At 30.0% G+C, this 72,089-nt stretch overlaps 3 protein-coding genes, 1 long non-coding RNA gene and 1 other non-coding gene across 6 annotated transcripts; 3 read left to right on the forward strand and 2 right to left on the reverse strand.

The window, feature by feature from the left end:
- Nucleotides 1-10,569: 10,569 nt before the first annotated feature.
- TRNAE-CUC (transfer RNA glutamic acid (anticodon CUC)) lies at nt 10,570-10,642 on the forward strand. The gene has a single exon. It is a non-coding gene; the product is annotated as a tRNA-Glu (tRNA).
- Nucleotides 10,643-11,331: 689 nt separating this feature from the next.
- LOC125876828 (probable purine permease 5) lies at nt 11,332-14,175 on the reverse strand. The gene is made up of 2 exons (XM_049558085.1): nt 13,880-14,175; nt 11,332-12,506 (listed from the first exon to the last, which is right to left on the reverse strand). Exons 1-2 carry the CDS (start codon nt 13,908-13,910, stop codon nt 11,428-11,430), a joined length of 1,110 nt encoding a protein of 369 aa, XP_049414042.1. The 5' UTR covers nt 13,911-14,175; the 3' UTR covers nt 11,332-11,427.
- A 15,297-nt stretch (nt 14,176-29,472) lies between these two features.
- On the forward strand, nt 29,473-34,651 carry LOC125876827 (probable WRKY transcription factor 32). Its single transcript, XM_049558084.1, has 5 exons — nt 29,473-29,827; nt 30,491-30,543; nt 32,213-32,892; nt 33,000-33,158; nt 34,111-34,651. The coding sequence occupies exons 1-5, from the start codon at nt 29,563-29,565 to the stop codon at nt 34,466-34,468; spliced, it is 1,515 nt and encodes a 504-aa protein (XP_049414041.1). The 5' UTR covers nt 29,473-29,562; the 3' UTR covers nt 34,469-34,651.
- Nucleotides 34,652-36,159: 1,508 nt separating this feature from the next.
- On the reverse strand, nt 36,160-40,791 carry LOC125876831 (uncharacterized). Of its 2 annotated transcripts, none has more exons than XM_049558089.1 (5): nt 40,559-40,791; nt 38,933-38,993; nt 37,905-38,006; nt 36,499-36,844; nt 36,160-36,367 (listed from the first exon to the last, which is right to left on the reverse strand). In XM_049558089.1, the coding sequence occupies exons 1-5, from the start codon at nt 40,697-40,699 to the stop codon at nt 36,346-36,348; spliced, it is 672 nt and encodes a 223-aa protein (XP_049414046.1). In that variant the 5' UTR covers nt 40,700-40,791; the 3' UTR covers nt 36,160-36,345. The 2 variants fall into 2 exon arrangements, with proteins under 2 accessions (XP_049414046.1, XP_049414045.1); XM_049558088.1 differs by having other exon boundaries at nt 36,499-36,862.
- A 1,377-nt stretch (nt 40,792-42,168) lies between these two features.
- Nucleotides 42,169-43,628, forward strand: LOC125876833 (uncharacterized). Its single transcript, XR_007447546.1, has 2 exons — nt 42,169-42,269; nt 43,285-43,628. It is a non-coding gene; the product is annotated as an uncharacterized LOC125876833 (long non-coding RNA).
- Nucleotides 43,629-72,089: the final 28,461 nt, after the last annotated feature.

Genomic DNA, 72,089 nt, shown 5'->3' on the forward strand with positions numbered 1-72,089 from the left:
GTTGCACAATTCACAACAACACAATCAGGATACAACATCAACAGTGATTCAACAAGCCTTTCAAACAATTCTCAACACATCACACAAACAATTGATCACATTGCCTTTTATTATCCCTTTTTCATTATTAGAATTAATCAACGTGGACAAGTCAACCCATCACCAAGCCTCATTACCCTAAACACATATTACAACGAAATACATGAATTTCATACACTTAACAAGGGTTTAGAAATCCACTTGCCTCAAATAGTCGAACAATCACCCTGGGACTTGAGTCATTCTCTTTCGGTTGACTTCCAAATCAATACAATCTATCCAAATAGATAATCACAATAAGATTTCGAAACTAACAACACTCATATCACTACAAGTCTAGCCTGAACCCAAAAACTCACTCAAATATATAGTCAAGTTCCTAATCTTAATGCCAATTAACATTCCAACTTTCATATTTCTCAAATTTTCAAGCCTAGGGTAAGTCTCAATATATCAATAACTTAATTTATAATGTAGTAAGTAACTCGAAAAAAATGTTTTCTGATCATTAACCACCTATCATATAAATCCAAATATTACCTAATGATTACCCATAATCATTATCCAATAATTACATTAGCCATTAACAATTTTCCACCAAGAAAACGTTAGCATTGGTTATTAAATTCAATTTCTCTTGTTTCTCTATCTAAGCCAATATTGTTATTATAATAATAATAGATTAAATAGAAACATGTGTCAAGTAGTTACCGTGTCAGTAACTCAACTTTGAGAAAACCTAATGTATAGATCTTTAAGCCTAATTACAAACATATCTACCGATAATCACCGACCTCTTCTATAAGTATATTAACCTCAAATGATTTTCCATTATAATGAATCAATGATGGGACATAATCATTGCTCAAATTACATATTTTATCCATTACTATTATTCCCTCGAGTCCAATTACACTACCAGGTTATTGATTTCTCTTCTATAACCAATACTATAATAATAACATTAATATAGTTCATATCAATATATACAATACAACAAGATGTTGGCAATTTTGATGACTTACCTGAAGTACACACGCAATACCCTCACCAAAGCCGCCACTAAAATTTCAGCGTTCTCTTCTAACCTTTTCTTTTCCCTCTTAAATTATAATCTAAAAGTGTCAACCCTACTAATTATTTTCCTATATGGGTCAAGTTGTATTAAACTAATTATAAACTTAACCCATTAAGCATTAACTAAAATTAGTTATTTAATAATTAACCATCAATTAGTTCACTCTAGCTAAATGAATATTCAAAATTTCCAAAAATAACCTTTCGAGTCATTACATATTTAATTACAATTAATGAATGAGTCACCATCACAGATACATCTAATTCTAAATATACCATATACGGACAAACATAATTATAAATAGAGATTGAGAAAAGATTTAGTCAAAGTCAATATGTTTTATTAGTCAAACAATATAGTCATAGTAACAAAATCCAATTATAGTAAAAAATAATCAGTTTAAGAAAAAAATTGAACGTTATTCCAAAAGGGGAAATGATTTTCCACTATAAATATCAATAGAAATTGTGTTCTATATTCAACCACTCCAAAGTAAATTTCACTAAAAACTCAAAATTCTTTGAGAAAATAATGGCTATCACTAAGCAGTTGATTTTCTTCACCTTGCTTGTTTTTATCACCTTCCCTTCTTATGAATGTAAGTATGATTCTAAATATTTATTCTTCATTTTACTTTATATTTCTCTTCTACTTTACAAGATAAAATTATTATTTTTTTATTTTTTTATTTGGAGTTTGATAGTGGTATCAAGACTTTGACTAATTCAGATCTACGGACTACGTTATGTATAAGTCCCATTAGAGGGGAAACCGCTGCCTATTGGGATTTTTTTCAAATCCAGGCACGAACGAATCTGGGGTACTTACACTATATATACAAGATCAAAATTATTATTATATATAATAGGTGTAGAGTTTTCTAATAGGCTTCTTCATACATTTATTTTTTTGTATCTTTAATCACTGTCTCCGTTGTTAATAACCTAAGGCTCGAACCTGAAACACCTTACTGAGAATGAATGATTCTTATCCATCCTTTCATAATCTTTAGTAATAGATAAAATTAAAATTAATTCAGATTTAATTAGGTTGGCTTGTTTTTTTTTTTTTTTTGTAATCTCTCATCTTAATAATCTTTTTTTTTAAAAAAATTATTATCTTATATTTTAATGCAGGTGAAGAAGTAATTAATGAAGATGGGATACTTATGGCTCCTGGATGGTGTTTGAAGAGCCCAATAAAAGCAGGAGATTGGTGTTGTTGGACAACTTATAATTGTTTTGATAATTATGAAACATGTAGACATAAATGTCCACCTTATCCTCCTCGCGATTAATTAATTTTAAACATCTAAAATATGCTTCATATATGAAATTATTAAAATATTATTTCCATAATAAAACATGAATATTTCATTTTATCAATGTTATATATGGTTCTGGACAATTTCGTATGAATCTCTTTATGATGTTTTCTGTCAATTTTAAATTTTGGATGATATGTCTCTTTATTATGATATTTTTGCATTTCAACATTAATAAAATTGTAACTTGTGCCTTAATTATATTTTATATGAATATTTCAGATTTATACATCAATATATAACTCCATTGGCACAAATTAGTTGACTATAATAATCAAGAAATGGAATAATGATAATGTTACTGATATATTTGATGAAAATAATGAAAAAAAAATAATTAATTATAAACACAAAGAAAGTCCTATTAAATTCTAAAAATAAGCAATAGAAAAAACTACATTGACACTAATACAAGAAAAGTAATAGAAATTACACCTCAAAAAATTATACCACGATTTAAAAGTTGCTCTCTCTATCAAAGGCAATTGCATATTCAAATAAAATTCAGATTCACGTTAGAAATTAAAGTCAAGAACAAAACACTTTCTAACAAAAGTGATTGTATACCCAACATATATCGAATTTGAAGCTTTTGGTTAAAGATGTAGCACTTATCAGTTACCACTTCATCACAACCTTCGATGATAAATTTTGATATGATTAAATTAACCTCAATTCTCATTTAGGGTTAGTTTCACCCTTGGTCTCCCAACACATTCCCCTATAATTGATCTACCACAAATTGAGACACTAAATTATAGTAACACATCAATAAAGTCATAAAACCTTTTTTTTGTAAAACTAAAGTTACTGAACTTTGTGTTATATCTATAGAGTTACAAAAAAAAAATTGCCTCAAATTTACAACATTATATATAAATTCCTATGGGAACCCATCATTATCTATTTGGAACATATATATTCTCTAATCTAAAGAGAGTGAGAAAACAATTAAACTATGAAACATAATTGTGTCAAACGTGATGTGCTTTCAATACTATGAAAAAACAATTAAATCTTATTTATGATTTAACAAAAAAAATCAAATTAGATGTGTCTTACAACAAAATATCACAATATAAACTATAAAAAAAAAATGTGAAGCAGATGTGGAAGAAAATGAATTTGAAATTAAAATTAAAATTTAGATATATGGAAACATAACAGAAAGCACCTATACTAATATTTACTCAGTTACATTAGAGGATCGTAAAGAGATTAAAAAATGATTAGTCAAATGATATCTTATTAAGAGCCTATTTGACATTGTCATTGATAGGTTAAAAATATTTATTTTGAGGAAAAAAATACTTTTTTGAATTATCAAGGTATCTGGCTAATCAGTAAAATTATTTTTAAATAGAAATAGAAACAATTCTTTCTGCAGTCGGAAAAACTAAAAAATTTATGCTTCTTAAGAAAAAAATAGAATATTATTTTTCTCAAGACCAAAATATCCCGACCATATATATAGTTTTACCAATATATCCTTTATATATTTTTTGTGGTGAATTTTTCGTATGTAATGATTTAATTTGTGGAATAATTTTTAAGTTTATTTTGCTTGATAATCACTATGTTAATATCATATCAATATTTAATTTATTTTCTTATTTATATATGTTATTATTGATTGAAAATTCTAATATGTGTATTTTAATTTAATAAAAAAATTAACCAAAAATTTATAATAGATATTTAAAATAATTTCTCTCAATAAAATAATTTTAATATTAAAAGTGCATTAATATTTGTCTTTTTTTTGTAATTTATCTCTCAAAACTTTTTAAAGAAAATTAGTTAAACATATCATGATTATTAAAAATACTTTTCAAATGATTAAGTCAACCGCAAATTATTATTTTTTCCAAAAATACTTTTCTTAAAAGTTATTTTTTTTTAAAAAGAATCTAAAAATAAATAGGTTGTTGATTCATTGTACCTATTTGATTGATTGAATAAGTAAGTTATGTTTTAAGAAAATTAGTTAAACATAATATGATTATTAAAGATACTTTTCAAATGATTAAGTTAACCACAAATTATTATTTTTTTCAAAAATATTTTTCTGAAAAGCTATTTTTTTTAAAAGAACATCTAAAAATAAACATGTCTTNTTTTTAAAGAAAATTAGTTAAAGATATCATGATTATTAAAAATACTTTTCAAATGATTAAGTCAACCGCAAATTATTATTTTTTCCAAAAATACTTTTCTTAAAAGTTATTTTTTAAAAAAAAGAATCTAAAAATAAACAGGTTGTTGATTCATTGTACCTATTTGATCGATTGAATAAGTAAGTTATGTTTTAAGAAAATTAGTTAAACATAATATGATTATTAAAGATACTTTTCAAATGATTAAGTTAACCACAAATTATTATTGTTTTCAAAAATATTTTTTTAAAAGAACATCTAAAAATAAACATGTCTTTGACTCATTGTGCCATTTTTTGTTTAATTGAATGTGTAAATTATTTAATAAAAAACAGATTAGGAATAAAAATTCTATAATCCAAAAAGGGAAAAATGATTTCAACCACTATAAATATCAATGGAAAATGTTTTTTATTCAACACACATCAAAATAATTTCCACAAAAAAACTCAACATTATTTGAGAAAAAGATGGCCATTTCTAAGAGCTTTATTTTCTTCACTTTACTTATTTTTGTCATCTTTCCTGCTCATGAATGTAAGTATGATTAAGAAAATTTCATTTTTCATTATACATTTAAAACTATAATTAGCTAGGATTCACTGTTAAATTGCTCGTTACTAACATAATATCATGATAATTTATCACTAGATAAAATTACTGACAAATTTTACTGTTTAGCTATGAAATTTTGTCTAATACTAATTCATGTTGCCTTGTATTTTACAAGATAAAATTAGTGTTTTTTTTTCATGTTTTTGTTCACGTGTCTTGATATAAGTATCAGGGTCTTAAAGGGGAAAATAACGCTCATATCTAGAGATGGGCAGAACTAGGATATATTCTTCGGGTTGAATGAACCCCTTTTTCTAAAATTTACAATGTATACATAATGTCAAAACTATTATTTTTACGTATATATAATAAATCGATATTTTCTCAAATGGATATTTAGAGATCTCACTTGTTCATAGATCTTGAAATCAGATCAATATCCATTTCTCAATAGATCTATTTATCAATTTTGTATGTTTGCCTCTTTATATTTTCAAATTCTTTAATGAGAATTCTGACTCCACTATTGATAATCTAGGACTCGAACCTTATATATATAAATTGATAATCACTTGCATTTTATTTATTTTTATATTTTAATCTTAGTACTAGCAAATGTATGTTGGTATCAAGACTTTGACTAATTCAGATCTACAGACTACGTTATGTATGAGTCCCATTAGAGGGGAAACCGCTGCCTATTGAGATTTTTTTCAAATCCAGGCACGAACGAATCTAGGATACTTACACTATATATACAAGATCAAAATTATTATTATATATAATAGGTGTAGAGTTTTCTAATAGGCTTCTTCATACATTTATTTTTTTTGTATCTTTAAGCACCGTCTCCGTTGTTAATAACCTAAGGCTCGAACCTGAAACACCTTACTGAGAATGAATGATTCTTATCCATCCTATCATAATCTTTAGTAATAGATAAAATTAAAATTAATTCAGATTTCATTAGGTTGGCTTGTTTTTTTTTTTTTTTGTAATCTCTCATCTTAATAATCTTTTTTTAAAAAAAAATTATTATCTTATATTTTAATGCAGGTGAAGAAGTAATTAATGAAGATGGGATACTTATGGCTCCTGGATGGTGTTTGAAGAGCCCAATAAAAGCAGGAGATTGGTGTTGTTGGACAAATTATAATTGTTTTGATAATTATGAAACATGTAGACATAAATGTCCACCTTATCCTCCTCGCGATTAATTAATTTTAAACATCTAAAATATGCTTCATATATGAAATTATTAAAATATTATTTCCATAATAAAACATGAATATTTCATTTTATCAATGTTATATATGGTTCTGGACAATTTCGTATGAATCTCTTTATGATGTTTTCTGTCAATTTTAAATTTTGGATGATATGTCTCTTTATTATGATATTTTTGCATTTCAACATTAATAAAATTGTAACTTGTGCCTTAATTATATTTTATATGAATATTTAAGATTTATACATCAATATATACTCCATTGGCACAAATTAGTTGACTATAATAATGATCAAGAAATGGAATGATGATAATGTTACTGATATATTTGATGAAAATAATGAAAAAAAAAAAATTAATCATAAACACAAAGAAAGTCCTATTAAATTCTAAAAATATGCAATAGAAAAAACTACATTGACACTAATACAAGAAAAGTAATAGAAATTACACCTCAAAATATTATACCACTATTTAAAAGTTGCTCTCTCTATCAAAGGCAATTGCATATTCAAATAAAATTCAGATTCACGTTAGAAATTAAAGTCGAGAACAAAACACTTTCTAACAAAAGTGATTGTATAACCAACATATATCGAATTTGAAGCTTTTGGTTAAAGATGTAGCACTTATCAGTTACCACTTCATCACAACCCTCGATAATAAATTTTGATATGATTAAATTAACCTCAATGCTCATTTAGGGTTAGTTTCACCCTTGGTCTCCCAACACATTCCCCTATAATTGATCTACCACAAATTGAGACACTAAATTGTAGTAACGCATCAATAAAGTCATAAAACCTTTTTTTGTAAAACTAAAGTTACTAAACTTTGTGTTATATCTATAGAGTTACAAAAAAAAAAAATTGCCTCAAATTTACAACATTATATATAAATTCCTATGGGAACCCATCAGTATCTATTTGGAACATTTATATTCTCTAATCTAAAGAGAGTGAGAAAACAATTAAACTATGAAACATAATTGTGTCAAACGTGATGTGCTTCCAATACTATGAAAAAACAATTAAATCTTATTTATCATTTAACAAAAAATATCAAATTAAATGTGTCTTGCAACAAAATATCACAATATAAACTATAAAAAAAATGTGAAGCAAATATGGAAGAAAATGAATTTAAAATTAAAATTTAGATATATGGAAACATAACAGAAAGTACCTATACTAATATTTACTCAGTTACATTAGAGGATCGTAAAGAGATTAAAAATGATTAGTCAAATGATATCTTATTAAGAGCTTGTTTGACATTGTCATTGAGAGGTTAAAAACATTTATTTTGAGGAAAAAAAATACTTTTTTGAATTATCAAGGTATCTGGCTAATCAGTAAAATTATTTTTAAATAGAAATAGAAGCAATTCTTTCTGCAGTCGGAAAAACTAAAAAATTTATGCTTCTTAAGAAATAAATAGAATATTATTTTTCTCAAGACCAAAATATCCCAACCATATATATAGTTTTATCAATATATCCCTTATATATATTTTGTGGTGAATTTTTCGTATGTAATGATTTAATTTGTGGAATAATTTTTAAGTTTATTTTGCTTGATAATCACTATGTTAATATCATATCAATATTTAATTTATTTTCTTATTTATCTATATTATTATTGATTGAAAATTCTAATATGTGTATTTTAATTTAATTAAAAAAAATTAACCAAAAATTTATAATAGATATTTAAAATAATTTCTCTTAATAAAATAATTTTAATATTAAAAATGCATTAATATTTGTCTTTTTTTGTAATTTATCTCTCAAAACTTTTTAAAGAAAATTAGTTAAACATATCATGATTATTAAAAATACTTTTCAAATGATTAAGTCAACCGCAAATTATTATTTTTTTCAAAAATACTTTTCTTAAAAGTTATTTTTTAAAAAAAGAATCTAAAAATAAACAGGTTGTTGATTCATTGTACCTATTTGTTCGATTGAATAAGTAAGTTATGTTTTAAGCAAATTAGTTAAACACAATATGATTATTAAAAATACTTTTCAAATGATTAAGTTAACCACAGATTATTTTTTTCAAAATTATTTTTCTGAAAATCTATTTTTTTTTAAAAAGAACATCTAAAAATAAACATGTCTTTGACTCATTGTGCCAATGTTTGTTTACTTGAATAAGTAAATTATTTAATAAAAAAACAGATTAGGAATAAAAATTCTATAATCCAAAAAGGGAAAAATGATTTCAACCACTATAAATATCAATGGAAAATGTTTTTTATTCAACACACATCAAAATAATTTCCACTTTCTAAGAACTTTATTTTCTTCACTTTCCTTATTTTTGACATCTTTCTTGCTCATGAAGGTAAGTATGATTAAGAAAATTTCATTTTTCATTAAACATTTAAAACTATAATTGGCTAGGATTCATTGTTAAATTGCTCGTTACTAACATAATATCATGATAATATATCACTAGATAAAACTAATGACAAATTTTACTATTTAGCTATGAAAGTTTGTCTAATACTAATTCATGTTGCCTTGTATTTTACAAGATAAAATTAGTGTTTTTTTATTCCGATTTTTTGTTCATGTGTCTTGATATAAGTATCAGGGTCTTAAAGGGGAAAATAACGCTCATATCTAGAGATGGACAGAGCTAGGATGTATCCTTTTTCTAAAAATTACTACAATGTATATATAATGTCAAAACTATTATTTTTACGTATATATAACAAATCGATATTTTTTCAAATGGATATTTAGAGATCTCTCTTGTTCATAGATCTTGAAACCAAATTAATATCCATTTCTCAATAGATCTCTTTATCGATTTTATATGTTTGGTTCTTTATATTTTTCAATTCTTTAATGAGAATTCTGACTCCACTACTGATAATCTAGGACTCGAACCCTATATATATATATATATATATATATATATATATATAAATTGATAATCACTTACATTTTATTTATTTTTATATTTTAATGCAGGCAATAATCTTAATACTGTCAAGTGTTTTAAGAATCTATCAGGATCAGGATGGTGTTGTGTGACAACTGCATTGTGTTATGATCAACAAAATACATGTTTAAATAGTTGTCCTTATTACCCTCCTTTTAATGAATTTAATTAATTAAGAAATCCTCTTCTAAGAGTTTTGTTAAATATCTAAATTATGCTCCATATATATATATGCAATTATTAAAATATTATTTCCATTCATGTTGTCAATGTTTAGTTACAATGTGGCAAATCAGTGCTGAATAATTTCGTATGAATTTTGCATTTTAACATTAATAATCTATGAAAGTTAAATAGGAGTACTTACAATTTTCTCTTTTTTTTCTTAACGTTGATCTAAGTTCCGTTTGTAATAAAATCATAACGTGTAATAATATTTCTTTATGCATATATAAGCCTTGTATATCATTGGCAACAATTAATTGATCACAAGCTATAATCCTCAACAAAAAATGAGATTTGTTATTTTATAAGTCACCTTACTAGCTACCACATGTAAAACTAACCTAATTAATAATGCATAAAAAGTTATGTTATCGATGTATATAACTTAATTTTAGACGTACATAAAAATTACAGTAAACATGACAAAGTGTTCATTTTCTCCAAAGACAACATCTTGAAGCTAAACAAAGATATGACCGAGGCTCTGGATATGTACGACATTATGTATTTAGTGTAATTCTATAGGTAGGGATGGAATCTTGTTTTGTGGTTAAGGTGGAAAAAGTTGATCATAAGTGAAATAAACGCGAAAAGAAGATAATCCTATATATATGTATATGAAGAAAGATATGATAAACTTTTTATATAAGTGAATTGGCCAAATAATATATATACCTATTGTCATCGATCTTGTCAGACTTGGTAAGTAAAATTCCATCGATTAACCTCGGATTTGGTGAAGGGAAGATCAGATCATGACCTCAATAATTACATTGGATATACAATGTTAAAATTTATTATTTTTAACAAATTACATTGTATATATACTATCTTCCGACTTGTGAGATAAAAAGGTTGTTTTCGAGTTTCGATAGACTTGAATTATATTTAATCGGATTCAACCATTGTTTTCTATACTAAGCAACGTGTGTCTAAAATCCTTAATTACTTTTTTTCTCTAATTGAATTAATTACAAATTCACATACGTGAATTATATTATAACATATCCGTTGTAGTCTAGTTGGTTAGGATACTCGGCTCTCACCCGAGAGACCCGGGTTCAAGTCCCGGCAACGGAACTTTTTTTTCATTTAATAATATTTTTTCCCGTCCCTTTTATATGTCATACTTTTCTTTTTAGCATGTTCCAAAAAAAAGCCATACTTTCTTGTTTGAAAACAATTTGAAAAGATAGGGACGATAAGAAAGTACTTCCTCCGTTCCTATTTAGTTGTCAAAATTTTCGATTTCACGGTCGTTTTCCTATTTAGTTGTCACAATTTTAGGTTTCACACCCCTTAAAAAATGAGGTAAGTTTACCATTGTACCCTTATATAGTGTTCTCTTAAAGTCAAGTTTTCAATAAATGGACATGAATTAATTTATTTAGATTAATTAAATTGATCAATGAACATAAATGAATTATTTAGTTTTGCTATGTTGATCAAATTCACACTTTCAAGGCTATTAACTCTCGACAGTAAAATAGGAAGAATAATATCATTTATTATTAATTTTGTGAAATGACAAGTACTAAGAAACGACGTATAATTAAGACCGGATGGAGTAATACATCTTGATATATATGTTGCATGTCTATAAATAGAAAATAGTGAAATGGCAGGAAAGTTTAATTTCTTTGCTACCTTCTACATGTACATAGTTTCAACCTAAAAATGTTAACGCACTCGTGTCAAATCCTCGAAAATGCACTACTTTTTGGAGGATCCAACACGCCTCTCCACAACACTTGGGAAGGGTCCGAGCAATATAGGTTTCAACTTCATTTCAACAGAATTAGCTAGCACATAAACATAAAATTTTGTGATCTTCAATCCTTTATCAATGGAGGAAAACACGAAAACTAAGAAATAGTTTTGAGGGCTTCCTTTTTCGCGGGACTATAGCTACCGTAAATATAAGAGCCAAATCCCCAGAATGTAATAATCAAAGACAGGATCTTGAAACCACTCATAGGATCATGCAACAATATCACAGCTGCAATGCTAGTAATCGGTACTCTTACAGCGTTAAGGACACCAGCCAAGACAGTGGATGAGAGGAAAACAACCGCGGTGGCTCCCAACACTCCCAACTGGAAAGTGATAATCCCCCAAATGATAACCGAGTAATACGCGTTTTCCCCACCCTTGAATGTACTTGCCTCAGATTTCATCCCATGGAAACCGTTACTCATAACAAGTCCGATTGTTGTGAATATAAAGGCAAAGAGGGAAACCATGAGTTGCTGCTCAAGAACAACAAGGAAAGACCTTTTACCGAGTAATTTCACAAAAATTAACTCTGATAAGGCGAAAATCAGACCATGGAGTGCAGATCCCAGTATATCCCACACAAAACCAATAATGTACTGACGGTCGGTGATGTATCCATACCTGTCTGAATTTGAATCAAGAGCAATGATCGTCATGGCAGCAGTAATGATCACAATAGAATTTATAATTGATAGATTCATAGTGTTTTTCACGAGAACATATCCGAATAATGCAGAAAACACCAGTGAAGTCGAGGCTAAAAGAGCAGCAGTTGATGCTGGCAGGTAGGCATAGGCATATGCATACATGAGGTTGTCAGCAGCACTCAAGAATCCCAAGACAACATAAGATAAAGTTAGTTTTAAGTCAAGTGGCGTCGGGAACACTTTAAGAAAAAAGTATGAGGGAATTAGGACTATCGCGATCATAGGCCATCCTGCAACTGAAACCCATGATATTATCCACTTGCTCTTCCCACCATTTGCAAAATATAAACGGGACAAGAGGCTAGAAGCAGGGAACAGAACAAGCATCCCCATGCTACTTAGAAACAAAAGAATCCAATGTGAAATCGGCTTGTTGTAATACATTTCACAAAGCATCGTCCAATAGGCCGAGATATATTGCCAGAGTGACTTTGATGGCGGCGCTTCATCCATTATTTCCTCTACAAAAAGCCAGTCATCATAGATAAATGTCAATTTTCAAAAACAACATGACAGAGTATTTGATCGGAGAAAGGAATCAAAGAATGACTCATAAGTAGCAACAACAACAACAACAGCATATTCAGCATGATCCCACAAGTGGAGTCTAGGGAGGGTAGTGTGTACTGTGTACGCAACCTAGCCTCTACCTTGGGAGATGGAGAGGTTGTTTCTGATAGACCCTCATCTCAAGTAAAAGCAATTTTTAAAAAACGAGAGAGAAGAAGCAATGACTCATTAGTAGCATTCAATATAAAAGAGTAACAGAAACATGGAGTAAGTAAAGCAACTAAACAGTCAGAAAATGCTTAATAAAAGGTTGTAGGAAACAGGCTTGAACCTTGCAGTACCTACTTATGAACTTCCTTAGCTAATTCGGTACATAACTACCTTATGATCTACGCATAAATCACAGTTTATACAAATGATCTCCGTAAAGTGAGGATATGCAAATGAATAACCACTTAAAAATTAAGGACTTGAATACATACAGAGAAAATAATTATAGCAAATTCAAGCTAAAACTAAATGCTTCAGCTGCCTAACTACCGCCAAAATGTGAAACTCAATATATGCTCTTGGGGTATTAGACACCTATCCTCTCAGGGGCAGAGCTAGAGTATAGCTTATGTGTTTTGGTCGAAACAAATAACTTTGGTTCAAACCCTTGAATATACACAAACCATTCATTTTAAGACCGGTAACTTAAAAGGACTAGAATCCCGAACTCAATTTTACTCTCCATTTAGAAAGTGGGGCCCTGAATCTTTCCCTCTAGTCATGTCCTTTGTCAAAGGGGGACAAGGCTCTGATTATTTCATAAGTAAATTCGTATTCTTCAAGCAATCAATTCAGTACCACAACCTCACTACCTCCACGAGGTAGTGCTAAGACATGTGTACCTCCTCACTAGTGAGATTGAGATTTCACTGAATATGTTCGTTATACACTATACAAGTACTGTCATTCAACACACAAGAAGAAAAAAACCAAGTGCTAAAAATCAAAACTTGAATTCACAATGTTCAAGAACCATCGAAGGATTTACAAAAACAAGAATAGCCACAAAGCATAAAAGCTGAAAATTTCAACAATACACAACGCAAGTACAATCATTCAACACACAAGAAAAAACACCCAGGTGCTAAAAATCAAAACTTTAATTCACAATTTCAAGAACCATGGAAAAAAACAATCATCTTGACAAATTTAACATACCCACAAAGCACAAAAGCTGAAAAAAGTTCAGATTTTTTTTCAAGGGTTTTCACATAATTAGTCGGTCAGATTTACTGTTTACTTTTACGAGCCATGATACACATATTATACTGACCTGGAACTGAAATAACCAATGGTTGCTGCATGAACCCAAGAATTCAGGGGACAGTGAAGGAAGTTGAGAGTGGAGATACCAGAACTAATCCGGTCGGGTCAAAGAAAATTCCGGGTCTGCTCAATTTTGAACTGGGGTTCTTGAGATTTTACAACCATAGAAGCAGAGATTGAGAAAAATTTATGGTATCTAAATCAGACAGCAAATTGTGGTACTGTGTTCTATGGTCCACAAATCAAAAATCAAGATTTCAATGATTAGATGAAAGTTTTTGGGTTAGGAAAAAAAATACTAATTGGCTTTTAATACATAGTGAAAGTTGCGGATAATTTTATTTAGACACTTGAATTAAGTTTATTTCAAATTTTGATCCTTTTTGTGTTTATTTTCTCGTCTATTAGATAGTTAACTTAATTACATAAAATATGTGTTCTTTTTTAATTATATGCATTCGTATTTCACTTCAATAAATAGTAAAATTTCAGATGTGTATAACTAAAGGAGAGATATATAAATAGATGAATGAAAAATGTGTGCAAAAGTATTTTCAAAATTTGAACAAAAAATATCTAATTAAATACTTTATTTGAAGGAGTGTTCAATTGAAACATGATTTAATTCGAGTGTTCAAATGAAATATTAAGAAAAATTTAAGGAGTTGTCTATGTATTAAGCTAAAATAATTATATCTCAATATACGAAAAGTATACATTAATTATATATAAATTAAAATAAAAAATTGTAAATTCCAATTGATATACATTTCATGACTATTATTTTGATGGACAAGGATATGATTGTAGATTGGAGGTTGTGGAGGACACAAATTAAGATAAAAGGTTTATAGACAGTTGAACGTTTTCTCTCTTACCCTTCCATACTAGTAGTCATAGCATTACTCATGTAGTTTTTTGTTCTTTGGGTTCATTTACGAGTCAATTCCAATTCCCTAAATGGTCACCCAAGTTTGGGGAATTGCCTTAAAATATCATTTATGTTTCACTTAGGACCAAAATATCACCTAACTATTACTATTTTCCTCCAAATATACTTAAAACTTTAAAAATTTTACTCTCTCCAAGTTGGCATGCCATGTTATTAAAGTTTTTTTTTAAATAATAGACTTATTCAATTCATCAAACTCATTTAACTAAATTAATAATCTTATTATTTTTTTAAAAAATAAAAAATAAAATATATATATATATATTTTATTTTAATTTTATTTTTTTATTTTTTTTATTAAGAAGAAAACTTCATACTGAAGAATCTTTTATCATAATTAAACTTTTTTATTTTTTTATGCTATGAAAAAATAGGGTTTTAAAATATACTATGCTGTCATCAATTTTAAATACTTATAAACACATATATTCAAAAAAAAAATATATCAATATGCAAATCACTCATGAATGTTAACTTACATCAATTAATCATAAATTGTATAATGAATCAATAATATTAAATGTCAATTAACTATTACAATATAATTAATTGTGTACTTTGTAATTCATGCTTACAATATTATTATTATTATTTTAAAAAAAGGAAGTGACTAATATTATTACTAATTTATTTCCCCCCAAAAAAATATACTAATACCTCAAAAGTCTCCTTCTATTCTAGTTGATATGTCATGTCATTAAATCATCATTTTTAAAAAAAGAATAATAGACCTATTTAATTCATTAAACTTATGCATCTACAAAACAAATATATAAATTACGTGAGAATTTATGAAGATTATAAAAAAAATACTTTTAAAATATCTAATTCCTTCATATTTTTCTACCAAATAAAATTCAATGAATTTTTTTTTGTGTTTAATTGTTACCTGAGAATTTTTGAAATCTCTAAGTAAATTATTTGAAAATTTTAAGTAATTTTTTTCATAAAAGTATTCAAATAAATTTGTAAGGTTGACAAAATAGTTGGTAAAAAGGAGAAATTTATTATTTAACTTTTGTTTTTAATTTAATTTTGATCAGTGATTTATATATCAATATTTTTTGACTATATGTGTTTATAGGTATTCAAAATTGATGACATTATATTAAGTTTTAAAAAAAAAACCATTCTTCATAGCATAAAAAAATTAAAAGTTAATTATGATAAAATATTTTTAAGTATGAAAATTTCTTCTCAATAAACTAATATATATATATATAAAAATTAAAAAACAACAAGATCATTATTTTAGTTAATTGAGTTTGATTAATTAAATAAGTCTATTATTTAAAAAAAAAAAAGGCTTCAATGACATGGCATGCCAACTTGGAGAGAGGGGACTTTTGAAGTGGTAAGTATATTTGGAGGAAAATAGTGATAGTTAAGTGATATTTTGGTCCTAAATGAAACATAAATGATATTTTAAGGCAATTCCATAAACTTGGGTGACCATTTAGGGAATTGACTCGTTCATTTACTATATATTATTTCTTATAGTTGGATTATCATATCATTTTATTATAGTTATTGTTCAGAATGATTTGTCATATTTTCTACTTGTGTATTATCATGACTTCTTGATTTTTATTTTTATTTTCATACTAGTTTGAAGTTTAGACTGATCTTTTGTCGAACGGAGGATTTATCAAAAAAAGATTTAGGTAAATTCAAGAAAATAATATTTTTTTCTTTTTAGTTTAAATTCACAACTAATCTTTCCCGCTTCAATTTTTGTTTTAAAATTATTTCAATTCGCCACGCACCTACTCTTGTTTTATGGTTTTCCACCCTATGTCCAGAGCCTATATTGAAGCTCCAACTGAATTTGGATTGCGCTCTGCAGGGCTGATTCAAGCACGAGCCTAAAATCTCTGATTAAAAATGAAGCACTCCACTAATACATCACAACTTGGTGTTGGTCACCTACTTTATTCTCCAACCTAAGCAAATCAAAGAATATTATACTCATGACCTGTCAAAGGGAACTGATTATTAATTTAATAAGTAAATTATTATTCTTTAAGCAATCAAATCTTTCCTGCCAACAATAAAAAAATTCAGCAAGACATAACAGAATGTCATCCAATACACACACATACCAAAAAAAAAACAAAAACAAGTGCTACTAATCAAAACTTGAATTCAAATTTTCAAAGAACTGACAACGATAATAACATACTCATTATAATTATATAAATAAAATTTAGAAATGGTAGTAAGTAGCCAGACTTTACCATTATTTTTGTACGATAGAAATATTATTTTCAATAGACACTAAGCTCAAAAGAAATGCAATCGATGCACGAAAAAAACAACAACATATCCAAACTCCAGTGTTATAACTTATAAGTGTAGTTTGGATTTAAAAGGGTAAGATGCAGATAAACCTTACATTTATCTTTATGAGATAGAAAATATTTTTAATAGACCCTCTAATTAAAAGAAATGTAACTGATACAGAAAAAAAAAAAAAAAAGAGATAACAACATAGCTCAAAAACACATCAAGAGTAAGAAAAATTGAGTGATATCCAAATTATACTACTGAAAGTGGACAATAGTAAAACGTACTAACTCTCTTTCCTAATTCTTGACCTTCATACCTACGATCTGAATTCAACCTAAACTTCAGCCTGAAATAATCGGACCGGGTCAAAGAAAATCCGGATCTACCCATTTTCGAGATTCTTGAGATGAGAAATCAGACAGCATATTATAGTGCTGTGTTTTATGGTCCACAAATTACTCATTTAATTGGCTGGTGGCATTGGGAATCAAATAAAATCTTTTTATGTTCCGTCGAAAATAATTACAATCGCTAATTAATATATAAAAGATATACATTAACAATAAAATAAAATTGTGAACAATTGATCTACTAGTTATTTTGATGTACGAGGATATGATCATAGATAAAAGGTTGCGGAGAATATGAATTAGAATAAAAGATTAATAAATAATACTTAGAGTATTGTTTCACTTACTCTTCTGTACTAATAATATCTTATTATTTCAAACATTTAATTTAATTTATATATATTTATTTGATTGTTATGAAAAATAACAGTAAATTTTGACCTAACAAATAAACGTGTTTTGCGTTTGGTTTTTTTTTTTTTTAACTTCAAGTGCTAGAAGAATTATGACTTGTTTTTTTCTTTACTACCAAATGGCTTTAATTTAATGATATTTTATTATTTCAAACCTTTTGATTTACATCATAAAGATGTTTTTAAAAACGTGTTTTTAATGCGACGAAAAGGGAAATATTTTACTTTAAAAAACTTCGAGTAGGTCATAATTTCAACTAGTGATGGTAATCGAAATCTCTTTTGTTGAAAAATTAAAATTATTTATATATATTCTAGTAAACAAATGTTAGGATTAAATCGAGGTTGGTTTATTTGGTTGGTCATACAATAACCTAGAACTATGAAGAAATTCATCCCATTTTTAACTGAGACCACTCAATCGATTTCATCCACTTGAAAATTCGTGTAAAAGTGGCTAATTCAACTTTTTAATAGACTTGTTAGTTCCGCAATATTCCAGTTTCAGAGGCTTGATCAGGATTCGAGGAAGTTCCTTGGCTCTTTTACTTCTTTCGAAGATCATGTCAAATCGAGGCACTTTTTTCTATTTTTCGATTAGATGTGCTCGGCATATGCTAAAGCTAGAGCGTGATGGCAAGAATTGATCGAGACTAAAATTAAAACTATTGAGTTAAATCGAATTTGTATCTCAATTTCTAACTCCACCCCTAATTGTGGAAAGAATAATATTTCAAGAGTTCAAAACACCGTAGAAGTGAAATGAGTAAGAATGACCATTGCATTTTTAGCTATCAAATAAGCAAGTTAAGCTAAATTTAAACGAGATAAAATAAATTGATTTATTAAATAAGTGGGTAGTTGACTAGATCAAAAATTACTTGAGTTGAAACAAGTTAGCCTTAAGTAAATTAAAAGGTGGATCATAACCCCTATCCGTCCAATTCGTACCAAACTTTAATTATTTTATTTATTTTTTAATACTTTTTTTAATATCTAAGAAAATTAACTTTCCTTTATTATTGCTATATATAAAATAATCAAATTTAAAAAATATATTTTTTTTGAAACTATTTGGTAATATTTTGCATGAATCAATTTAGGCTACATATTAATCTAATTTTGAGCTGAGAATGGATTTGACTGAAATAAAATGAATTAATACATGAGTCACGAGTGAGTTAATGACCAAACTAAACTCAGACGATTCAAATAAATTATATTTTAAAAAGCTAATTTTACCACATTTATTCATATATTATAAAGTTTTAGTTTTATCCGTGTCAAATTGAAATAACAATAGTTATAAACAACTAGCTCTCAAATTAAATAATTATTTAAAATAGTGAGAGATATAACAAAAATCATCAAATAAAAAAATGATTCGAGTTATACTAAATCACCTATAGAGTAAACTTTTTAGAGAATTTATTCACAATTTTGTCCATGTGAACTTATTCATATTGTCAATCTTGATTTAGAATTAAAAAATAAGAAGAATTATGATAGATTAATTGTCAATGTAAAACTAATTAATTCATTATGACTCCTGACAAATGTTATTTTGCTAAAATAGGAAGAAAATTTAACAATGTGAATCAGAAGTAAAATGGAAAATTAATAAATGACTAATAAAAATCCCAAGAAAAGCATCAGAAAGAAATGAGAGTAAACAGTAAACTCATAATAACTTGATCAAATTAGTTACAAAATTTCCTTTTAAAGAATCTATAAAAATTGACAAGAAATACATTTAATGTGCATTGTCTAACAAATAGTTCATATGATTCTTATCTTCTAATAAATGATATATATTTATGATTATTATTATTAATAAATCCATATTTATTAAGTTCACAAAAATAATCCTAAAACTATTATTTTTTAATTTAAAAAAATATATCATGTGGCTATATCAAGAATTTAGATAATGTCACGTGACAAAACTTGATAGTTCGTACTAGGTTCCGCTAGTGGCACAAATGAATCAAATATGTCAATGCGATGACATAAATAAGTCCAACTAATAATAGATGGCATAGTTAAGTCATTAATAAAAAATTGATGACATATATAAGATTTTTTTTTCATTATTTGATAAATTTTATGAATAAATTTTGATTATCTCATATATATAGGTACTTTTCTTTCATCGTATATTTTATCTTTCGTGAAGTTAGCATGAAATTTCAAGAGATTGTAAGTTGTTTAAGACACTTTTAGTCTATCTTAATTCATTTTTTGAACATTTTCATTTATCGTTGTTTTAGTTTAATATCTACAGACTTGCATTATTTTGAGAATTTATCCTCAACTTCACTTTTGTAAGCTTACTTATATCACTGGTCCCATGTTTGAATAAAAGAGGAGAATCGTGATTTCTTCTATTGCATATCTTATCTTTTGTGAAATTCGTATAAATTTCAAAAGATTATAAGTTTTTGCAAGATAATTTTAGTCTATTTTATTTTTTTAACATCTTCATTTAATGTGTTTTTTTTAATTTAATATCTATGAACTTACACTATTTTGAGAATTTATTTTCAATTTCATTTTTTTGTAAGCTTACTCACATTACTGATCCCAAATTCAAATAAAAGAGAAGAATCATAATAGTCTAATAGTTATCAACATAAAACTAATCAATTCAGGATAAGTCCAAATACCACATGTAATTTTGCTAAAATAGGAAGAAAAATTAACAAGTGTGAATCAATAGTAAAATGGAAAAATTAATAAATGACGTCGTAAAAATCCCAACAAAATTGTCAGAAAAAATTGGAAAAAAAACAGTAAACTCATAATAACTCAGTTAAATTAGTTACTAATTTTCTTTTTTTAGGAATTTACAAATAAAAGACTAACAAAATAGAAATATATATAATTACTTTTTCCTATCTAGTCCTTGTTCTATACATTTTATCCAATATATATAGCCAGAATTTGTGTATATTATAAAAACCATTGCATATCATATGAAATTTTCTTATCATATTTGAAGAATTAAAGCAACAAGATTTCAAACTTCATCAAAATTCATGAGAATGGCCATTTTAATTCCCTCTTATTTTCTTCTTCTTCACATTTTTATATCAGGTATGTGTCCATTTTTTCAATTTTATCTGATAATTTATTTGTTATATAATATGTCTCAAAATATTTGACATCATTAAACTAGGTAATGATGTTATTTTACACAATTTGTACAACATTTAAGAACTCAAATTCATTCAATTAGTTTTGTTGATTGTAGGGTAGATCTCATTGCAAATATTTATATATATGTACTCAAATTATATTTTATTTATCAAGATTCAAATTTTAATATCATTAAGGAATGTGTTGGAATGAATGTTCGATTCTTCTACTTGTTGGTATCGAGCCCTAGGTGCAAATTCCTAGAAATAGCCCGCTAGCCACTTTTTAGTCATGTCTTTGAGAAATAATCAACTAATTCATGGTAACTTTTTTACTTCATCCTAGGAACTTCATGATGACTCGAACTCATAAGCCATAACCTAAGAACTGAAGATGAATAATACATATCATCTGAGCAACCCCTTCATAATTTTTTTTACCTCACCCTACTCGGGATCAATAGTGTTCTCAAATATCGTACCTTTTTATTTATTAACATTTTTTTTTGTGTAGTTGGCATGGGAGATAGCAACTTGACTCATTTGGAGATGGCAAGAGGAAATTTGACAGAATTGGATGTAGATTACCATTATAGATGTTCTGGAAATTTGGGTCCATGTAACTATGAATATTGTGATGAAGATTGTTGCATTAGAACATGCAATAATTATTATAGTGAACTTAATCCAGAACCAAAATGTACTGACTTTCCTGGATATTATCCATACAAGTTTTGTATTTGCTGGCATGATTGTTATTGAAATAAATATAATATATTTTAATACGAATATATTACATTAATGATCTTATTTGTTCATGCAAATGCACTTGTATCTTCTTTTATTTTTTTCTTGTTTTTTTTGCCTGGTGTTGGATATTTGTATTGGAGTCCGATTGAATTTAAATTTATGATGGAAAGTAATTAAGTGATTTCATATTCAAGGTTCAAATCTGATATCTCTAATAATTAAGGATGAATGAAATAGTTATAATTCCACCACAAGTTTAATTTTTAATGAGAGATTACAATGATCTTATTGTTCATGAAAATGCACTTGCATTTATTTATTTTTCGATCTGATATTCGGTATTTGTATTGGAGTTTGATTGGTTCCAAATTCACGTCGTCGGAAAGTAGGCGACTCCATATCTAAGGCTTAAATTTGAGATCTTTAATTAAAGATGAAGGGATAGTTATCATTTCACCACAAGTCTAATTTTTGTTATTTAATTTTAATAAGATATCACAATGATCTAATTGTTCATGCAATAATGCACTTGTATCTTTTTTTTCCTTCTTTTTTAATTCGATATTCAGTATTCATATTAGAGTCCGATTGAATTTGATTTCATGCTAAAATGTTTCACATATTTGTAGCCTTGTAGGTAATTAAACACTTCTTAACAAAGGCGACTCCATATCAAAGGATCAAATCTGAGATCTCTAATTAAAGATGAATGAGTAGTTATAATTCCATCACAAGTCTTATTGGTAAAATGTATCCTATTTTAATAGTTTTTTAGTCGATATCTGTATTGAGATACTAAATAATCCGAATTCATACCTTTAATAAAAAGCGCTCCCAAACATGATTTATTCCATATAAAGAGAGCTCCATAGAGTAAAATGCTCTTGTATCTATCAAAGAAATGGTATAAGTATAGATACATTGTACAATAATAGTTTTTATTGCTTGGTTTGACTTTATCATAATGTAAAATAACTGATTAGTTTATTAAGATATTTATAATTGATGAGTTTTGTCAAAAAATGGTATAAAAATAATTCAAGAGAATTAAGACAACTTATAATTTCTAATTTATCACCATTTATGCCTTGTAAAATATATTTAAGGTATTAAATTAATGTAATTCCTAATATGAGGAAAACAAAATAGGATATAAATTGGAGTTGAGTATGTAAAGCATAATAATGAGAAAGAGAAATGAGAATGAGTCAAATAAATTTAACGAAACAATATAACAAAATAAAAATATAATTAAAACAGACATTGCAATTAAAATAAAGATACAATCAATAATAACCATCGAAACAAGTTGACACTACTTGCCTGTACTCAATACGTATATTGAATCAAGTAATGTTAATTTAACAATTATAATTCAAAAAAATACTTGTCATTTGACTATAATTATTATATATCATTATAATTAATTCACTTTCCCATTTAGTAGTTCCGATTTGTCAATCATCAAAGCATACAATTATGAGTCAAAAACATGCTTGAAGTATTTTGATTATTTGAGTTTTATTATCAAGTGTGTAAATTTTTGTGACGGTCCAACCCACTAATGATATTGTCCGCTCTGGGATTAGGTCCGCACGGCTTTAAAACGCGTCACTAATTGATAAGGTCTGCTTACTTATATACCCAATATTTTCCCTATATTTTACCGATGTGAGACTTCTTATCTTAAGTTGGGGTGTCACATACAACCCCTCTATGGACTCAGCGTCCTTGCTGAGGTTTGCCCCAGTGCATGAGATTTGCCTAGATTCTGTTGACTCTGACCCACATCAACAAGGCTGATACAACAATGACTCTAATACCATTTGTAACAGCCCAGTCCACTAGTGATATTGTCCGCTCTGAGCCTAGGCCAGTACAGCTAGTAAGACTTACTTACTTATATACCCAACATCTCTTCTGTGTTTTGCCGGTATGAGACTTCTTATAATCTTAAGCTAGGGTGTCACAATTTTCTACCTAAACTATCATTAGACTTTTATCGAAAGACACCTCAACTATCAGTTGTTCACAACAACTAAAATTCATAAAATTTAAACTTTGAATCTCTTCTAACTTAGTCAACTAGATTAATTCATCCTCCTATTTAGATTTCAACTTTAGTTGATCTCCCTAATCTATTTTGTAAACTCTAATCCGCTTGATCTTCCTATCTAGTTAACCTTAAAAGACAAAAAGAAGAAGAGAAACAAACTTGTATGAGTTCTAGTTAACTAAAAACCCTTAGTAGTTAGTAGTTAGCAGTTAGTAGTATAAATTCAATTTGATCCATATTATCTACTTGTTTGAATTTTCATCCCTATATAAAACCTCAAAGACATTTTTATATGAATACATAATATTTAAAATGAATAATTCATGTAAATCATAGATCAATAATTTTCCTCAAGATTCATATATATGGCTATTCTAGTTTGGTCCCCAAGTTTTTGTGCCATTTTTGTTCTCACTCTTGTAACAGGTTAGTTATGTTTCTCTTCTTCCTTTTTTTTTTTCCCCTTTTTGTAGTTGATATGAATTTAATTTTTTTTTATGTTCGACTAGTTAAAATAGTTTATAGGGATAGGACACAAGTACCCCTTTTAGACTATGCCCAAAATCTCATAGACACTCCTTAACTATACTAAGGTCCTATTACCCTTCTGTGCCCATTTTTTTTGTAATTTTGTACACCTTCTTGACTTACGTGACATCCAAACATCTCTCACGCGCCTAAACTGTATGGAGTCACGAAATGTGTTACATATGTCAAAAAGGTGTATATAATCACTTATTTGACAATCAAGAAAATGACTTGTTTTATAGGAGTGAAAACAAGCTTCATTATTAGTAGCATTCCATATATATAAGTTGTTCTATCAGAGACCCCCAAACTTCTTGCCTCACCTAACCGTGTGATGTTTGTTGATGATTGTTACAATGAGATTGGATCAAAATCTTATACATTTATCAATTTTATTTATGCTATATTAATTATATTATATTAATTGTCTCATCTAATAAATTTATCATTTTATATCATGCTGATTTTATATTTTTACCTTTTTTTCCCATTGGTTAGGTGGCATGAAAAAATTATTATTTGTATAGGAGTGAATCATGCCTTCTTTCATATGCGGGCTTAATCTCTTTTTTTTTCTTGAGTCGAACACATAAATATTATTTTCATTAATGATTATTGATAATGAGACTTTCAATTAGAATCTCAAACATCTATCAACTCTGATTATACCATATTAAATTATGTGAATTGTCTCATCTAAAGAATTATTCCGTCATTTTTAAGAAAAAATATTTTTTTCTATCTTGCTTAGGTGGCATAGGAGATACTAACTTGGGTCCAACACAAATGGACAATACTATGAATAATGGAAGACTAAATTCATCAGATAATTTGGATTATGATTATCAATGTTCATCAAATTTGGGACCATGCAATTATACATATTGTAATGAAGCTTGTTGTTATAGGGAATGTAACAATTATTATAGTGGATTTCACCCACATCCAATATGTGAGGATCAGGGACCTAGGTATAAGTATAAATTATGTATTTGTTGGCATGATTGTTAAAAATAATAATAGAGATCTTAATTATATCATATAATAATACTTAACTTGGATATATATTATATGTATATAAATATCCAAGGAATTAAGAATAAAGGATTTGTAATTTTGATGTCTTTTATTTAATTGATTGATGTTGTGTGAATGTTTTATTTTGTATGTTGGACGATTACAAACGTCTTTCATCAAGTAAAGGCTCACAAATCATGATAATGCTTTGAGAATCAATCATAAACCCCTTTGTTTGAATGATTTCTGAGGCTATTAATTTTTTTATATTATATTTTCTTTAAAAAAAAAAAAAAAGTCCAACAACAACACTACTTCCAAAGCTATAAAAAAATTATTTTTATATCTAGCATTTACTAAATGGTGAGAATATGAGAATTTGTTTCCGTGTTTCCCAAAAAGGAATGTCCTCGATTAGAAAACCAGCCAATTTGTCACCATTTATGCCTTGTAAAAAAATATGTTAAGATATTAAATTAATGTACCCTTCGGGTGGCCCAGTGGTTTGGGCTTGAGACTTTCATGTTGGAGGTCTCAAGTTCAAAACCCCTTGCCAGCGAAAGCAAGTGGTTTGCCTTCTGGGTCGAGTTCGTCGCACCAGGCTTGCTTAGTGCGGGTTATCTCTCCTATGTGGTTTGCAAGCTATATTGCATAGGAACAAGGTTTTTACCCTGTGCGCACTCAAAGGATAGCAACTGCGGGTTTCCCTTGTCATCAAAAAAATATATATAAATTGGAGTTAAGTAAAAGAATATGGTAAAAGGTATGAAATAATATGTAAAGCATAATAATGAGAAAGAGAAATGAGATAATGAGTTATATAATTTAAAGAAACAATATAATAAAAATTAAAATTTAAGTAAACGAACGTCACATATAATATAACGTAACAATCAATAATAACCATCCAAACAAATTGTAACTATCTGTGTGTACTCAATGTATATATTAAAACAAGTACTTTTAATTTAACAATTATAATCTAAAAATAATAACACGTGTCATTTGACTATAATTATTATATATCATTTGACTATAATTAGTCCACCTTCCCATTTAATATTTCTCATTTGTCAATCACCAAAAGTCAAAAATATATCTAAAATATTTCGTTTTTTTAATTTATTCACTATTAAGTGTGGAATTTTATTACCTAAACTATCGGTATATATTTATCGAAATACATCTCAATTATCAATTATTTACGACTAAAATTCACAAAATTTAAATTTTGAATCTTCTCTAACTAAGTCAACTATATTAATTCACCCTCTAATCTATTTGGTCAACTCTAATCCACTTGGTCTTCCTAGCTATCTAGTTAACCTTAAAAGAAAAAAAAAAACTTGTAAAGAGTCCTAATAAATTCAATTTGATTCCTATGTAAGGGCAATTTAGTAACTCAACAACATCATTTAATTAAAAGAGAAACAAAATCTAATAAAAACAAATTATAAGCAATGTTAATTAATTCCACATTATCTACTTGCTTGAATTCTCATCCCTATATAAAACCTTCAAAGACATTTTTATATGAATACATAATATTTAAAATGAGGAATTCATGTAAATCATAGATCAATAATTTTCCTCAAGATTAATATATATGGCTATTCTAGTTTGGTACCCAAGTTTTTGTGCCATTTTTGTTCTTACTCTTGTAACAGGTTAGTTATGTTTTTTTTCCCCTTTTAGATTGTGTTTGATATGAATTTAATTTTTTTTAATGTTTGATTAGTTAAAATATTTTTTTTGAGAAAAATCAGTTCTTTGACAATCAAGAAAATGACTTGTTTTGTATCAGTGAAAACAAGTTTTATAATTAGTAGCATTTCATATAAGTTGTGTTAATATCACACGCCCCCAAACTTTTAATTAGAATTGCAAACATCTATCAATTCTGATTATATCATATTAAATTATGCAAACACTCTCATCTACCAATTTTATCTTTAATTTTATTTTTTGTTTTTTTTTTCTCCCTTGGATAGATGGTGTTGGAGATTTATTTGTTTAGGAGTGCATCGCACCCTCTTTCACATACATGCTTGATCTTTTTCTCATTATTTTTTCGCGAGCCAAACATAAAGAAATATTATTTTCATGAAAATCGTTAAATTATGTGAACTATCCTGTCTAAAGATTTTTATTCCATTTTTTTTTTTTCTAATGTTAATTTTTTTTTTTACCTTGCTTAGGTGGCATGGGAGATACCAACTTGGGTCCAACACAAATGGAGAATATTATGAATGGTGGAGATGATTTAGATTATGATTATCAATGTTCAGCAAATTTGGGTCCATGCAATTATGAATATTGCAATGAAGCTTGTTGTATTAAGCAATGTTTTAATTATTACAGTGGACTTCACCCACGTCCAATTTGTGAGGATTGGGGACCTAGGTATAAATATAAATTATGTATTTGTTGGCATGATTGTTATAAAAACTAATAGTCATCTTATATTATATAAATAAACACTTAATTTGGATTTATATTATATATAAATATCCAAGGAATTAAGAATAAAGAACTTGTAATTTTGATGTCATTTATTTAATAATAATAATTGATGTTGTGTGAATATTTTTTTTAATGTATAATTATATATATGTTAGACAATTACAGGCGTCTTTCATCGAGTTAAACCTCTTTGAATGATTTATGTTGCTACTAACTTTTTATATTTATTTTTTTAAAAAAAGGAATCTAACAACACTACTTCCAAAACTATTATAAAAAAATATATATTTTACATTTACTTAAATTGTGAGAATATGAGAATTTTTTCGGTTTTACTGCAAAAAGGAATGTCCTCAATTAAAAAAATCAGTCGATCGAGAAAATCAAGAAATGAAATAATCCTAATAAAAAACAAGTTCATGAGAAAGGGAGAAAGAATTTAGTCAAATCTCTTTATAATAATTACCATTTATATTAACATTATACTATAACAATCATATTTTTATTGAAATGTTTTATCATGTTATATTATGCTATGGTTTTATAACAATTAAAAATTATTGAAATATATATTTTATTCGTTCATTTTTACTTGTCAATTATACTAAATAAATATCTAGTACACTCTAATGCTATTTCATTCTTTATTAAGCGTAGATAACAATTTTAAGATAATTACTTTCAAAATAACTTATTCTCTGATCGAACATACCAAATGTCCGATTCTTACACCTCATAATTCTGATCTCTACTCTCTATGTCTCTTTTATGTTTCCCTTAATTGCTAAATCATCATTTTAACCATATATATCTAAAATATCTCAAAACTTTAGTTTTTAGTACTATAAATATAATTGAAATACTCCATGTTATTATTTGATTGGTTCTTTGATCGATTGGTTTATTTTTTTTAAAAATGACTAGTGTTTTGATCAAGCTCCTTGAAATAATTTTTATTTTTAAATAATCGATCAAATATGATTCGTTATACTAAAAATATTTTTATTGAATATTTAAAAGATCAAAGTTATTTTTTTTTTGCACAAAAAAAAATCGAGAGTGATTAATTTTTATGACAACAACCACTTGTTCAGTATAGTCTTACAAATTGAACTTTGAAAAGGGTAAAATGCATATAAATCTTACTTATATTTTATGGAGGTAGAAAAGTTATTTTTGAGAGAGCCTTAATAATCGATATTACGCGTAGCAAAGCTAATAAAAAAGAAAAATTACAAAATTAAAGAGGAAATATTGAATCACAAGGAAAGCATTACAAGAGCATCCAAAGAAAAAGAACAATAACAATAATCAAATAACACGATAACTGAAGCACATAAAACAACATAGATAAAAAGATGAAGAAATTACGAGAATAATGTTGCTACTATTACTCGAGATCAAACCAATTAAGTCAAACTATTCTTCCGTGAATCCAACAATTATTCAGTAGATTTTCGCCATATTTTTAATAATATTTTTCTAATAGTCATTATTAATTTTAAAATTCATATTTGCTCTACTTTAATAAACTTAAAGAAACTAAAAATGTTCAAGTACTATATTTAAAGGACCAAAATACACATAAATAAACAATTATGTAAAAAGGAAAAGTTCAAAGACAAATAAAATAAAAACAAAATTATCACTCTAAAATACCTTTACCTTCTTTCTTCCTCTTAATTCATTTTTCACACACACAAACACACTCACTGTGTGTTCATCGGAATCCGCCATGGATGACGAAAACGAGAGCTCCAAATCAGCTGCACTCAAAAATTCAAATCTAGAAGAAGACAAAATCGAAAATTCCTTCGTACACAACGATGACGACGGAGTAACTGGTGGTAGCAGTGGAGCTGAGAGTTTACGAGAATCAAAGACGGAAGCGTTAATTTCAGAAACCCTAGCTCATCCTAATGTAGAATCATCCTTACAAATTGAAATTGATAGCCAATCCGAATTCGATTCAGAGTTCTCTCCCTCTTACCAACTTTCTGGTACTATTCAATGCTGTTTAATTAGTTGTATCGCCTTTTTTGTTTTGAGAAAATTGGGTATGTTCATTAGCTCATGTTTCTATACATTTGAACCGTTTTTTTTATAATCGTGGTGTACCGGACTCCACTAATTCCACGAGATATCTGTTATCTTCCACTAGCGTATTAGGTAATTTGGTGCACCAATGATAGATTATATGAGAAAAAAATACAATTTATGTGACATGATTTCGTTTTTTAGTTAGTTCCAAAGAAAACGACACATTTTTATTATTTAGTAATAATTTAAGGTTAATATCTATTTTCACCCTTAGTGAGTGTTTCCAAAGTCTTTCTTTTCTAAATTTCGTGTTAACTATCAAGTCTAATAGCATTGCATAAATTGGGATGAAGGAAGTAGTAGTATTTTGTCTATGTTGGGAATTGAACCTGTGATCTTAGGATGCTTAACATCTTCATTGACTACTAGGCCACGCACTTGGTGCTATACATTTGTATTTTATTTCCTGTTTTATGCGTATATAAGCGTAGAATGTAGAATTAATGGTCAAAAGCACAGCTGAAGTATTACATTTTTGGGAGTTTCCTACTTGGTCATGAGTTGTATATGCATGCTTAATTGTCTACGAAAATTCTGTAATTATTGTGTTGAATAATTGACAGAAGTACCAGTGGAATATGAACTTCCCTCGTTTGGTTTCTCGAAAAAAATCAAGGTATGCAATTTCTTTCTTTTGACTTGATAGTTAATTTTGATAGGATAGTTTATCTATTTTGAGATGTAGGAGAAGTTTGAGTGGATTTGATGTGGTAGCATATTCTTATTATATCGTAGAGGTAAGGTCTGCGTACGCACTACTCTCCCTAAACCCACTTATGGGATTACAGTGGTTATGTTGTTGTAGTTGTATTTTAATATTTTAGTTTTTCAATTATCTTGTTATAATAATCATAGGTGTCAATGTATCTGAATAGTACTTACTCAACAAAGATAAAAGTAGTGTATTTGAATGGTAGCACAAAGATACTGAGGTAATTCACGATAGGGGTGGACAACATGCACAATTAGAAAATTCAAGGTGATTGCTCTGTCACTATTTGGAGTTTTTGACCCGAGAGCTTGCTTCTTTTGTTTAGTAGATATGTACAAGGTTGATTAGGATATGGAAGTTAGATTCCGCTAAAGCTGAAACTTAAGTGTCAGTATTAATCGAGCCAAAAATTTCTGCAATATAAATCACTGAGATTTCTTGAGTTAATGTGGTAAACAGGGTGCATGATCATCGGTTCTACAAGATCCTATGCACATTCCATGTTGCATATACAAAGTTATTCTGAAGATTTATAAGTTCTCGTTTATCCTCATTTGCGTTTTATGAAGCATGCGGCAAAGTAGTTTTTCCTTAAAAGATCAAGTTAGGTAGGAGTTAAAAATGGAGTAGAGTGACCTCGTCCACCTTCTTATTCATGATGGTTGATAGTGGGAAGCGTTAGTAGGTGATGGGAAGTCAGTAGGAATACGTTGAGCTGATGTGTGGCAGGAGCTTGGGATATCACATATACGGTGATGGGTATTGTAACTGTAAAGTTAGACGTTTTCTCTGAGAGAGCTATATAAGCGTCAGAATGTAAATGTAGTAACCCCATTATATTTATGAAGCCTCTAAGACATACCGAAAGGATTAAATGCACGAGATAAGAGAACTCGGAGATGATGGCCTAGGCTCGAACTTGTGACTTAACACACAAGTCCCTCAATCTATGCCAAGTGAGTTAAACCCCCCTGGGGGGGGGGGGGACTACATCATTACTATATCAGTGTGAATTCATTTAGCTAATTCGAATTTATTTGGGATTGAGGCATAGTTGTTTTGTGCATTAGATTTTGTTTCCTAAATGAGCAATGAAGTGGGTGCAAACCTTGGAGACCACGCTTAAAATACCAACAGAGACAAAAAAAACACTAGGTGTCTTCCCATCTGTCTGAGCCTTAGGGTTATAGTTACCCGGTACTCGTGTTGGTGGAAAGTACTCAAGTAGCAGGTACCCCGTGAGGAATCATCATGATCCTTTGGTTTTGGATAAATTGAAAGCAAATGTAAGAAACCTTAACAAGTGTCATATGGTGACCATCACATGGCCACTCTAATTCATAATATCTCATATTGCAACATTATTTTTGACGTGATGCTATAAATAATTAATAGTCAAATTATGTTTGTAGGTTAATACATTACGTTTTCCAGAGTATCTGGTTTCGGCTTTTCTGTTTATAATAATGTTATACTTTTTACTAAAAAAGTTAATTCAGACAATTGCTGGAACTGGATATGTATATTTGTGGGATGGGTTGACAACAAATGAGTCATTTCATGTTGTATGCAGGATAGAATTAGTGTTACAAAGCCTGGAACTTTGAATGCTCAAACACGAACAGAACATCAGCGACGTGTGCCTGATGCCACATCCTCATTGGAGCTGTCCTCTGTATCCGTTGCACAGTCCATTTCATCAGTGCCAAGCGCAACTCTAGCAGAAAGACGATCATCAGCAGCAGTAAATTGTAGCACAGGAGAAGTGGTTAAGCAGAGTTCCAACACCCAGGTTCTACCTCTTATACCAGTTCTAAAGACACCAACTCGCGATGGGTACAATTGGCGGAAGTATGGTCAAAAGCAAGTTAAAAGTCCTCAAGGTTCTCGGAGTTATTACCGATGCACTCATTCTGAGTGTTGTGCCAAGAAGATTGAGTGCTCTGATCACACTAATCGTGCTATGGAGATTATTTATAGAAGTCAACACAATCATGATCCACCCCCAATAGTAAATAGCTCAAGGGAAAGCAAGTCTGCAGTATTGTCTTCACCTACCAATGGCAAAAGTATAATAGCTCATCCAAGTAGAAATTCTAGTGAGACCGTAGTATCCTCCTTAAAAGAAAATTTGCAAGAAAGTTTACCAATTGCTGAGACAGCAAATCAGGATTCCGGTGGGTCTGACACTGACACTGACACTGAAATCACTATTAAAGAGGAGCATAGTGACGAGCCTGGACAAAAGAAGAGGCAAGTTCTCTCTTGTATTCAATTTTAGTTATTTCATTTTTCTGCTTTTCATCTTACATATGTTCAAAACCATATGATTTATCTCAGTTCTCACCTATGATTTCCAGGTCGAGGAAAAGTGATGCAAATTGTTCTGAATCTGTTTCTAAACCTGGAAAGAAACCCAAACTTGTGGTGCATGCTGCTTGTGATGTAGGAATCTCAAGTGATGGCTACAGATGGCGAAAGTATGGACAAAAAATGGTGAAGGGAAATCCCCATCCAAGGTACTGTATTATTTTATGCCGTACACTTGATAAATCATTTGATTGCTCCGCCTGCCTTACGCTGAAATTCTAAGAGCTGGAAGGGAGTGATGCCACATTAAACACATTTCTTGAATCATACTGGAGTTTTTTCTATTTTCTCTGCTTTGTTTCCTTTTGTTTGGATTGTGCTGATGGATGAGAGTTCTATTCTTCAAGCACCCTATTCTGCTCTGTTAAACTAAGTTGCTCGGACTCTTCAAAAATGTCGATGGGTGCATGAGGGATACTCCAAAAGTAGTGCATTTTCAGAAAATCCAGCATGGGTGCGGCAACATTTTTGGAGACTCCGAGCAACATAGTTGTTAAATGCTATGGATGAGAGTGTCATTCATCTTTACACCCTATTCTGTTCTGTTAAGACTTAGGTATTCTTCAGGTAAATAATTCCTGCTAGTTTTCCGTTTCAAGTTAAAATTTCTTTTGATTCAACATCAATATGTATGGTCCTATGTAAATTCCCCTCGGGAAATCTTAGTAGCTTAGTTGGTTGACTATCTGAACTTTCACCTTGTTGGTGAGGGTCCGATTCCAACCTTGTAATCCCCTCCACCATTTTCCCTTCCCCTATCCCCAATTTTTGGAAATAAAAAAGAAAGAATGGTCCTATGTAAAAGGTTATGGACATGCCAAGCCTTGAGGCAAACAAAGAAAACAACTTGTGAAACGGCATATTCTAGCTTGGTAACGTTCTCTTCCGAGCAGACAATTAAGTAGGTTGTACTTTCATTCATATGTAAACCGATTTCTATATGTAGGTTTATTCCAATATTTACATATTGACAACTGTTCTCACATATTACTTGTTTTTATCTACTTTACGTTTTAAGTCATATCTTGGTCAAAAGTATACTTCATTTTGCTTCTTTCGTTCTCCTGTTCTGTCCTGAGTTGTTTCCTGGATGACCTTTAGGAACTACTATCGCTGTACATCAGCTGGATGTCCTGTTCGAAAGCACATTGAGAGGGTTGTAGATACCACAAGTGCTTTAACAATAACATACAAGGGAGTACACAATCATGACATGCCCGTACCCAAAAAACGTCATGGTCCACCAAGTGCACCTCTTATTGCTGCTACTGCCCCTGCTTCCGTAACCAATATGCATTCTAAGAAACCTGAACCGCTACAACATCAAAAATCGACCACACAATGGTCCGTGGATAAAGAAGGTGTGTTGACAGGTGAGAAATTGGATGTTGGAGGAGAAAAAGCAATGGAATCGGCTCGAACACTGTTGAGTATTGGATTTGAAATAAAGCCTTGCTAAAATTGTTTAGTTGCTTTGATTTATTTTTTCTTGCATTTATTTAGTTTTCCTCCATAGGGCTTTCTTGTAGAAATTTAGAAGAGTGTACCTTTTTTCTATAGTCCTCCAATATATAGATAGTCTATACTCAGTTATGTACATTATTGTGGATCAAAAATAAGTAACATAGAACTTAGAGTAACATATTGTGATGTTTGTCCATTTGCATCTGTTTCTTCTATTTATTAGTAAGTTTTAGGAGAACTTAGGTTGGACATGAATCAATTTAGCATATAAATTGTTCCTTTTTTTTAGTATGCTTTCTTTAGTATTTTGTTGGCTTTTTCAGTCTTTATTCGAACTACTTTGTAATGTTTTTACTTTAAGTCATGGGTCTATCAGGTCTACCTTCGTACTGCTGGAACCAAAAACCCTTGACGTGCACCTAACTCACACTTCTCACATGCTGAGTCCTTACCACTTGAACCAAGACCCTCGAGGTGACTACCTTTAGAGAGTTGGGACCTTTCTAGAACAATAACAGCATACCCAGTGTAATCCCACGGGTGGTGAGAATGTCTTACTTTCTGATTCAGGAAAATGTTTAAGATGGTAGCTTTTGAAGTTGTAACAATAAGACTACACACTACATACAACAAAAATTACCACTAATTCACTCAATTTTGATCTTGTACTAACAATAATCTACAAACCTAAGAATCTATGGTGCATAGAAATCGTCCTCGTCTGCTACTAATCTGAGTGAGGTTAGACGATAACGAGATGATATAAGTGAATTGGCTCGTTAAAATGCTCAACGATACGATCACACCAAATGAGAAACTCAGGTCAATGATTGATCTACACATTTAGATCCTTCTGTTTTCCTTCAGCAGCTGCTAAACAGACCTGAAATCTGAAGCAGATGATCATTTGTTATACCAGCAACTGCATGAAGGAATAGACAACAGTGGGTTTCAAACCTCTCCGAACTAGGTCCTTACTAATAACGTCCGATTTTGAGGTCTTTACCGGAACTTGATGAGGATATCGGAATCTGCCAACTATGGGATCGGAATAAAATGGAACTGAATTAAGGTCTTTACCGAAACTTCAAAGTACAACATATTAGTATCGGAATAAAATGGAACTGAATTGAGTCAATGTATATTGTAAATTGATATAGATATACCCAAATAAGGAAAGGATGAAATGAGGGGGGAAAGAGTGAAATTAGGGCTTTAAGTCGTCTATGTGGAGGTGGAGTGTGTTTGGCGTGCACATGTGGAGTCCATGTGGCATTTTAGCACACACAATGTGGATGTTTTTGTTAAACAAAAGGGCAAGTGTGGTCCAATAGTTAGACGGAAAGGGCATTTTTTAGTCGAAATATAGTTTAAGGGTATATATAAGCTATTTCGAATAGTTTAAGGATAGTTTTGACCCATTTCCGTAGTCGTCTATGTGGAGGTGGGGTATGTTTGGCATGCACATGTGGCATCTAACACACACATGGATACTTCCGTTAACTAGAAGGGAGAATCAGCTGTGATATTAATGAATATCATTTACGATTAGTGTGATAAAGCTGATGTTGAGGTGAAATATATTAGATCAAAATCGACTAAACAATGAGTCATAACTCAATCCGCAAAGCTTTAGCAAAGCAATCAACTTTAGAAGTTGGCTTAGACAGAGAACACAAAAGGTGATAAAGGAACTCATATGAAGCAACTAAATGAGGGAAAATACAAAACATCCATTTGATTGCGATCGATGAATCCAGAAAACATGTTGTGTTCGTTCAATAAAAGAACAGAAAATACACGAGATTTAACAAGACGCGGATGGATCCTTCTTCATATCAACTCTTTTGTGACATATCATTGACAAACTCATCATAAGATCCGAAAATTGCATCTGCAGATGTTAACGGATTACAAGTTAATGACATTACATAAGTTAAGATGATACGATACAAATGGAGGGAAAGAAAATAAAGTAACAAGGGATTGTTCTGCTCATGGATTAACAAGGAAAGATAAACATACCCAAGCAGGCCGCGACCCTGCCACACTCGTGGTGTCACTTGTACATTAGTCATAGCACCTTGCCTCAGAACTGTCATGGTAACTGCCCAACCCTGGTTCGACTGTGCTTCAGCAGCAAGTCGTTGTAACAGATTCTCACCCGACTGGACATTCCCAAATCTCGCAACCTGATCTCCAAGTTGTAAACCGTCCTCTGCAGCTGGAGATGCCTCGGTTATTTCATCAATCACCGCAAAGGGTCTGCTGAAAACTACATCTATGTCCATGGCGGCACTTGTAGCAGCTGTCACAGAGTAATTGCCCGGAAATGATGAGGAACCAATATTGACAGCAGATCCTTGAACACCTAAACCAGCAGCAGCATCTTAGAAGAAAGAAAAAGGATATATTGTCAGGACCTCCCACAAGAAAATGCTCCATTAACTGTACACTCGCTATGTTTCACTTTATACGAAGGTGTTTGATTCTATGGCTATACGTGCATTTTATTAAGAGTAAATTTTCAAGCTAAAGAGTTCTCAAATATAGAAAAATGACATTCTTTTTAAAGAGACTAAAAGGGAAAAAGTGAAACATACCATGAAACTGATGGAGTAGCAATTTTCAGTGAACTTTAGAATAGCTTATACCAATATGAGACAAGATCAATATCCTACATCAACTACAACTTCAACTTCTAGAAAATGGTTCAACGTACCATTACCCTTATGTGTAGTGATGCACATGAATGTTTAAGTAAGAATTCGGAAGTAGTATAACTAGAGCAACTAATACCCTTAACCTATTGAATTTGTCTGAAAAAAGCCTTCTTCCCCCTATTAGATCAAAAATACCCTCATTGATATTTCTTGGCTTAAAAATGCCGTAACCTATTGAATTTGGCTAAAAATGTATCCTCCTTCCATCTATTGGACCAAAAATGCTCAACATTATTTTTGGTTCAATAGGTGAGAGGAGGGTATTTTTTAGCCAAATTCAATAAGTTAAGAGGCATTTTAATTGATAGGGTAATTTTTTTTAGACAAATTCAATAGGTAAGGGATATTTTTGGCCCTTCTCTGAAAACCAAAAGCAGGATGGAATGAGAATTTACAAGCAAAAACAGGAGTTGATGCAGAAGCACACACAGAAGATATGATATTTCAGTCGGATAAGCAAAGATGATGGTTAAGCATGAAACTTGTAAATCAGCTGGTTGATCAGCACATGTACCAACGAAGTCAGCTCTACTATAGCCAACTGATGCATAAGGAAAAGTATTACTATTACTCATGCACCTGTCCCTCCCACTTGGGGATAAAAATATACCGACCTTCTCAGACAAAGCTATGAATCCTTTTAAGTAGCACAGTATGAGAATGTTCTTATCAAAAAGTTATTTGATGTGATCCACCAATGTCACGTACCTGAATCTTTGACAGAAGGTGTAGAAGCAAGCCGTGCCGAATGCAGAACTTGAATATTTTGGTCTATTTTTTCTGTTATAATCTTGTGATCATTACGTAGCTCTGCAGTGTGGAAACACAATGCGGTTTTAGAGAAGAGCAGATATAATGTACTATATTGCTGCTGAAATATGAGTAGTTCTAGAAACAATAACAACAAAGTATACAACATTACAGAATACAGATGGTGAATTTCTGATGTTGCAGCAATCGATGTGTAAAACATGGCATGCTCCAGAACAATAACTATTAAAAACAAACAGCATCAATTCTTCCTCAATCTCTACATTAGATGATATATATATAGATAACAAATAAATACCTAACGTTCAGTTAGAAAACTCAAATGCTAATTTTAGGTACCTGCAAAACACCTACAACTTCCAGGTACAAAAGAATTTCCCTTTACTTTACGTGTTCACAAAATTACCTGACTCGTCAACTCAGTATGAAAAATGTCTCTTTCCCCAGTTAAAAGCCAAGAATCTTAGCGCCTTATTTCTGAATATCAACGTGTTCATTTCTTTACTTCCTCACAGTAAGAAAGTATGTATAGGAGGCACACAACCAAGAGTTTGGACCATAAAACTGAGAGTTTACAACTTAAGTTTAAACAATACTTCCTGCACCCAAGGTTGTGGACTAGAGGTCAATGAGGTGGTATGATAATCATAGGAGACAAAGGTTTGGATGGCAGATTTACCAGATACCTGTGCTGGTCAAAGGTAGAAGGTACCCAGTGGCCAGTGGAATAGTCCGGGTTCATTCAAGCTGGCCCGAGTCACCACAACTAAATTCTACTTCCTCAAAACATACTACAAGGATATCATTCAAAACTTCGACTAAGTTATGACATCAAACTCAAGTCCTAGGCAACTTCACTGACAAAACCTTTGGCCAAAAAACACAGCCAGATTTTTGTAAAATTACAAACCCAGGCAAGTCCAAAATGCAAAAACAACTAATAAAACAGGCGTTTATAAGCATACCAGCAAGCCTACGCCGGTCACCACGCACAGTTGGAATATCAATATCAGTTCTTGGAAACCCCTGCAATTACATTCAAGATTCAGTCTTTACGATCAAAAGACACATCAGTTCACAAACCCAAAAGAAAAATAAACAAGGATCAACCACTCAAATGAAAAAATCTTAATCAAAACAGTTCCTTTTTTTTTTATGACAAAAATAATAATAATAATAATAATTCAAGATAAATAAAATAGACATAAGAGCACCGAACCAGCCCGATGCACGAAACATCAGGCTTTTACACAAGGCTTGGAGAAGGACCAACCACACCCCAAGGAGAGTAAATTGGGCAATCTACCCATATCATTACATCAGTTAGACCGACTACACAACTCGAACCCGTAACCTATAAGTCACACGGAGAATNAGACATAAGAGCACCGAACCACCCAATGCACAAAACATCAGGCTTTTACACGAGGCTTGGAGAAGGACCAACCACACCCCAAGGGGAGTAAATTGGGCAATCTACCCATATCATTACATCAGTTAGACCGACTACACAACTCGAACCCGTAACCTATAAGTCACACGGAGAATCCCACGTTCACAGAGGGTTTCAGGGTATGGCCAGCCAACCCTGGGGGGGGGGGGGTAATGTAGAAATCCTGCCCATACGCTTGCATAAGTTGGCTGACTCGAATGCTCGAATCATTAACCTATAGGTCACATGGAAACATCTTTCTCATTGTTCATGGCTACCCCTGAACATGAGAGCACCAGGAGCAGACGGATGCACGAAGCATCAGGCTTTAGCATGGGGTTCAGAGAAGGACCAGCCACACCTCAAGGGGCGTAAACTAAGCAGTCTACCCACATCCTTGCATCTGTTAAATCGACTACACAGCTCAAACCCGTAACGTATAGGTCACATTGAGACAACTTTACAGTTGATCCTTGACTCCTCTTCAACATCAGTTAGACTGACTACACAACACGAAGCATCTCGAATTCACGGGGGTTTCAGGGAAGGACCAGCCACACCCCAAGGGAAGTAATATAGTAAGTCTAACCATACGCTTACATAAGTTGTCTAACTCCCCAGCTCGAACCCGTAACATATATGTCACAAGGAGACAACTTTACAGTTACAGTTGATCCAAGCCTCCCCTTTAACATCAATTAGACTGACTACACAGCACGAAGCATCCCACATCTACAGGAGGTTCCGGGAACAACCAACCACACCCCAAGGGGAGTAATGTAGTCAGTCTACTCATACACTTGCATAATTTAGCTATCTCCACAGCTCAAACCCATAACCTATACATCACACAAATACAACTTTATCATTGCTCTATGCTCCCACTTAACACAAGAACACTCAGGAGCAGCCCGATGCACACAGCATCCCATGTTCACACAGGATACAAGAAAGGGCCAACAACACCTCAACAGGTGTTATGTCTACCATTTACCCCACCACTCGAACCCATAACCTATACGACACACAGAGACAACTTTATCGTTCCTCCATAACTACCCCATCAACATAAAAGTACTCTAAAATCCAAAAAATTAAACACAAAATCTAAAATCACATAAAAAAAAACACCCAGAAAACAAAAAAGTAAAAGAATCACCTCAGAATCAACAAGGTTTCCTGAAAGTCCAGGGCCACCAGGTTGGCAAAGGCGCTGAATAATAACGTCCATTTCAGTTTCAGTATTGGTTCTTTCATCCATTAACTTCATAGTTTCTGCTTTCAAATTTGTACCCACCATCTTTTTTTTCAAATCCTGTAATCTGGGATTTGCTCAAAATTTGATTTTTCTCAAATTTTCTTCACAAATTCAACTAGGGTTTATGCTGAAAAAAAAGTTGAATACTTAATGGCAATGGAATCGAATTGGTGAGGGTGAAGGAAGAATAAATTGCATAAAGGTCCTTCATTGTTTCAAAAAATACAATTTAGTCCAGACATAAATTTTATTTTTTTGGTTTCCCTATCCCGGGACCTGCAATGGAGCGCAACTATTCCAGATTAATGCTGCATCGAACCCTTGGGAAAAAAATGCTCCCTACCAAGAATTTTTCATACTCAAGACTCGACATACATAAATCTTATCAGTACGTGTTGTGTGCATCTTGCTTGAAAATGTTATATGGTTTTTTTAAAAAAAAATCTTTTATGATGGTGATGTCCGAGTTAATTTGAACACATCTTAATCTCATGAAATGTAATGAAGCTCCATATTAAAATATTTTTATATTAAGCTTCTATTTTTATTTGAATAATTGTAATGTTTAAGTCAATTTCCGTGCATATCAATTAATTTTATGAGATATTTGTCAACTTTCATCAGTAACATATATCAGATAACTTTGTTCATCAAGACTAAAAGAGACGAGGAGAAAATATTTAATATCATTTTTTTGTCTCAGTTGAAATTTGATCTTCGAATCAAATATATCTATGAAGTTGATTAATTATTTGATCTTCATTAATTAGGTGATGAAATACTTTAATTCTTCATATATTATCGTAATATAAATTTGAAATTGAAACATAGTTAACACATGTCGACTTTCCGTCCAAGTATTTAATACAGTTATACTACCATTTTAATTAGCTTGACCATGATTTTATAATGACTATTATTAGTCTTCATGTTATATTTTCAAATTAACCATAATATTTTTTAAAATAATTATTATATATCTACCTTTGAATAAGTACCTTTTGAATTGTACGATTTCCAAGTAATTTTTTTTTTTCTTAAGACTTTATTTACAGTAGTAGGAATATTGTTACTTTCATGATGATGGATGAAGAAAATTAAAACTTTGATTACTTCAAAAGTTTATCAAAGACCAAGTATTCCTCCCTTCTTTTTTCTTTCAATGTTTATCTAGTTGATATTTTTAACCATCGAGAATTACGATGAGATGAATATGATTCCTTGACATTTAACTAGAGGTCTCAATTTCGACTTTTGATTATAAAAGAAATCCTAATAGGAAGTGTTTCTCTCTTAAATTGATCTTATACGACGTAAATTTAGATTAATTAGGACCTTAGTATAGATGTCGAACACCAGAACAGAAACCATTAAAGTAAAATCTAGTTGATTTCTTTAACATTTTCCTTATCTTGTATTTGAAGTTAATTTATACCTAATTTAGGAAAAAATATTTTAAAATATTATTCTTGGATCAGTATAAATACACCCTTTGATATCCTAAGTTTCACACAAAATTAAAGTATTTCAAAGTACATCTTAATTAGAAGAATGGCTAGCAAAATAACTTTCTGTGCTCTACTCTTTTGCATTTTTCTCATGTTTGCTTCTGGTGAGTAATTCTCAAATACTTTTTTTATCATTATTTGTTACTTTTCTTGGAACATTATAAGTTCAATTCTTTTGGGTTTATAAGTTCATTTTAAGTTTTATTTTTTTCACTAGTTTCACATCTTAATTTATGATCACAAGCATATTTGAATATTGTCACTTTTTTTTGCTAGTTTCACACGATAAATATCAGTCGTTTTCCTTTTTCCTACTTGAATTATCACCATATACTCAACTAGGTGTATTTTAATACATAGATAGTGATAGTTCAAGTAGGAAAATGAAACAACTGATAGTTAATGTATGGAACTCGTGAATAAGTGATAACTCAAATGTGTTTTTGACCATTATCTTTTTTCTATTTTAAATCATTGATTAGCTCATCTAATCCAATATAACTTTAAAAATTAATCAAATTAACTTTTCGGNTCTACTCTTTTGCTTTTTTCTCATGTTTGCTTCTGGTGAGTAATTCTCAAATTTTTTTTTTATCATTATTTGTTACTTTTCTTGGAACATTATAAGTTCAATTTTTTTGGGTTTATAAGTTCATTTTAAGTTTTATTTTTTTCGCTAGTTTCACATCTCAATTTATGATCAAAAGCATATTTGAATATTGTCACTTTTTTTTGCTAGTTTCACACAATAAATATCAGTCGTTTCCCTTTTTCCTACTTGAATTATCACCATATACTCAACTACGTGTATTTTAATACATAGATAGTGATAGTTCAAGTAGGAAAATGAAACAACTGATAGTTAATGTATGGAACTCGTGAATAAGTGATAACTCAAATGTGTTTTTGACCATTATCTTTTTTCTATTTTAAATCATTGATTAGCTCATCTAATCCAATATAACTTTAAAAATTAATCAAATTAACTTTTCGGAAGCAATAAACTGTCACATAAATTGAAACTTAAAGAAGTAATAAAAACCATGAAATGACATGTTTTAATTTATAATTTTATTATTTCCTAAGATTTATTTTTTTATCCTATGATTTTTAATGCAGAGATGCAGATAACAGAAGCAAAATATTGTAGAAAGCCTAGTAAAGGGTGGAATGGGAAATGTTTTGAAAAAAAATGTGACAATTGGTGCAAAAATAAGGATCATGAAGATTATGGAGATTGTTACAAGGGATATTGTTACTGCTATTATAAATGTTGAAAAAATAAATTAATGAAGCACAATATTTGGCCATAAGACTTTACTTATGGCACAATGTGTCTTATATAATGCATGATTGAATAAATGTCTGCGATTACATGTTTAATATCACAGGAATAATGATCATAAATTATTTATGGTCTAAATGTTTGTAACTTGATGTTTTATATATGAAAGATATGGTATAATATGTGTCTTGGCAATTATATATGTTTCTGTATATGTTTGGGACCATCAAGATCAGCTTTTATGAATTAAATCTATATTATTAGAATACCTTATATATTACTTACTAATCCAAATTCATCTTATATATATGATGAGCACATATTTATAATTATTGATCTTTTCAATTTTGTTTCACTAATGATGATCAGTACATATAAAGTGATATCAAATCAAAAACAATTTTCTTATAGTCAAACTTAATTGTAATCGATATTTACATATAAAATGCTAAATTTTATATAAACATCAAATACAAATAAATTTTTACGCTCAATTATATGTGACTTGATGATGATTTTTTATTCAACAACTAAAGATACACATACAAGCCATTCCCTTAAAAATACCTTTCCACAAACATTTTCCTCCAAAAATATATCTCTCATTTGTACATACATTATCACAATGGTAACCATAATAACATTGCCCCTTAAAGTTTTTACTCCATTTGTCACAAAAACCAGCACTAGCACCATCCACAACTTCAATTTCTGCAAATAATAATAATATAAAAAATAAATAAATTACGAAGCTGATTAACTACGCTCGACCAAAACTCATATCAATTTACAACAAAGGAGTGACATGACAAGAGGATAGAGAATATTTATATTGAATTTTTAGCTATGCTCGAGTAGACGAATGCAATAAGAATCAACTACTCATCACATCACAAAGTTGATGTTGTCAACAAACAAACATAGTCTTCCCTCTTTCTTTTCTATTTTTCACCTTTCTTTTTTGTTTGTGCTTTAACTCGGGCTTATTTTATTATTTTTCATCAACAATATATAGATAATTATTAGATTAAGTTTATCTACTACAATGAATTATTATGCATGTCAATATATCTGACACAATAATAAAAGAAAATATGTAATTATTTATTATAACAAATTAAATTGCAATAATAATATAAAAATCCTTTAAACTATCGGTATATAGTTAAACTTAAATCTTTTTCATTACTCGCCATTTGAAGCAATTAGGAACAAGCAAAGAAGTATCACAAGAAACCTAGAATAACAAACATAATATTCAGCCATTTTCAATTTTGATTTCTTTTTTCTATATGAAATAATTAACAAGAAGTTTAATTTGTTATAAGAATTAGGTATATATTAACCTACACTAACAACATATATATATATATATAGGGACAATACATAAATTTGGGTAGCAATAATTGACACTATGTTATAAAATTAATTAGTTTATTCAAGAAGCAACATTAATTCTTGGTATCTTCAAAATCACCAATGATGACAACAAATTTACTTTGATAATTAAGAGATAAACTCATGACATTTTTTATTTTTTCTTGTTCAACTTTTTCTTATTCACATGACTCTTCGTTTTGTTTGTATAGGTTGTTATATTCACTATATTCCAATATTTACCTCGATTTGGTTTTGTAAATTATCAATTCCAACATACATAAAAGTCAAAAAGCAAAACATAAACAAACAAAAAAACATGCGTAATTTCTTGTAAAATATAGGTCAAATATAAGAGTTCATGCATTGAAAATATATAAATTAATTCACACGGTAAGATCGTAAGGTAATTATGGATAAAATTCTTGATAAATATGAAACGGTGATTTGATAAAAATGTCGACTTGCAGTCCAAGTATTTAATACAGTTATACTATCATTTTAATTAGCTTGACTATGATTTTATAATGACTATTATTAGTCTTCCTGTTATATTTTCAAATTAACCATAATATTTTTAAAAATAATTATTTTATATCTACCTTTGAATAAGTACCCTTTGAATTGTACGATTTCCAAGTAATTTTTTTTAATTTACAGTAGTAGGAATATTGTTACTTTCATGATGATGGATGAAGAAAATTAAAACTTTGATTACTTCAAAAGTTTATCAAAGACTAAGTATTCCTCCCTTCTTTTTTCTTTCAATGCTTATCTAGTTGATATTTTTAATCATCGAAGATTACGATGAGATGAATAGGATTTCTCGACGTTTAAGTAGAGGTCTCAATTTCGACTTTGGTTATGAAAGAAACCTAGTATTCTCTCTTAAATTGATCTTATACGAGCGAGTCAGATTAATCAGGGCTTTAGTATAGATGTTGAACACCGGAAATGAAACCATAAAAGTAAAATCTAGTTGATTTCTTTGACATTTTCCTTATCTTGTATTTGAGGTTAATTTATACCTAATTTAGGGGAAAAAATATTATTCTTGGATCACTATAAATACACCCTTTGATATCCTAAGTTTCACACAAAATTAAAGTATTTCAAAGTATATCTTAATTAGAAAAATGGCTAGCAAAATCACTTTCTGTGCTCTACTCTTTTGCTTTTTTCTCATGTTTGCTTCTGGTGAGTAATTCTCAAATGTTTTTCTCATTTTTTATTACTTTTTTGAAACACTATAAGTTCAATTTTTTTGGGTTTATAAGTTCATTGTGAGTTTTATTTTTTCGCTAGTTTCACATCTCAATTTATGAAAAGCATATTTGAATTGTGACTTCTTTTTCTTAGTTTCACACTATAATTATCAATTGTTTTCCTTTCCTACCCGAACTATCATCATATATACTCAACTAGGTGTATTTCAATACATAGAGAGTGATAGTTCAATTAGCTAAAGGAAACAACTGATAGTTAACGTATGAAACTCGCGAAAAGTGATATTCAAATGTGTTTTTGACCATTATCTTTTTTCTATTTTAAAATCATTGACTAGCTCATCTAATCCAATATAGCTTTAAGAATAATTAATCAAATTAACTTTTCGGAAGTAAAAACTGTCACATAAATTGAGACTTAAAAAAGTAATAAAAACCATCAAATGACATGTTTTAATTTATAATTTTTATTATTTCGTAAGATTTATTTTTTTATCCTATGATTTTTTAATGCAGAGATGCAGATAACAGAAGCAAAACACTGTAGAAAGCCTAGTAAAGGGTGGAATGGGAAATGTTTTGAAAAAAAATGTGACAATTGGTGCAAAAATAAGGATCATGAAGATTATGGAGATTGTTACAAGGGATATTGTTACTGCTATTATAAATGTTGAAAACTAAAATAATGAAGCACAATATATGGCCATAAGACTTTACTTATGGCACAATGCGTCTTATATAATGTATGATTGAATAAATATCTGTGATTACATATTTAATATCGTAGGAATAATGATCATAAATTATTTATGGTCTAAATGTTTGTAACTTGATGTTTTATATATATGAAAGATATGGTATTAATATGTGTCTTGGCGCACAATTATGCTTGTGTGCATGTTTGAGACCATCAAGATCAACTTTTACAAATTAAATCTATATTATATATTTTTATTATTATCAGAATAGTTTATATATTAGTGATTTGGTTCATCTTCATTTTGATTGATTTCTCATTTTTTCGAATCTGATTATAGCAATGGAGAATACAAAAAATTTAACCATTCATAATAGAAAGGAACGCAATAGCGTTGTATGGGGATAAATAGACTAACTAGCTAGTAAGTGATTCTTTCAAGCATGAAGCTGGTAATAGTTTTGAATTGACAAAGGATTAATTAAACATAAATAGTTTTGGATTGACTAGAAGTTGTTTGATTTGAATTTTGAACTTACTAATCCAAGTTCATCTTATATATATGATGAGTACATATTTATAATTATTGATCTTTTCAATTTTATTTCACAGATGATGATCAGTACATATAAAGTGAAATCAAATCAAAAATAATTTTCTCATAGTCAAACTTATCTGTAATCGATATTTACATATAAAATGTTAAATTTTATATAAACATCAAATACAAATAAATTTGTACGCTCAATTATATGTGACTTGATGGTGATTTTTGATTCAACAACTGTAGATACACATACAAGCCATTCCCTTAAAAATGCCTTTCCACAAACATTCTCCTCCAAAAATATACCCCTCATTTGTACATACATTATCACAATGGTAACCATTATAACATTGCCCCTTAAAGTTTTTACTCCATTTGTCACAAAAACCAGCACTAGCACCCTCCACAACTTCAATTTCTGCAAATAACAATAACAATAATAATATAAAAAATAAATAAATCACGAAACTGATTAACTATGCTCGAGCAAAACTCATGTCAGTTTACAGCAAAGGAGTGACATGACAAGAGGATAGAGAATATTTATATTTTGGATTTCTAACTATGCTCGATTAGGTGAATGCAATAAGAACTGACTACTCATCACATTATAAAGCTAATGTTGTCAACAAACAATCATTCTACCTTATTAATGACTTTTTTTAATAGCCTATCCACTTTCTTTTTCTATTTTTTTCTCTCTTTTTTGTTCATGCTTTAACTCGGGTTTATTTTATTATTCTCTTTCGATAATATATAGATAATTATCAAATTAAGTTTATCTACTACGACAAATTATTATGCATGTCAATGTACCTAACACGATAATAAGAAAAATATGCAATTATTTGTAATAACAAGTTAAATTGTAATAATAATATAAAAAATCTTTAAACTATCCGTAAATATTTAAATTTAAATCTTTTTCATTACTCACCATTTGAAGCAATGAGGAACAAGCAAAGAAGTATCACAAGAAACCTAGAATAACAAACATAACATTCAGCCATTTTCAATTTTGATTTCTTTTTTCTATATGAAATAATTAACAAGAAGTTTAATTTGTTATAAGAATTAGGTATATACTAACCTACACTAACAACATATATTTATAGGGACAGTACATAAATTTTGATATCAATAATTGATATGTTATAAAATTAATTAGTTTATTCAAGAAGCAACATTAATTCTTGGTATCTTCAAAATCACCAATGAAGACAATAAATTTACTTTGATAAATAAGAGATAAACTCATGACACTTTTTTATTTTTTTTGTTCAACCTTTTCTTAATCACTTGACTTTTCTTTTTGTTCGTATTGGTTGTTATATTCACTATATACCATTACCTCGATTTGGTTTTGTAAATTATCAATTCCAACATACATAAAAGTCCAAAAGAAAAACAATAAATAAAAAAAAAACCTGCGTAATTTCTTGTAAAATATAGGTCAAATATAAGAGTTCAAATTATGCNATATTTATAGGGACAGTACATAAATTTGGATATCAATAATTGATATGTTATAAAATTAATTAGTTTATTCAAAAAGCAACATTAATTCTTGGTATCTTCAAAATCACCAATGAAGACAATAAATTTACTTCGATAAATAAGAGATAAACTCATGACACTTTTTTATTTTTTTTGTTCAACTTTTTCTTAATCACTTGACTTTTCTTTTTGTTAGTATTGGTTGTTATATTCACTATATACCAATATTTACCTCGATTTGGTTTTGTAAATTATCAATTCCAACATACATAAAAGTCCAAAAGAAAAACAATAAATAAAAAAAAACCTGCGTAATTTCTTGTAAAATAAAGGTCAAATATAAGAGTTCAAATTATGCATCAACAATATAAAAAATAATTCACATGATAAGATCGTAAGGTAATTATAGATAATATTCTTGATAAATACGAAGCAATAATTGGATAAAAATGATAATTAACTAACCCGGTATAACATGTTAAAATTTATTGATAGTTCTATAAAAAAAACTTAGTTTGGATTCATCTCTTTTAAGATATAGGTCGATTATAAGCACTAAAATTACAACAGTGATCGTGTAAAAAGTATTAACACAATAAGATTACAAAATATAAATTAATTGGTAATATGATAAAAATAATAATTAACTAAGCTATCACTTGTTAAAATTCATAATCGATAGTCGTATAAAAAATTATTATATATAATTTAAATTTAAAATATAAATATCTAAAAAATAGCTTATTGGATTCTTGTTGCTTAAAGGAATCAAGATTAATATTTCATTATTATGAGACAGAAAATTACAAATTAATAAAACAAAGACGAAAACAGTTCAAACAATTTGTTTTTTCGATGTTTTTCATGCTGATTTGGAATTAAGATTCCAAGAATGTTGCTTCTAGAATCAACTATTTAATTAATTCTAATTTTGAATTGATTAAGAATCCAATCAATTCCTATAAATATCTGCCATTTTATTCCAATTTGCATAGAACTCTTTGCTATTTAATTAGATATAATTAAGAAGAAGTTTGAATATGGCTAAATTTCATATTTGCTTCTCTAGGTTTCTAGTTATACTTTTTTGTGTACTCCTCCTTGTGTCAAATGGTGAGTTAAGAATAAAATAAATTTGGAGCAAATGTTTCATCTAAATGCATAAATTGTTAAAAATCTGTATGTTTATTATTTATGTTAGGTCTACAACATGTTTTTTCATATACATTTGAAAAATTCTTTTTAATAATTTGTAGCGATGAGATTTGAAAAATTAGTCTTTGTTTGCTTTTATAATATGTTGAATTGTGTGATCAACATCTCATCTAAAGTTATACTACCAGAAAATCGTTATCTCCTACGTAATTCATCAGAATTCGGTTCATCAATAATATTTTCAACAAAATTTTCATCGAGAATCTCATTAAATTCCATAGAGATATCTGTCGAAAATTAGCAATTTCCTGGTAATGAAATTTAAACTTATTTCTACAAACTTTAAAATACTCTAGTGTGAACCGCATGTTTTCAAACGCCTTTGTTTCTTTCTTAAATTTTGTATTTATTCAAATAATATGACATAAATTGAGACGGACGAAGCAATAAATTTCATTCTACTCTTTTACTCTTCCTTTTTTTTTATGTGGATGTAGATATTGAAGGTGTGAAGGATGGAATTTGCAAGCAATTTAGTTCAACATTTAGTGGGCAATGCTATGAGTCATCTCATTGTGAGGAAACATGCATTAAAGAAGGAAGTTCAACAGGAGAGTGTGAGTGGAAAGGAATTCATTGGGGATTTGTTTGTATGTGTGAATATTTATGTTGAGTGAAATTGAGATCATTATCAAAATGCATACATATAAGAAAATATAAAAGCTTAGTCTTGTTTTATAGATATAAAATATAATAAGATAAGAGAGATATAATTGAGATGAATAAATAATGTTCTAATTGAGTGCAAAATAATTAAGACAAGAGAGAGTGTTGTATAAGTGAATAAGTGTTCTTGATGTTACTTCTATTGTATGATATTGAAAATAAACAATTCAATGTATAAGATACATCTTTCATCTACTTTGTAGTTTTGCTATTTGTTGAAGTGTGCAATCCGTAAAAAAAAAAAAAAACTGGTTCCAACTCAATTTCGAAAGTTAGCTCATGAGGAAAGGATTTTAAGTCTAATTTTTCTCATTCTACCGACTTAACATGACTATCTCATGATCTTAGAGTTTAAATTGTTGAAGAGATCATACTTTTAATTATGTCTTCAGTAAGTCCTTTCACGTGAGAGTCTGATTCTTTTAATTTGCATTTAAGTCAAGCGTGTGCAAATTCTTTTTAATAATGAATGGCGGTGAGACTCGAATTGAACCCATCATGCATGTTGTGGTGTGTGCTTATATTATCTCAAAGTTAAAGTTATTAGAGATCATCATACCATATTTATTTACTCAANTTCTTGATGTTACTTCTATCGTATGATATTGAAAATAAATAATTCTATGTATAAGATACATCTTTCATCTACTTTGTAGTTTTGCTATTTGTTGAAGTGTGTAATCCGTAAAAAAAAAAAAAAAATTGGTTCTAACTCAATTTCGAAAGTTAGCTCATGAGGAAAAAAAATTTTAAGTCTAATTTTCCTCATTCTACCGACTTAACATGACTATCTCATGATCTTAGAGTTTAAATTATTGAAGAGATCATACTTTTAATTATGTCTTCAGTAAGTCCTTTCACGTGAGAGTCTGATTCTTTTAATTTGCATTTAAGTCAAGCGTGTGCAAATTCTTTTTAATAATGAATGGCGGTGAGACTCGAATTGAACCCATCATGCATGTTGTGGTGTGTGCTTATATTATCTCAAAGTTAAAGTTATTAGAGATCATCATACCATATTTATTTACTCAATTATATCCTCAATATGTCCTTTGTGTGCAAGTCTGTTTATTTTAATGAACTAAGCATGTGAATATTCATATTAAAGTGTATAGTCATCTCATCTAAAGACTACATTTTTGTCATTCATCAGTCGTACGTGTAAGGGTTTTCAAAGGAATTTAAATGGTCTCGAACTACTCCATCCATTGGCTTAATCCTTAAGATTTTGGATTGGATATTCTAAAATTTTCACACGATATCAGAGCTAAAATTTAGTGAAACTACTTTTTTAACATGTAGGACATGCGTCTACTTGTTTATACAAATTTAAATGTCTATTTGTGCACACTCAAAGTTGGAGGGCATAGATAACAACTAAAACTAAGTTGAAAGGCATGTTATATATATAATACGATAAATTATGAAACAATACGTAACAACCATCCAAACATAGTGTTCAAGAATCCTGCAATACTACTATGAGACAAACATAACAAGGATGGAAACAACTCAAACGATTAATTTAATGATGATTTTGAAGATACCAAGAACATTGTATATCTTGAGTCAACTAAATCTAATTACTTTGAATTAATTAAGTAACCAACTTTTTTTTTCTCTCCTTATAAGTATCTTTTTATTAAATTCAATTCATATAAAACTCTTTGCAATTTGATATAAGGAGAAATTTGAAATATGAGTGAATCTCAAGTTTGCTTCTCTAAGTTTTTGCTCATACTTTTCAGTGTACTCATTGTGTCAAATGGTGAGTTTTAAAAAAATGAAAGCAAATCTTTGTTACCATTATTTGATCTTTTCATTCCAGTAACATTTATGTGTTCAGCTTATCTAAAAGTACTCAAGTCAGTAAAAATAGCATATATACATGCGGGTTTGAGATTTTTTTCCGTATATTGCCCCGTATACACTTGAAAATTCTTTCAGAAAATTTCGCCTTTTTTTCTTTTTGAAATAAATATTTCGTTAATGACTTACTTTTTATTTCTCTTGCAACTTATAGACCTTTTAGTTCTTGGTCTAAAGATTCTTTTCGAGCAAGCTGAAAATCTTATAAGAAAACATTAAATTATGATCTAAATTTGTGTAAGTTATTATAAAACGAAAGTCTAATGTTGACCAGTATATGAGAAAACATTAGGCTCGATTCTAACATTGTCCGAAAAGGTACTTTTTAAATTATAACTATATTTGCACAACTTTTTAAAAATAGAGATAAAATCTAAATAGTAATTAAAAAAAATGAGTCATTTGCATAAATCAGGCAATTAATTTTTCAATAATATGTGATGATGAGACTTGGGAACCAATATACTAATTCCTATAGGCTCTAAAAGTTATCTGTCAAACCGTGTGACAGTCTTATCTAAAACTCAAATTTTTTGAAAATGTGTATATTATCTATTAATTTACTAAAATATTAAAAATAAATTTTATTTTTATTTTTCTTCAATTTTGCTGGTCATTTTCCTTTTGTGGGTGCAATTTTGGGGTGCCAAAAGTTGAGTTCTACTTCTACATATAGTGGACAATGTTATGATGATGCACTTTGTGCCACAAAATGTTTTACTGAGGGATATTCCAATGGAGTTTGTGATTGGGGTGGACTTCTTTTGGGATTTGCTTGTTATTGCCAATATTCATGCAATAAAATATGAATTTAAGTTATATATATGTATAATTTTTTTATATATATATTATCGATGAGTTTTAATCTATGATCAGATTGAATCATCACATCTAATAATAGAAGGTGATTCAAGCCCATCTAGTAATGATGATCTTTTGATTGATTAGATAAATTACAAGTTTATGGTTTAAAATGACATTTGATGAGAACTATGTGTCTGTTTGGAAATCTTTGTTTTATTGCTACACTATATAATTATTAGAATAGTAATAACTTAAGTAATTTTTTCATATGACAATTGTAATAACATGTGAAATGAAGCAAGTACGAGTGTCCACACAAAGAAATTTTAAGAATTACGAAAGAAGCTTCGAGATCATATTGATTAAATCTCATCCATTCATGACCTTCGAAAGGGTTGTCGCGAGACTTTAACGTGACGGAAAGTTTGGGATGGAAAATTTAATTAAATCCAAAAGGTAAATATAAAAAGGAGAGAAACATAAAATCTAACCTCCACAAAATATCAATGTGAACATTGCGAGTAGGATAATATAATATAAATATCGTATTATGATGTTTAAAAGAGTTGTTAAATCTAACCAGCGATATTAATTCTTCTTAAAACAATCTAAAAAGATAAAACTCATAAATTAAAACAAAGAGAGTATATATTATGGTAGAACTACATATAGTATACATACACACACAAAATTAGATACACCTTTATTCTTTAATCATGAATAAACACAAAGTATTATTCAGCTGTGATCAACATTATTATTTAATTATTTCATATATTATTTTTTCAGCAAAAATATTCACACATGCAAACATATCCCCAATGAACTCCTTTCCATTCACATTCTCCAGAGGGAGATCCCTCCTTCACACATGTTTCCTCACAATGAGCAGATTCATAGCATTGTCCACTAAATGTTGCACTAAATTTCTTGCAAATTCCATTCTTCATACCATTAACATCTGCATAAAAAATAAACATAGTTTCTAAGAGTAATTTAGACATAAAATGTGATATAACATTTTTTAAAAAGAAATAATTTCTAAGAGTTTCTTAATTTGGACATATAGGGTAAAAAGTAGAATCTGAATAGGGTAAAAGATAAAATATAATTATCGTTGGTAATATGATTTGGAAAGATTTGGAAAAAAAAAGGTCAAAAATCATATCACCGAATAATTCATTGACAAACACATACGAAAAACTGAGAAAATCGCATAATTCCTGTTGAGTGGCCCCTAAATGTTTAAAAAAATGGTGTGGATCATGGTTAGGCTATACGTATTGTTCCTCCGGGTCATTACGGAGTCATGTAAAAGATTTGGAAAAAAATGCTCGAAAATCATATCACCAAAAAATTTATTGACTTACACACACCAAAAAAAAACTAAGAAAATAGTCTAATTCTTGTTGAGTAACCCCTAAATGCTAAAAAAGTGACGTAGATTATGGTGAGGCTATACGTTATGTCCCCCCAGATCATTACGGAGGGTCATGTAAAAGTTTTGGAAAAAAAATGCTCGAAAACCATATCACCAAAAATTTCATTGACTTACACACGAAAACCCTAAGAAAATCACCTAATTTGTGTTAAGGTGTTAAGTGACTCCTACATGCTATAAAATAACGTAACGTGGACCATGGTGAGGATATACGTATTGTTCCCTCAAGTCATTACGGAGAATCCTGTAAAAAAATTGAAAAAAAGTGACCGAAAATCATATCACCTAATTTCTGTTGAGTGGCCCCTAAAGATAAAATATTCTAATCTTGTTCTGAACAATCTGTTGATAATTCTGTTCATCGGTGAATTATTGAAATGTTATATTAGCTACGAGCAATATAGTAATGAATTAGCGATAGATTAGTATATAATTCCAAATTTCTTTCATAGTACACATAATAAGGATCAAATTAATTATGGGAATAAAGTAAAATTTCTTCCTTTTTTTCAAACTCACCAGTTGATGCAATGAGGAGTACTAGGCTAAAAAATATCACCAGAAACCTAGTAAAGCAAACATTATATCCAGCCATATTAAAATTTCTCTTTTAATTATATATCAAATGTGACAGAGTTATATGATTAAGTGGAATGAATTAAGATATTTATAGGGAGAATAGAAGTTGGGTTCTTAATTAATTAATTAAGTCAAATTCAGAATTAATAATATATTCAAGAAAAAAAATACAATACAAGTTGTGATGGGATGATTGAGATTCCTCCACTCTAACTCAGAGGTATTGGGGGTTCGAGTACCTAGGAATGAAAAAAATATATATGTTTGAAGCGCCGCCCCAAGAAATAAATTGTGCAATGCACAAATTCAAATTAAATTGAATTTCAATACAAATATCGAATACCAAATAAGAACAAAAATATATATCGTTCGGTATCTTCAAAATCATCGTTTGACTTGTTTCTATTCTTCTTGTGTTATTTGTATTTATTTTTTTCTCATAGAAATGGATCTTTTGATTCCTCTAGCTAAGTTACTAAGAGCCAGCAACAAGGTACTCTTCGATAAATAAGATGAATTTAAATTATGCATGTTTTTTTTTTGTTTAGCTTTTACTATGAATTTTATGTACAACATACACTAAGAACACATTGATCTGGTGGAATTTTACAATTGAGATATGAAGAGAGTAGGATATGCAATGATCATATCTTAACCTCTAGAGGTTATTTCCAATATATCCTTAGGTTAAATGAAATGTTTCTGAAGTAAAATTGTAAGAATAACATAACAACAAAATAGCAAGATACAAAATAAATGAAACTACTACGCGACTATATATTATTTGTATGTCTTTTAAAAAGTGAACGACTTATATCATCTAGAAAGTACTATTTGTAACAACTCGATCCTTCATTTCAAATATTAGTTTGCGCTCAAAATTATGTTCCAAAAGTGTTTATATTAATGTTGGTATGAGCATTTAATTTATGACTTGTTAGTATGCCCTGAGTTGAATCTCGTGGGCTATATACTAAATACTAATTGAGTTATGGTACGTATTATAGATTAATTAGTATTATGATCAATGTGTTTTGTGTATAATATGATACGTGTTGTATATACGTTATACAATGGAGATAGATGCATTCATTTGATAATAGTATGAAGAAGTTTCGAAAATGAGGTAAATAGACTCTCGAAAAATGAAATATAATTTTTTTGGGACAAGAGAGTAATTTACAACTTATGCATATTACGAATATACAATGAAGATTGAATATACGAATATAGTGGCTAAACAATACGAAGTTTTATAATTGAAAGTTATCAAAATATAGCTAAAGATAATTTTAAAATGTAGATCTAAAAGCAAATAGTTTAGTTGCTTGTCAACATAACATAAATTATTGACGTTTTCCTCTGGAATGTATTCCAATCTTCCTTTTGCAGCTCACGCTTCTGATTAGTGTCTTCTTCTCAATAGTGAAAATAGAAAATTCTTGGTATTTCTATATGTCGGTGGTTGTATCTTTTGATGTATCCACGGAGATTTGCACCAAGTATAACTCCAATTGTCCCTAGCAGTCAAATATGTTGGTCNAGAGATTATTGACGTTTTCCTCCGGAATGTATTCCAATCTTCCTTTTGCAGTTCATGCTTCTGATTAGTGTCTTCTTCTCAATAGTGAAAATAGAAAATTCTTGGTATTTCCATATGTCGGTGGTTGTATCTTTTGATGTATCCACGAAGATTTGCACCAAGTATAACTCCAATTGTCCCTAGCAGTCAAATATGTTGATCGTTAAATTTTTGCCTTTTAAGGCTGATGGCCTTCTACCACCTACCGCTAAGGTCCTACAAAGATTGAAAATATTATCAAAAAAAAATAATACAAGAACTTAATAAAATGCTTCTATTGTTTACTATCTCTTATCTCTTACCTCTTACAGAGGAATTTGTGTGGCGTCTCATTCGCTCTATCTTGATATGCGGTTATTGCGTCCTACAAACAAAATAGTGTTTATTTCAGATCTTTCTTCTAGAAGGTAATAAAGAACTGCGAAAATAGAAAACCATCATTCAATGGCGTCTCAAGCTAATTAGTGGCTTATAAATCCGACATGTAACTTTTATTTTTTTCATTTTTGAAATTCAGAGGTATTTCTTCTTCTTAATAAAAAAGTTTTATTTTTTGTATCATCTTAAACTAATATATGTGTGTATATATATATATATATCAAAATACTTTTTAATCTTATGGTCTTAAACATGTCATGTGGAAGTTAAATTTAAACATTGATAAAAAAGAAAGAGGCATTCTTTAATGTTTCAAAACGAACTAAAAGAAAAACATAATATAATTTATTTTTTAATTATAATAATTTTATTATAAGTATTATTCTATTATAATAAAAAACCGTGCTCATTCTCTAACTTGACAATGGAAATTTGGAATTTTTTTTTCTTTTAAATCCTCAATCAGACTCAATCTCACTATATTTTTTAGTTGATAATTTTCAAAGTCAAAGACGTTATGATTATTGTTAATTTACTGCCATTAAAAATTCTTCTTTAAAGTTGAAATTAAATGGAAGATTCAAGAGTAGAATGGAATACAATGTATCAAGAGCCCTATTAATCACATGAATTGCTAATTTCAAACTCGTAAATTCAATCAAAAGCTTCAATCCAAGTTCTTCTATCATGCCTTGATAATTCATTTTTCTTTTATCCTTAACAAGGAAACTTATTCGCGCTTCGCGTGATGTAACTGTAATTAGAGGTCGAGACTTGTGTTTTATCTTAAACAAAATATTTAAAGAAAAAATAAAATTTTCACATTAAGTTGACATCGGAAAAAACGATAATTTTTTTTTAAAAAAAATTGACATGATAATCTTATAACATTTTAAAAAATCAAAAATCGAATTACCAAATTAAAATTTTAATACAATATCATGTTCATTCCCAATTAATTACCATGATTAGAAGGACCTATCAAAATCCTAAAACTATTGGGATTCCTTTTTTTTTTAATGATATATAGGAAGAAAACCATATAAAAATATTAAACCTTTCCTAAAAATAATTAGAATCGACCCTTTTCCTAATAGAACTAGAATTTATTTTCCAATATTTTCTTTTTCTTTCTTATAAATAGGAATAGAAAGCTCATAGTCTTATCAATTATTATCATATTCTTCTTCTCCTCTCATATTATTATTAACATATATAATGGCACCAACCCTTAAACGAAAGGAAAAACTATCAAGATTCCAAAACATATTACCCAATGAAATTATTGAGATTACTCTCTCAAATTTACCAATCAAATCTCTATTACAATTCAAGTGTGTTTCTGAACAATCATGTTGTTTGTTTTCAAGCCCAAATTTCAAACTCTCGAGTAATATTATTCATCAATATGGAGTAGGAACAATTATAGCAATGTCTAATAATAGTCAAGTTTCAATGCGAAGACAACGATGGAGCTTTAGACCTTCATTTACCTTGATAAACCAACAACTCATGACTGTGGAAGAATTGGATTGTACTTCTTTGATGAAAAGGAGGGAGTTTTCTAAAAGTGATACGAATAATTTTATGATATTGGGTTCTTGTCATGATCTTATTGAAACTCACACCATAAACGAGAGAACTGAAAGAGAGAATTCTTATTTCTCAAAACTGTAAAATGAATACAATGATGCACTGCTATTTATATACACTTTAACAATCTAACAAACTAACTACTTAGTTGTGCTAATTGATTCTGACGCTTCTAACTAACTAATTTACACGTGGACAATTAGCTACAGGTTAATTAACTAACTGTACAATTAGCAATGTTATCAGCCAATTCCAATACTCCCCTTTAAGCTGGATGTATTGAACAAGTTCAGGAATCCCAGCTTGCCAACTAAAGTGTTATGTTGAAGTCTTCCCAGAGCCTTAGTCAGTACATCTGCTTGTTGATCCTTTGTATGTATGTATGTAGGTCTGATTAATCCCTGCTGCACCTTCTCTTGAGTAAAATGACAATCAATTTCTATATGTTTAGTACTTTCGTGAAATACAGGATTAGCAGCAATTTGTATAGTTGCCTTGCTATCACAATGAATGATGGCTGGTCCTGTCAGTTTTACTCCCAACTCATGAAACAAATTATTAACCCAAACAATCTCAGCAGTTAATGTAGCCAAACTTCTATACTCTGCTTCTGCAGAACTTCTAGATACTGTGTTTTGCTTCTTAGACTTCCAAGATATCAAAGAATCACCAAACTTCAATATGAAACCAATCACAGACCTCCTAATATTTGGGCAAGCAGCCCAATCTGCATCACAGAACCCTGTAAGTTGATGTCTTGTGTCTGCACTCATCAATAACCCTTTACCTAGTTCTGTTTTAATGTATCTAATCACCCTTAATGCTGCCTCCCAATGTGACCTTTTTGGCTTCTGCATGAACTGGCTCAAGGATTGCACTGCAAAGGCTATATCTAGCCTAGTGTTTGTCAAATACAACAACTTCCCAACAAGCCTCTGATATTTGTTAACATCTGGAAACAAATCATCAGTAGTGATAATGCCTTCATCAAATTCCATACTAGTTAACTTCATGTTACATTCTAATGGTGTCATTGCTGGTATTGCAGCAGCTAAACCCACCTCAGAGATTATCTCTAGAGCATATTTCCTCTGATTCATAACTATCCCTTTGCTGGATCTGAGAAATTCAATCCCCAAAAAATACCTCAATTCTCCTAAGTCTTTGTTCTTGAAGTGACTATGCAATACATGCTTGGTTTCTTCTATCAAACTTGCATCATTTCCTGTGACCAAAAGATCATCCACATAGACCAAAACAATGACTATTCAATCACTTTTTCTCTTGGTGAATAAGGAATAATCCAAATGGCTTTGTATATACCTTGAACTGCACAAAGCATTAGTCAATTTTGCATTCCATTATCTAGATGCTTGTTTAAGTCCAAAAAAGAGACTTAACTAGTTTGCAAACCATGTTTTCTCCCTGCATCTTGAACCCCTTAGGCAACTCCATGTACACCTCATCAAATAAATCTCTTTGTAAGAAAGCATTGAACACATCCATTTGATGAATGATCCAATGTTTAGCAGCCGCCAAAGACACTATAGCTCTAACAGTTACCATTTTGACCACCGGTGAAAAGGTCTCTTGATAATCAATACCTTCAGTTTGATTGCACCCCTTTGCTACTAACCTAGCCTTGAATCTTTCAATCTTCCCATCAGCTTGATATTTGATCTTAAAAACCCACTTACATCCAATTGCAGATTTTCCTGCTGGCAGTTTAACTACTTCCCAAGTACCATTTTCCTCCAAGGCTTGGATCTCCAACTTCATTGCATCAACCCACCTTTTATCTCTAATGGCCTCTTCATAGCTTCTAGGCTCAGTTTCAGTGGAGAACTTGGATAGATATACTGAATAACTGGGAGAAATATCTTGGTATGAAATGTATTTCCCTAGTGAATAGGGTTGGCCAGTATCTGAGACTTGTGTAATGTAATCTTTCATCCATATGGGAGGGTTTGAAGTCCTAAGAGATTGTCTTGGTTTTTCAGTAGGTACTGAAACATCAATAGGCAATACATTGACTCCACTGTTCACAACAACTTCATTCATCATATCTGCATTATCTTCATTCATTATATCTGCATTATCTTCATGTTCTGCACTGTCATTATGCATATCAATCTCAGGAAATGTCTGCTCCTGTGGGAGTATTGTCTCCACATAATTTATCTCATCAGATAACTCTTCATGATCAGCATCATGGTGTGTATTCAATGAATGATTTGGAAATAAAGGCAACTGTCTAGTAACCATTTTTTGAAATGGAAAAATATCTTTCTTGAAGATTACATCCCTACTTACTACCAACTTTTTGTTGTACAAGTTATACATGAGGTATCCTTTCTGAGTAGCGGGATAACCCAAAAATACACAAGCATCAGCACTTGGTGAGAATTTGTCTCCTTTAGGCAATTTGGTAACATAACCTAAACATCCAAAAATTCTTAGATGATCAAGCTTTGCCTTGACATTGTGAAACACCTTATAAGGTGTCTTCCCTTCCAATACTGTTGTAGGCAGTCTATTGATCAAATACACAGCTGTAAGAATGCATTCACCCCAAAATCTGAGAGGTATATGACCATTAAACCTGAGTGCTCTAGATATTTCAAGTACATGTCTGTGTTTTCTTTCTGTAACTCCATTCTGTTGTGGAGTGTATGGGCAACTACTTTCATGAATAATCCCATGAGTGACCAAAAAATCATTACAATCTGTGTTAAAGAACTCTCCCCCATTGTCAGACCTTATTCTTTTAATGTGCTTATTAAACTGATTTTTAACAAGAACATAAAAGGACTGTAAATAGGAAACACATCACTTTTCAATTTCATCAAATATACCCATGTCATTCTGGACTTATCATCAACAATAGTCAAGAAAAATCTGTAACCATTATGAGTTGCCACTTGGTAAGGTCCCCAAACATCTAAATGGAACAATTCAAAGATACTACTAGTTTTTGTAAAACTCAAAGGAAAAGACAATCGAGTCTGCTTTGCAAGTGGACATATAGAACATTTCTTACAGACATCATCTACAATATCTAAAGTCAAAGATAGTTGTTGTAACACCCTGGCTGAAGGATGCCCTAACCTGTTATGTCATAACAATGTGTTGTTCAAATTCTCACTGATGTGTGTCATCAGTATCATCTCATTACTCTTCCCTTCTCCATGTGGTGTGTGACTGGAGAGATAGTAGAGTCCATCCACCTCCTTACCAATCCCCTTCACCTTTCCATTGGAGAGGTCCTAAAAAACAACAAACTCAGGAAAGAAGTTAACTGAGCAATGCAGTTGTTTTGTTCACTGTGACACTGAGAGCAAATCGAATTTGAATGTAGGAACCACCAAAACATTCTGTAACAAATCTCCTCCTGGGGTCTTACAGCTTCCTGAATATGTGACAGACACAGTGTCTCTATTTGGCAGGTGAACATTTCTATTTAAGTGATCCGGAGAGTTACAAGCAGAGTGTAATCTATTTAGGTTATGAGTCATATGACATGTTGCTCCTGAGTCAATTATCCAACTCTCATTTGCAGTACTATTTACAGACAATGTTGTAGCAATAGGTCCAGTTATACCTGTCATATTTGCTGCCATATTGACTTCTGAAGTTCCTGCTTCTTCCTTGTCCAGCATATGCAGAATTTTCTGATATTGTCCTTGAGTGAATGTAGGTTGAGCTGTCAGTGTTGAAACCTCCTGCGATCTCACTCCTTGACCCTCTTCTTTTCTGCAGATTGGTGCAAAATCATCTTGCATCATTCCTTGATCGACTCTCACCTAATTTGCCTTCATTCCCTGCATCTGTCTTGTGAAATTTTGACCATATCCTGAAGCAAAATTTTCAGGTTGTTTCTTCTTAAACTTCCAGTCAGGTGGTTGTAGCAATCCAGCTTAACATGACCCTGCAAGTTACAATAATCACAGATTTTATTGTTCCTCTCCCTGCATCATTGTTCCTCTGAAAATTTCCTCTTTCTGCATAAAAAACAGTAGGTTCTAGTGACTCCCTCCTTGATTGAGTACCTGCGGTCATCCTCAAACCTTCATCTGCTACGATCATAGCATAGGCCTTACTAACATTTGGTAGAGGATTCATCATTAGGATTTGGCTACGAGCTTGACCAAAGACCTCATTCAATCCCATCAGAAATGTAAATAGTCTCAAGTAGGCTTGTTGATCCACATAAATCCTCGATTTATCACAGGTACATGATGGTGGAGGAACAAAGGCATCGAATTCATCCCATAATAACCTCAATTTTGTAAAATAACCAGAGACAGTCAAGTTACCTTGATGTATTATGCATATCTCTCTGTGTAGCTGATAAATTCTGGATCCATCAACCTTGTCAAATCTCTCCTTGAGATCACTCCATACTGTAGCTGCATCATCAGCATACACGATCCCACTGAGTAATTCCTTAGACACGGTGTTCATGATCCAAGCTAACACAAAGCAATTACTTTTCTCCCATTGTTCTTCCAATTCCAGTTTGTAGTCACTCCTCTTGTATGTTCCCAACACAAAACCAACTTTACTCTTTGCTCGAAGATTAATTAGCATAGATCGACTCCATAATGAGTAGTTCTCCATGCTTGTGAGCTGCACTGTGGTTAGAACACATCCAGGAGTATCAGACGGATGTAGATAAAGAGGATGATTCCTCTTCTTCTCAATTTCTTCCAAAGTTTCAACACTCTATGTTGCAGACGCAGTTCCAATCAATATTGATTCTCCAATAGTCATCGTTCCTCTGCTTCCACAAAGGTTCTACAATGGCGGAAACCTATTCTATGCAATTGAATCGAATCTCGACTCACAGCTTTGATACCATATTGAAACTCACACCATAAACGAGAGAACTGAAAGAGAGAATTGTTATACCCCATTTTAACTTGAGGTCAAAACGTGTACAACATATTGGTGATTTCCAAATTAATTAACTTAAGAAGTCGCCACCTAATTAATTATAGTGAATTAGGACACCTAAATATTTAACTAAGTAATACTAAAATGACTTCAATTAAATGGTCTACTTAACTTGCATGATTCTAGGTAAGGGTTCTAATTTATCCTAAAGGGAAGGGATAAGACATCATTTAAGATCCGTTAAAAGCGGTTAACCGGCCAAACTTAGGTTAATTAATTTTAAAAGGAAGATTAAGTAATTGAGTAACCAAATTGAAAAAAAAAACATTTTTTATTTTAAAAGCTTTTTGCAATTGTATTAGAACGAAAAAAGAGAAATTTCTTTAGATCAATTTAGACAAGTTCATGGCTAAAAAAGGTAATTAAAAAAAAATATTAGCTCATTAATTGACAAAGTGCTCCCTTTAGAAAAGTTTTAGAAAAATAAGATTTTAGAACAAAATATCTTTTGTCTTTTAAAAGACATTGTCAAGTTTGAACAAAACTTAATAAATCTAGTGAGTTAAAAAAATGGTGCAAAATGAAGTGTTTTAAAGAAAAGTTGTCAAATGAAGTTTATAAAAAAGCTAAAATAACTACAAAGGTTTGTTTCTAACTAGATGTACCCAAACCCAAACAACTATATCAAGTTAGTTAACAAGAAATTAGCACATATCCAAAACACACAAGCAAGTTAAAACAAATAAATGCTAAATAGTAATAAGTAAAAGCGACCCTCCAAATGAATTTTGCTTGCTATTTGGATAGTCTAGGATATCGACTTCATGTGCGGGTATGATGATGTTGAGTCCATGAGACTCTAAATTTGCAAGAGTCCTTAATCGGGACTCCATTTTTGCTCCAAAGTTCATGCAAATAAAGAAAGGGTAAAAAGATTAGTAAGATAATCAACTTTAAAATGATATCGAATGAACTAAATATGAAGCCAAGTAAAATCATACCATAAATATACTATCATACCATTTTAAGATTAACGACTTATTAACCGAACTCAAAGCAAATAAGCTACAGCACCACACTAATTCTCAAATTCATCCAATTTAAGCTACAAGAAAATTACTTTTATGACAAAAAGAAATCAAATCATGATCCTTCAATATTCTTACACAATCAATGTTAGATAATAAGAAAAACTTGTGCAACTGCATCCACTAAATGGAGAATAGGAGAGGGGCTTAAACTCAAGTCCATATGTTATATAGAGCAGAATTACGGGCAGCATTAGTGTCATAATATGTTTACACTTCACTACCTAATTCTCAAGTACACAAAAAAAAGAAATGAAAAACTAACTTCTTTACGACACATTTTCACATAACAAAATAAAGGTTGCGCAAATGTTTGACAATATAAAGGCACCAAATGAACAATTAACTAATAACCAAAATTGACTTCATTTGAAACTTAAAATGGAACCATTCTTTAGTTCACAACGTCTAAAACATGACAAGTAGCTTCAACTCGCAATGAAGACACGTAAACAAAAATCACTCTTGGGTCTCGACACATAAATTTCAAAGAGCATTCATATACACACAAAGAAATTTACAAATTATATTTTGCAGGTATTAGTAATTTTACAATCAAATGTTACATTTTTAAGGAAAAACACAAAATCTGCAACTTATTTATCAACCAAAACAAAAAAAAAATTAAGTCCTGTAAGCATGTTTTTATCTATAATAACTTATGGGCTGAAATTTCTTAGCATATGCAGACACCAAACAATAAGCAACTTGGAGCAGAAAAAAAAAAAAGAACTGATGGCTTTCTAGTCATAAAACTAAGAATTCTTTTAAGTTCAAAACATCTGAAACATAAAGGGAGCACAAACTCATCTTTGTACAGATCTCAAACAAGACACAAACTCATTTTTAACACTTCCTTTATTGCAACTAAACTAAACAAGAATCAGTCTCGACATACAAATTTTAGAGCAACATAACTCTCTAATCACAGTAACAAAATAGAGAAAAAAGAAAAGAATGTCACCTGTTATAGGGCAGTGAACGGGGTTGCTGTGATCAAATGTCTATATTCGAACAATGGCGAAACTCGAACAAGCTTGAAACTTGAGTTTCCGTCGAGATCGAAAGAAGGATGCAAAGACAATATTTTAGAGAAGAAAATAGTAGTTAAACGGTACTATGGCGCAATGGAAAAGCTTCTTAAAAAAATGAGTGCCAAGGCTTCTAGGGAGGCTGAAAAATCTCTCCTTTTACTAAAGATATAAGGATGTATTTATAGGAAAAATTAGGGTTCTTCATTTTGTTGAGCGGGAATAGATTTTGAACGTTCAAATTAGTCAAAAAGTCTTCAAATCCGACCGTTTGAAGCTTGAAACAGACATCACGTGATACCTTGGAGAAACGGAACTTTAGCCAAAAATGGAGGAGAAAAGACAGACATCGAGTAAAGAGAAAATACCTCAATGATTTCGGGTCTTGAGCCAATTTACTGATGAATGAACGTTGGGTTGGGCCTATATTGGACTATTTTTTAGACAGATTTTGATTTGAAATGTGGGCTGAAATATTTGAATGTATTTGGGCTTAGTTGATCTAAATTATTGGCCTTTTCTTTTCTTTCTTTCAATTATTTTGAGCTTCTAACTTAATAACTAAAACCATATATATGATATGATAGGATGACAAATACTAATTTACAAAATAAAATTATAAAAATATAGATGCAAAAATATGAACTTATAATTACTTTAATAAGTGTGAAACTTGAAATAAAGCGATGACAAGCCGATTATTTAATAAAAGAGGTGTGAAAAGTGATAATAATAATAATTTCAATAATAGAATATATAGTTTTGTTAGATAAGTAGTTATAGTAGTAAAAATAGTTGTCAAAAGATTATTTTATACATTATTAATTTAGAAGCTCAAAAACAATGAATTAGAAGAAAAGAGGGTAAAAATTGGGTGTCAACACCACCGATGGGTTAAGGCTATAATTGATATGATATGATATGATAATTTGTTTCGAAAAATTATGTGCACCCTCACGTATCAATGTAGGTCCACCTCTGTTTACTGGACAAATACTGCTTCAAGTAAAGTTTAATTCCACGATTTGCTATCCATATGTTTTTACTATCTAAAACAAGTTCTCTTAATCAATAGAAATTAAGCTAGAAAAAAAAAAGAGTGAAGATGGAAGAAGCAAGGTCGAGAAATTTGAAAGCTCCTTATAACGTTCAAGAACTGGCAAAGCAACAAGTAGGAACCATTCCGCTGCGATATAGTCATGATGATATAGAAAAGATATCAGATTCTTCTATGTTATTGCCTGAAATTCCAGTGATTGACATGCTGGCAATTGGAGATGATAATTCTGAGCTTCAGAAGCTTCATTTTGCTTGCAAAGAATGGGGATTTTTCCAGGTATTAGGTTTTAAGTTCATCATGTAGAGAATTAACGGTCTATTCTATACAAATCCATGATCTACGTGTTCATGATCTGTTGCAGGTGGTGAATCNATTCCTCTGTAGATTGATATAATGAAAAAGAAAATTTTATTTTATTACTAGTAATTGTTAGGAACAATGTCAGAGAGAGTTTCTTGGTAAGACAGAATGCAGTAAAAAGCTTTAATTTTATGAACTATTTGTTGTGATTGTCCAAATAAATTATGTACAAGTTTCTTTAAGTTAAATGATGATTCTATCCACATTTGAAAAGTTCCTCAGCACGCTAAAATTTCTAAAGTCGGTTCGGTAAAAAATGTTCCTTTGTGTAAATTGATTTCTTGTTACATGATTTTTCATCCGATAAAACATGTTCCTGTGTCTAAATTGATTTCTTGTTACATGATTTTTCATCTTTCCTTTTTTGGGACAGGGTGACCCTCTGATGGTGAAAGTCAACAAGTTATACACATCTTCAACATTTATGGGGGTGCGGAATGGAGACATTAAATGCACATCTTCAACGCATAAACCTATTAGATTAGATCTATTCAACTAATTACAGACATGTAGGTTGTGATTTTGAAGAAAGCAAATTTAAAGGGTTCCAACTAATTTTGTGGTAGCTGAACAATACAAATGTGAAATGTTTATAAAAATATAGCGAAAGGTACATCAAAATTACAGTTTTCGCTTACTTATCAAAACGTAGATACTTGATGTTTTGAGCTGGAATGTATTCCAGTCTTCCTCCCCCAATTTACGTTTCTTCTTTTTGTGTTTTTTTCTGTAGTGGAAGTAGAACATCTTTGGGATCTTCATCTTTCCTTCCTTGCTTCTTCGAACATGCCCTCCAGAGAGTTGAATCAAATAGGACTCCAACTGTCCATAACAGTCGAACTTTTCGATTGTCAGGTATTTTCCTCTAAGAGTTGGCTTCCTGTAGCGCCAACTTTGGTAGTATAGCGAACTTTTATTTCCACCTAGGGCCTACAAATATTAAAAGTATAATTAGAGATGAACATAATAATTTCATAAAATAATTCCCCCTCTTTATTACCTCTTACCTCTGGAATTTGTGTAGGGCCTTAGTCGGGGTCTCTCTTAATATGTTATTGTTACGTCATCTACAAACAAAACAGTGCTCATTTCAGATCTTTATACTTGATGGTAATTGAGAACTGTGAAAATAGAAAATAGGTGTAGCTTTCATTTTTTTTATTTTTAGAATCCAAAATTATTTCTTCTTTTTAATGAAAAAGTTTTATTTTTTTCTATCGTCTTAAATTAATATATATATATATATCAAAATACTTTTTAATCTTGTGTCCTTAAACATGTCACGTGGAAGTTAAATTTAAAAATTAATAAAAAGGAAATAAACATTCTTTAATGTTTCGAAACAAACTAAAAGAAAGACAAAATATAATTTATTTTTTATTAAAAAATTCTTATAATAATTCTATTATAATAAACCGTGGTCATTCCATACAATGATGTTTTTCTAACTTGACAATGGAAATTTGGATATTTTTTCTTCTCAATACTCAATCTCACTAAATTTTAGTTGACAATTTTCAAATCAAAGACGCCGTGATTATTGTTAATTTTCTGCCATTAAAAATTCTTCTTTAAGTTGAAATTTAAATGGAAGATTGAAGAGGGGAACATGGGGAATAATACTTAATAAAATGCTAAGAAGCTTGAAGAATGGAATACAATGTAATACAAAGAGAATTCATCTTCCTTTATCCTTATAGGAAACTTGTCCGCGCTTCGCGTGGTATAATTATAATTTAAAATGATTTTTTAATAAATTAAGTAAAAATAAAAGGCAATTTTTATTCTAATTAGAGCCGAGACTTGTGTTTTATCTTAAAAAAATATTTTATGGAAAAAAATAAAGTATTCACATTAGGTTGACATCGAAAAAACAATAATTTTTTTCTAAGAAAATTGACATGATAATCCTATAACATTTTTAAAAATCAAAAATCGAATTACCAAATTAAAATTTTAATACAATATCATGTTCATTCCCAATTAATTACCATGATTAGAAGGACCTATCAAAATCCTAAAACTATTGGGATTCCTTTTTTTTTTAATGATATATAGGAAGAAAACCATATAAAAATATTAAACCTTTCCTAAAAATAATTAGAATCGACCCTTTTCCTAATAGAACTAGAATTTATTTTCCAATATTTTCTTTTTCTTTCTTATAAATAGGAATAGAAAGCTCATAGTCTTATCAATTATTATCATATTCTTCTTCTCCTCTCATATTATTATTAACATATATAATGGCACCAACCCTTAAACGAAAGAAAAACTATCAAGATTCCAAAACATATTACCCAACGAAATTATTGAGATTATTTTCTCAAATTTACCAGTCAAATCTCTATTACGATTCAAATGTGTTTTTGAGCAATGATATTATTTGTTTTCAAGCCCAAATTTCAAACTCTCAAGTAATATTATTCATCAATATGGAGTAGGAACAATTATAGTGATGTCTAATAATAGTCAAGTTTCAATGTGAAGACAATGATGAAGCTTTACCTTGATAAACCAACAACTCATGATTGTGGAAGAGCTAGATTGTACTTCTNNCCCAACGAAATTATTGAGATTATTTTCTCAAATTTACCAGTCAAATCTCTATTACAATTCAAGTGTGTTTTTGAGCAATGATATTATTTGTTTTCAAGCCCAAATTTCAAACTCTCAAGTAATATTATTCATCAATATGGAGTAGGAACAATTATAGTGATGTCTAATAATAGTCAAGTTTCAATGTGAAGACAATGATGAAGCTTTACCTTGATAAACCAACAACTCATGATTGTGGAAGAGCTAGATTGTACTTCTTTGATGAAAAGGAGGGAGTTTTCTAAACGTGATACGTATAATTTTATGATATTGGATTCTTGTCATGATCTTATACTGATTAATGTAGACGAGCATATTTACTTGTGATATCCCGCCATTAGATGTTGCACCAAAGTACTTGAGCTTTACTATTTTGCATGGGAAGATCAATTCATTACACTAGGAGGACTTTGTTTCGACTCCTCCAAGAATGATTACAAGGCCCTCATGTTTACGTACAATCACTTAGGTGATGTTGAATTCGTTACAATTGCTAGCCTTAAAGATAAAGAATGGAGGCTACTCAAATTCTCTTATGATATCCGCTCCATTCGTGATGGAATTACATTGCATGGACGACTTCACTATAGGATAAGGAACAAAAAATATAATGTTAACAATGATAACTATGACAATGATGATAACGATGATGATAACCATGAAGATAATATTGTAATATATTTTGATCCCATATCTAGCACCATTGCCTATGTTTAAAGCTCAATTTCGCCAACTCAATATCGCTAGAGTGACAAGTGGCACAAAAAATTTGCACGGCGGACAAAACAGCTCCTCCCTTTCGGTTGTCAATTTTTTTATTAATAATATTGATCGACGTATTTTTTATTTCCTCATGTAACTTTTTTTATATTTTGATTCTCTTTAATTAAAATACTGGCTTCACCGTTATATATACTATTGCAATGTTTTTAAGTCCATCTTCTACTTCCAATAGTACTATCATTCTCTTCAAAATAACTATTCACATTTTTATTTTTTTTGAGTGTGGTAAAAACAAACTTGTCGGGAAATTCAAGAACAAAATTTTCTTTTGTTACTTGATATTTACTATTTATATTACAATTTCAATAAATTTGAATATACACATTGCAGAACTTAATTCTAAAATAATACTTCTAATATAATTTTTTTTTTCATTTTTAAAAGCTCGAACTAGAAAGTAATTATGCACTCAACAAAGATATTGGTACATGCAAGCAAATCCCCAATTAGTTCCCCTCCATTCACATTGCCCAGAGGGATATCCTTCTTTATTGCAATTTGTCTCACAATGAGATGATACATAGCATTGCCCTCTAAAAGTGCCACTAAATACCTCACAAATTTCATTTCCCACAGCCTCAATATCTGGAAAATAAATTGTTATAAATTTTTAGATAGTTTGAATTTTAGATGAGATAATCAGACAATTCAAAATCAAATAATAGAGTATAAGAAGAAATTATGAGTTTTGATATTTGGTTGATACTCATTCTCAAAAATAATGTTTTGATTCATATATTAACAATGTATTCAGTATAGTTTTGTAAGTGGAATTCGGAGAAGAATATATAGTATGTATGTATCTAAATCTTATCCTATACATTAGTACGATAGAGAAATTGGTTTCGATAGATCTTTGATTCATATATTAAGAAGTTGAAGAAAAAAAAGCCAAGGCCCACCCACATGAAGGGAGATATGTTGTGTGATTAATAAATATGTATCGTGCATAACAACTTAAACTTTTAAATGATATGATCACATAAATATCGAGAGAAAAAAACTCACCATGGGAGGTAATGAGGAGTATGTTAAAAAGTAATACCAGAAAATTAGAAAAGCAAATGTGAGATTTAGCCATATTCAAATTTCTCTTTCTCTAAAATAGCAAAGAGTTATATAAGAATTTTGGGTATTTATCTAACTCAAAGTTACATTTATAATTAAATAATTCAAGAAGCAATGCTCTTGGTATCCTCAAAATCACCAAGAAAAACATAGCAAATTAACAAATTGTTTTATATGATGTTTTCATCATTGTTATATTTGTAGTTTTGTGTGTCATAGTAATAGATTATTGATTCCTCTAATCTAATTTATAATCAGATTTTTCTATAACACTCATAATTTAT

Source organism: Solanum stenotomum, chromosome 9 (assembly GCF_019186545.1).
Source record: "Solanum stenotomum isolate F172 chromosome 9, ASM1918654v1, whole genome shotgun sequence".
Lineage (NCBI taxonomy): Eukaryota > Viridiplantae > Streptophyta > Magnoliopsida > Solanales > Solanaceae > Solanum > Solanum stenotomum.

Excerpts from the sequence above, each read along its gene's own strand:
- LOC125876828 (XM_049558085.1), bottom strand. The coding sequence starts at position 13,910 with ATGCAGCAACCATTGGTTATTTCAGTTCCAG. Across the intron at positions 12,507-13,879 it reads ATTGGTTATTTCAGTTCCAG|AGGAAATAATGGATGAAGCG; the intron begins GTCAGTATAATA and ends GGCTTTTTGTAG.
- LOC125876827 (XM_049558084.1), top strand. The coding sequence starts at position 29,563 with ATGGATGACGAAAACGAGAGCTCCAAATCAGCTGCACTCAAAAATTCA. Across the intron at positions 29,828-30,490 it reads TCCCTCTTACCAACTTTCTG|AAGTACCAGTGGAATATGAA; the intron begins GTACTATTCAAT and ends AATAATTGACAG. Across the intron at positions 33,159-34,110 it reads AAGGGAAATCCCCATCCAAG|GAACTACTATCGCTGTACAT; the intron begins GTACTGTATTAT and ends GATGACCTTTAG.
- LOC125876831 (XM_049558088.1), bottom strand. The coding sequence starts at position 40,699 with ATGGTGGGTACAAATTTGAAAGCAGAAACTATGAAGTTAATGGATGAA. Across the intron at positions 36,863-37,904 it reads ACCTTCTGTCAAAGATTCAG|ATGCTGCTGCTGGTTTAGGT; the intron begins GTACGTGACATT and ends CTTTCTTCTAAG. Across the intron at positions 36,368-36,498 it reads CAGGGTCGCGGCCTGCTTGG|ATGCAATTTTCGGATCTTAT; the intron begins GTATGTTTATCT and ends TAACATCTGCAG.